A 72,089-nucleotide genomic window follows, 5' to 3' on the forward strand; every position below is an offset into this window, starting at 1 on the left:
AAGGACTGGTTTTGCAGGTGGTGACCACAGACCACTTCTCAGTTCCTATGCTTCCTGGCTGATGTTTTGGTCACTTTTGAATGCTGGCGGTGCTTTCACTCTAGTGGTAGCATGAGACTGAGTCTACAACCCACACAAGTGGCTCAGGTAGTGCAGCTCATCCAGGATGGCACATCAATGCGAGCTGTGGCAAGAAGGTTTGCTGTGTCTGTCAGCGTAGTGTCCAGAGCATGGAGGCGCTACCAGGAGACAGGCCAGTACATCAGGAGATGTGGAGGAGGCCGTAGGAGGGCAACAACCCAGCAGCAGGACTGCTACCTCCGCCTTTGTGCAAGGAGGAGCAGGAGGAGCACTGCCAGAGCCCTGCAAAATGACCTCCAGCAGGCCACAAATGTGCATGTGTCTGCTCAAACGGTCAGAAACAGACTCCATGAGGGTGGTATGAGGGCCCGACGTCCACAGGTGGGGGTTGTGCTTACAGCCCAACACCGTGCAGGACGTTTGGCATTTGCCAGAGAACACCAAGATTGGCAAATTCGCCACTGGCGCCCTGTGTTCTTCACAGATGAAAGCAGGTTCACACTGAGCACGTGACAGAGTCTGGAGACGCCGTGGAGAACGTTCTGCTGCCTGCAACATCCTCCAGCATGACCGGTTTGGCGGTGGGTCAGTCATGGTGTGGGGTGGCATTTCTTTGGGGGGCCGCACAGCCCTCCATGTGCTCGCCAGAGGTAGCCTGACTGCCATTAGGTACCGAGATGAGATCCTCAGACCCCTTGTGAGACCATATGCTGGTGCGGTTGGCCCTGGGTTCCTCCTAATGCAAGACAATGCTAGACCTCATGTGGCTGGAGTGTCAGCAGTTCCTGCAAGAGGAAGGCATTGATGCTATGGACTGGCCCGCCCGTTCCCCAGACCTGAATCCAATTGAGCACATCTGGGACATCATGTCTCGCTCCATCCACCAACGCCACGTTGCACCACAGACTGTCCAGGAGTTGGCGGATGCTTTAGTCCAGGTCTGGGAGGAGATCCCTCAGGAGACCATCCGCCACCTCATCAGGAGCATGCCCAGGCGTTGTAGGGAGGTCATACAGGCATGTGGAGGCCACACACGTATCCCGCTTTAAACGTGGCCAGAAAAAATAACGGAGTATACCATAAGTTTTACGAACACCCATATGACCTGCCACATCATCATGTGAAGTTTGCAATACTTTATTTCGCAAAGTAGTAGGTACAACTATTTGAAAGACTGGTTCTCCTAGACCCTGATCATAGTGTGGAACCCATTTCCTGACCAACAGCCCATGAAGAAGAAAATAACACTGAGCACTATTCCTCACCACTGAATCAGGAACAACTTTATCAAACAGATCAGCCAAGGTAGTATCGGCCTTTTGCTCAGCTATCAATGAATCTCTAGAACTAGTCAACTGTTCTGTCTGGAGTTTGACTGGCAACTCAAGACTTTCTGGCTTACTCTCAACATTATTACGAGGCAGCGCGGGTAACAGCACAAACTGGAAATACCTTAGGAGACACACAGTTGAGATCTGGAGATATCCTTGCTGGGGACACTGAAGGTTGCTTCATAAAGATGTTTAATTTGCCATCTGCCCACACCTTACTAACCGCCAAGTCATTCCCCAAAATCATGTGTACTCCCTCTACTGGCAACTGGGGTCTAACCCCAACATCTACATCACCCTCTACCAGACCACATTTTAGGGTAACTTCATGTAAAGGAGAGGAGAATGGAACTAAACCCATACCATGTACCATTACACATCTGCCAGTATCAGACTCCTTAGAGAATGGCAACACAGATTCCAAAATAAAAGAATCTAAAGCTCCAGTGTCTCTTAAGATCTTGATTGAAACATTTTGGTTGCCATCTACCAGGGACACTACACCATCTGAAATAAAGGCTGAAAAATCACAGTGGGAAGACTGAATCAAACTCAACTAGTGGCTGAAAAAACTCATTCTGGTGGTCAGAGGCTGTAACAGGAGCTGCCATCACAGCAGCTCTAACTTGACCTGACTTTTTTGATTTAAGTAGAGGACAATCTTTCTTCCAATGTCCTTCAACTAAACAGTAGCGACAGGTATTAGCATTAACCGGTGCTTTTCAGTCCTCCAGACCCAAACTTCTGCTGAGGCCTTTGAAAAGAAGCTCCAAAATAAGGTGACCTACTATTCCTAGAAGTAAAGTTATTTTTATGGTACATGTCACTGACTCAAAATGGCTTTTATGTGTTAGCCTGTACTCATCTGCAAGGACTGTTGCATCACTTGGAGACTTAACTTTACGTTTATTCATGTATGTAGCAACCTGGTCAGACACAGAATTTTTGAACTGTTCAAACACAATCAAATTAGACAGACCCTCAAAAGTACTAACTTCAGAAGCTGTACACCAACGATTAAATGCAGAAGTCAAATCACAAACAAACTCAGAATAGGTTTGTGAATCTAACTTTTTCCTGTAACGAAAACGTTGACGATATGCCTCTGGCACAAGCTCGTAGACCTTCAGAACTGCTGATTTAACTGTATCATACACTTTACTGTCAGCTACACTCAGTGCTACAAAACCCTCACGTGCTTTACCTGTAAGTACATATTGCAACAACATAGTCATGTCCAAATCTGACCAAGCTCTAGCTTCTGCAATACGCTCAAATAAAGCAAAGTACGTGTCTGGATCTGACTCATCAAATTTAGGCAACAAACAAAGATTCCGTGAAACATCAAACTGTGGTAGTCCCTCTGGTCTATTAGCATTTCTCAATCGCGCTCTCTCCAACTGCATATGCAACAGCTCCCTCTGCTGCTCAAAAGTTAGACTGAAAGCTTGTACCCTCACTACTAGCAGATTGACCCGAAAAAACACCTATTTCCATAAAACCCTGCTTTAACAGTCTCTTTAATTTAATTATGTCAGTCTGGGTTCAAGGACAAGAGCCACACCCCACTATCCTCCAAAAACAACTAACTGGCCCTAGTCTTCGTGCAGTCACATGTGGTGGGGTTTTATGCACACAAAACCAGTGGAGTGGAAAAGACAACCAGAAACTGGCAGCCCAAATTGACTATAAAACAATAGTCAAATAAGCCAAATTACAAATAAACAAACGTACCAATAATAAAGCAAAGGCAATCTAGACAAAACCTTAACCAACTAACAAAATGTTAAAGTAAACTAAAATAAAGTAAGACTACAGTACAATTAACTTTAACTTACAGACAAGCCCCCACTTGTCACAGGCCGGCTCATAGCCTGTCGCAAAAATGAGGGGACATGAACAACAGGTATAGGCCAATCAAAAGGTTCTTTATTGTAAACCAAAAACTATTAACTTTAAACAAATAAAAAGGAATGAGGTGTGGAAATGTCATAATGTAGGTAAGGTGCATGGATGCATGAATCTGTGTGTGTGAACATGACTGAGTGGAAACTAAGTAAACCTACAAAGGAACAAACAAAACAGGATCATACCTGGAGGAGCAGAGAGAGAGAGAGTGGTTAGTGAAGCAGTTTTAAATACCCTGAGCCCAGGTGGCTCCAATCACACCAACTCCAATCACTAACGACCCTCCTCTGCCTGCAGGAGGAACCGCCCCTGCACTGCAGAGGAGGGGCCGTGACAATGTCTACATTCGTTTTTGACACATTTATTCTATTACGACATCTTAATTGCATACTTTTAAATTATGTGAGCTAAATATTTTTAAAAAATTCCTTAAAGTATCTTTTTTAGAGAGTACTAATGTTACTGTCCCCACTACAACAACAACATATTTAAATAAATGTAATTTTGTCCTTGAAACATTTCATTGAAATACTGTAGAATTCCATTCATTCCTATGGAGGATTGCTCCTACTAGGGAGTGCCAATATGGCCAATACATAGCATCAGCAATCCTGGGTTTAAATATGTCATTGGATTGAACCAATGATTTATATATACACTAGATGACTGACCGGGGGCGCTATGTTGATGCCACCACGCCTCCATCTTGGCACTCCCCCACCAGTGTAAAAAATATTTTGGAAGCTCACAGTATGAGTCATAATACCCATAAAACCTAGCAGTCAAACAGGGAAATGGTTCCAATTGTTTTTCCACCATTCGTTTTTCCCATAGGGGATTTTAGAAACACTTAAAATATGGACTGTTTTTCATATAGGCTTAGCCTGGCGTGACATTTTGATAACTGTGTAAATCTCTCTAGGACAAGGTGACTTTTATGAATATATTTGCCTGTATAAAGTGTCATACCCCATCAGAACCCAAAATATATGCTTGTTTTACTCCAATGTTTGTGAACAATGTAAATGTAAACAGGGCAACAAATGTAAACATGTCGATCCCCATGAATGATGCAGCGCCCCCCTTGGGCCAATTTTGATATTGCATGTGACTAACACATTTCAGTGAATTACTATAGCTCCCGCCTTGGGCCAATCAGTGTCATTTTATAAATGCCGGATCTCTATGGCAAGACACAGCATTCACCCACATTTAGTCAAAATCGGGACAGTGCTGTCTGAGATATCGCGTGTGACTAAAGTACTAATGGACGGAGAAAGATCCACAGCCCCCTCCCCGATTTCATCGTGGGGGACAACAAACACTGTATAGCCTCAAAACATGGTTAGAATGATCATTTTGATATCATGGATGGTCAGTCCTTGCATCTATGAATTTGAGAGTTCTCCAGGCCCATCCATCAGCATTTTACCAAAACTGAGGCGGGGTGTTTCTTTGTTATTGTTTCAATTAATGATTCTAGCTTTAACAGTAGGCCTATTCGAACCTGGTCAAAAGTTTTGAGCTTCAGTGTTATGAGATATTTTTGTCAGATGTTACTATGGTATACTGAAGTATAATTACAAGCATTCCATAAGTGTCAAAGGCTTTTATTTACAATTACATTACATTTATGCAAAGAGTCAATAATTGCAGTGTTGACCCTTCTTAACAAGACCTCTGCAATCCGCCCTGACATGCTGTCAATTAACTTCTGGGCCACATCCTGACTGATGGCAGCCCATTCTTGCATAATCAATGCTTGGAGTTTGTTGGTTTTTGTTTGTCCTCCCGGCTCTTGAGGATCGACCACAAGTTCTCAATGGGATTAAGGTCTGGGGAGTTTCCTGGCCATGGACCCAAAATGTCGATGTTTTGTTCCCCGAGCCACTTAGTTATCACTTTTGCCTTATGGCAAGGTGCTCCATCATTCTGGAAGTAGCATTGTTCATCACCAAACTCTTCTTGAATGGTTGGGAGAAGTTGCTCTCGGAGGATGTGTTTATTTTATTCATGACTGTGTTCTTAGGCAAAATTGTGAGTGAGCCCACTCCCTTGGCTGAGAAGCAACACAACACATGAATAGTCTCAGGATGCTTTACTGTTGGCATGACACAGGACTGATGGTAGCGCTCATCTTGTCTTCTCCGGACAAGGTGTTTTCTGGATGCCCCAAACAATCGGAAAGGGGATTCATCAGAGAAAATGACTTTACCCCAGTAGTCCAATCCCTGTACCTTTTGCAGAATATCAGTTTGTCCCTGATGTTTTTCCTGGAGAGAAGTGGCTTCTTTGCTGCCCTTCTTGACACCAGGCCATCCTCCAAAGGTATTCGCCTCACTGTGCGTGCAGATGCACTCACACCTGGCTGCTGCCATTCCTGAGCAAGTTCTGCACTGATGGTGCCCCGATCCCGCAGGTGAATCAACTTTAGGAGACGGTCCTGGTGCATGCTGGACTTTCTTGGGCGCCCTGACGCCTTCTTCACAACAATTGAACCTCTCTCCTTGAAGTTCTTGATGATCCAATAAATGGTTGATTTAGGTGCAATCTTACTAGCAACAATATCCTTGCCTATGAAGCCCTTTTTGTGCAAAGCAATGATGACGGCACATGTTTCCTTGCAGGTAACCATGGTTAACAGAGGAAGAACAATGATTTCAAGCACCACCCTCCTTTTAAAGCGTCCAGTCTGTTATTCTAACTCAATCAGCATGACAGTGTCTCCAGCCTTGTCCTCGTCAACACTCTCACCTGTGTTAACGAGAGAATCACTGACATGATGGCAGCTGGTCCTTTTGTGGCAGGGCTGAAATGCAGTGAAAATGTTTTTCATGGCAAAGGGGGACTTTGCAATTAATCTGATCACTCTTCATTACATTCTGGAGTATATGCAAATTGCCATCATCAAAACTGAGACAGCAGACTTTGTGAAAATTAGTATTTGTGTCATTCTCAAAACTTTTGACCACAACTGTACAGGGGAATTGATTGAGTCATGGATTGTAATGAAGTGAGCATCTGCTTTCTCTTCCACTGAAAATGTTTTCTATTTTATTTATTTGTATTACAATAATACATCGATACAAAAGGTGAACACAAGTATACATAAAGAATATACAAAGGACAGTTGGGCTAGGGGGTACAATAACACGTTACACAAAGACCTTGAGCGCCAATAAGACAGTGACGTTGGATGAGGGGCAGGGATACATCAGACGTCACACTCGCGCTCGACAGAATGTCATCGCTACTAGAGAGGAAGAGGCGCAGCGAAAGTGTCCACTTTCGTCAAAATCTGTCCAAGCGATAAGCAGACCGATAAGCATACCGCTTGCCTTCCCGATTTTGCGACAACGACTCCAATTGTTAGGGCGGAAACAAGACAATATTTTCATTATTATACAGTGTCTTTGTCGCTAACGGGGAACTACGGCACGTGGGGGCGGATTACCGAACATTTTTTGTGTAACCCTGATGGTACATAAGCAGGTAGTGTGATAACTTGCATATCAATGTTGCGGTGGGTTACCGGGAGTTTAGTGCATGTTATTCTGCATGTCAATTAAGAGTAGATCGGGGCATTTCATTTTATGTCCGGCAGTCATTGAATGAGGTGTCTGATGCCTACAGTCAGATAGCGCACGTCGTGGACTTAAACTACTTGCAATAGAGTTGTGTTTCATAAGGAATTTAGTTGTCGGGATTGTCTTTAATTGGCATGGACATATCTTAGTCGTGTGTCTATTATAAATGTATTGCTATAGGCTTTGTCATAATATGCAGAATAACGGTTCGGAAATAAAGGTTCTCTCTCGTCACATTTAGCCTATGTGTAAATTTGAGTAATATTATCTGTTAGTAATATTAGCATAATAGCCCATAAGGTAATTTAAATTGTTAAGTGAGAGTTAGACTACTAGCCTACACGTTAAAATGGGAGTGGGGTTCGAAAATACAGCATCCACCACCAAGCTATCCATTCGCCATGGGGTTTACAAAGAGGAGACAAATATCGCTCTGAAAGCACCCTTAAACGTAGAGGCTATGTTACCAAAGAAAGTGGGGCACGCGACTGCAGAAAGATCCACCTGGGGTCGCCGCCTTGAGTTTGTCCTTGCATCGGTGGGGTACGCGGTTGGACTTGGGAACGTGTGGCGGTTTCCATACCTCTGCTACAGGAGCGGTGGAGGTAAGCACATGTAGGCTATTATTGACTCTTTGGGTCCATAAAAGTCTGGCAGAACAACAGACGGAGAGGGATAATGTAACGTCAGTAATGTAGATTTAAAGTGTGTGTTCCATACTGCTATTATGCACAAGTCAGATCTTGAACATGTGGAAATCTAAATACAGAATGCAAGTGCAGGAAGATTTTTTTGGTTTATTTAATTTAGAAACCAGTCTAATTACTGAACCATCTTAGGCACATGCCATATGTTTGCAACCCTGTAGGCTAAACATCACGAGCCACATGTGAGTGCCTTTGGTTGAACAATAGCCTCACTCATTAAAAGCAGAGATGAGTGTTTTCACTATGCAATAAGGACTTGCTTTCATAATGAAGATAATGTATTCATTGTTTAACCCATTACAGTCTAAGCCCTGTCTAACCGGTGTGTCACGAATTCAGCTGAGGCTGCCCCTCCTTGCTCGGGCAGGTTTCGGCGTTCGTCGTCACCAGCTTACTAGCCACTACCGCTCCATTTATCATTACTCCATTTGTCTTGGCTTGTCAATCACACACACCTGGTACTCATTCCCTCATTAGTCTGTGTATAAGTGTTCCCTCTGCCCCCTTGTCCTTTGTGAGTGATTGTTCGTTGTGAGAGTGAGTAGCTCGGTTGAGGTTGATTTTCCCTTGTGCTAGTTTCGTTTTGTTGCTATATGCGCTACATTATTGTACACTGAATAAACTTGATTTCTGTGTTTTACCTCCTGCGCCTGACTCCGTCATTCACACCTCATCACACGGTGCTTAGACTTTTTTCATTTATTTTATTTTTTACATGTATTTAACCCCTTATTTTTGGCACTAAACAGTCTCCATATAAACTTCAATTAATGTTTTCAACTGGTACCGGGGGACCTACAGACAAGTCTTGTGGGTGTCCTAGAGCAAAACAACCAACATGTTCGTGAGTCTCACCTTTCCATAGAGGGGTCATATTAGTGTGTAGCACAAACTGTTTGGATGCTACAGAGAGAAGTTGGTAGATCAGTTGTACAAACTTCAGAAGAGTCCCGAGACGCTTGTAGGGGTCGTAGAGCAAAACGGAGAACACATCGTGTTCGTGAGCGTCTCATCTTTCCATAGAGGGGTAATAGTTTGTCGGCCAAACCGTTCAGATGCTACAGACGATTTTGTGAGAAGACTGTTTATCGGGATGTCTCATGGTATGACAAACACCGCTCTAGCTCTGTCACCTTTCACCGCAGATGTGGAAGTGCGACATAGGCGGATGCAGTGGATTGAGACTCATCCAATGCAAAAAAACATATTTCTAGCTTAAATTGACACATTTTTATGGGGATTTTTTTATTATGCTAATTAGATTTCAGCGGGGGCGTGGATATCGACTCTTATTGATGTTGGATGTTTGTTTCTAGAGGGAGATGTATGACATTTTGCCTACTTCTTGCTGATCTAATCTTACTTGCATGCCTTTAGAATAGGATTTAGCTAAACTATGCCAAGGCTTTAATAAAAAGGTAGCATCCAAGCCGATCTCAGCGATACTCTGCCCATTTTGGACTTGGGGACTGTGACGAGACCCCTGTTGGCATGTCTTGTGGGGTGGGTTTGGGTGTCTGAGCTGAATGTTATTTGATTATGCAGACAATCTGGAATTTTCATTACAGTAATACTTCTCATAAAAACTAGAAGAGAAGCAGTTAATCTCTTGTCAACCCTCAAAAAACGAAAGACTGGCATGCATGTTGTTGATGTTAGTTCTGTATGTGCAGTTAAGGGCAAGGCGTGCTGCTCTGTTTTGAGCCAGTTGCCAGCTTTGCTAGGTCTTTCTTTGCTACACTTGACCATATTACCGGATAGTAATCAAGATGGGACAAGACCAGAGCCTCAACAACTAGTACGGTTAATGTTTGTGTCAAACATGGGGAGACATACCCCTCCCCATATTCACAACAACTTTGTCAATATGGCTTCACCATGATAACTGACCATCCAATGTTATACATAGGAGTTTAGCTTCCTCAACTTTCTCATTAGTCACACCCTTTATACATAACTCCAGCTGAGGTTTAGGTCTTAGGAAATGTTTTGAACCAAATACAATGCTTTTTGTTTTAGTTATGTATTTAAGACCAGTTTATTGTTAATCACCCATTCTGATATTGACTGTAACTCTGTTAACATCACACACACTATCAAGCATTTCACACACATAATCTAGATACTGACTGTTAGCACTTGGTGGCCAATAGCAACATCTTCAAATAATAGGCCTTAGATGAGGCGCACCACAAACCTTCAATAACACTTGACATGAGATCTTCTCTATGCATTACAGGGATATGATTCTGAATAAATATACAGCAACACCTCCCCATAGGCATTACTGTCTCTTCTGTAGATGATATATCCTTATTGCTACTGCTGTATCATCAACATAATTATCTAACTGTCTCAGAAATGGCTAATATATGAATGTTATCTGATATTAGCAAGTTATTGATTTCATTAACCTTATTTCTAAGGCTACATATATTAATACAGGCTATTTTTCAACACAATATCAGTTTCCATTGGCTGTAGTGACCATAACATTGTGGCGATAACAAGGAAAGCCAAAGTGCCAAAGGTTGGGCCTAACGTAATTTATAAGAGATCGCACAAAATGTTTTCTCAGAACTCTTTTGTTGATGATGTAAAACATGTATGTTGGTCTGATGTGTATGAGGAAGTGAATCCAGATACTGCGCTGGAAGTATTTCTAAAATGATTATTACCAATTGTTGACAAGCATGTGCCTGTTAAGAAATTAGCTGTGAGAACTGTTTGAGCAGCCCTCTGGGTTGATGGTTCATTGAAAAATGGTATGGTTCAAAGAAATAATGCAAAAGAGGTGGCAAACAAGTCAGGCTGCTCAGCTGATTGGTTGACAGACTGTAAATTGAGGCATTTTGTGACTAAACTTAACAAAAAGAAGAAGAAATTACCTTACCAAACCAAGATAAATGACATAAAACACAGTGGAAAGAATTTGGAGTACCTGAAATGATACCATGGGCAGAAAACTCAATTAATCTCCATCGTTCATTGAAGTTGATGGGTCATTTATAACAAAACCTTACGATATTGACAATCATTTCGATGACTATTTCACTAGTAAAGTGGAAAAACTCAGAAGTTAAATGACAATATTGAACAGTGAACCATCATATTTTTGTATAAAATGTCTAATAATGAAAGAGAAGCATTGCTGTTTTGAATTTGGTCAAGTTCGTGTGGGAGAGGTGGAAAAACGATTGTTATCCATCAATAATAAGCCAACAGGTATAGACAACCATGATGGGAAATTATTGAGAATGGTAGCAGACTGTATTGCCACCCCTATTTGCTATATCTTTAACCAAAGGCTAAAGGAGTGTGTGTATCTGTCACGAGAATGTTGTTATCTCAATGGTTGAACTATCACTCAAGCTTTGAATAATTCCCAGAGGGTGTAAGGCTCTGGTTTAATAATTAATTAAACAAAGTCCCGTTCTGCAATAGGTCAGTCTTTTTATTAATGAGAGCTCTGGCGCTAAAAACACACACAGACTTTTTATATGCCTTCACACAAAGGAACTTTGCTCTGCCCACCTTTAGGCGGCCTGTGACTTTCCACAGTATAGCAGTCTTTAAGTTCAGCAGTTTCTAGGTATCCTTTCCCCTGGAATGTTTGTCTCAAGCAGTTTCTACCCCTCTTCTCTGTTAGTGGTTTTATTGTCTTATAACTCTAACACAGTTTACACAGTTAAACAGTATCGGGGTGGAATACTTTTAGTCATTACTCTAAACATACAAATACTTCTATCAGTATCCACAGGTGTGGAAGGAAGCTAAAGTAATTCCACTGCCTAAAAATAGTTGACGCTATGAACCCACAGGCTTGGCTCTCTCATCCCTTCCAGGCTTTTGGGAAGGAAGGTGGACACTGAGCCTGTCATAGCAGATATAAGCAATGTCCCCATGCGCCCTGGCAGCTTTCATGGCTGGGATAAGTTATTTTCTCTTATGGCGCACAGCTTCAGGGTAGTCCTCGTTGAGGAAGATGTACGTTCTTCTCAAGTTCTTGGCTCTTTCCAGAACAGCTGCCTTTTCCTTGAACCTCAGGAACTTGACCACTGTCGGCCTGGGCCTGTCACCTGGGCCGGTGGTGGGTTTTCCAGTCCTGTGGGTGTGCTCCACCTCAATCTTCCTGTGGTCCATCTTCAGTTTCTCAGAGATCGTTTCCCTCACTTTGTCCTCAGACTCCATCCAGGTCTCATGTGGAGATTCTGCAATTCTGTACACAACAATGTTGTTCTGCCTTGATTGTCTCTTGAGATAATCAGATTTTTCCGTCATTGTTATCTTGGATTCACATACAGAACTGATGTCCTCTCTCAATGACTTACTGCTTTCATCTTGCTGTTCTATTGTTTAAACTCATCGAGCTGACCCTGGGAGAACTGCAAACTGTTCTTCAGGTCCTGGACCTCTGGTCAGATCGTCCATTATTTTATTAGTTGACTCCACCAGTATTTGGACACAACACTTGAAGCTATTTTCTTGTTGTTGTAACAACTGCTTTTAGAACTTTTTGTTTGTGTAAAAGATCCTTCACCTGTGACAGAGACACCACTGTCCTCAATGGTACTCCCTCCGGCTTTGGTCTTTGTCATGGTAGCAACGTGGGCTAAAGCTGGTACTCCACGCAATTCCAGCCAGCACAGCTCGCAGGGCCGATGGAAACAGCAACAAACAGAAGGGATTTAAAGAGGCACAAGCCCAGGACTTTCCCTGGTCCCAGCCGCAAGGGCTAACCGTTTTGCGGGCTGTGTTCAAACTCTCAAGGAAACATGGCTAGCTTGATAGCAAGCAGCTAGGCAAGCTGCTTCGTCAAGCAGCAGCTCTTCAGACTTTAGGGTTTGACAGTATCCCGGGACAGATAGTAGTGGTCCCAGCAACTGAGGCTAAGCAAGTTGTGGGGTCCAAATTAAACAGGTAGGCTAGTAAACAATTTATTTTCAAGAAAACCCTCTCGGAAACAAACCAAGCTCTCTTTCGTTCAGCATGCGTTGCCCTCTTGCCATGGAGTTTCCAATAGCTTTTATAACCCCAAAGTCAGATTATACAGCCACAAAAAAATTATAATTCATGATCTGGATAAGAGCGTCTGCTAAATGACTTAAATGTAAATGTAATGATTAGGGATGGATTAGAAATGGGCAGGGTTTATGTCTTTGTGTTTATAGACCTTGCCACTGTATAACAGTAAGGTGCTACCTTGACAGACACGTCATTCACATCCCAGATTATGTAGCGGACATGAGGGTCTCATGATGACGTAGCCCTCTTGGTCTAATGGTCAAGACGTTTGTTTCTCCCATGTGAGACCAGGGTTCAGATTCCGCCCACGACAATGGCGCCCAACTGTGGGACGGCCACTCGTGGGGGAGGAGGTCAAAGGGGGTTGAATGTAACGGACATGAGTCGGGCTCGTGATGAGGTAGCCCTGTCTGCGACTTCAAAATCAGATCACACCCGTCAAAATTACAATGAGGAGCCTGTATCTCATTCCCTCACCGGAGGGCTTGAAACAAGTATAATGCTATAATGACTATCCTAGTTGTAGCGTAGGGAAATTAGACACTGTCATTATTGTAAGACACCATGTGTTGTCTATTCACCCTTCTTAGTGTTTAGCTAGTTGTCATGATAATGACCATATGACCGTCCCCCTGCAGTTCAGCCCTCTCTCCAGTTACTGAGAGAGGGTTCTGTAAACTATGTAAACAGAGATGCAGTAGTAGTGGTATTAATAGACAATGGTTGGTGCACTGCCATGGATGAAGTTTCAATTAATTTGAAATAACATTGACAGTTAATTGTTTCCTGTATTTGAGTGCTAGTAAGGCAACATAGACTACATTACCAAAAGTATGTGGACACCTGCTCGTCGAACATCTCATTCCATAATCATGGGCATTCATTTGGAGTTGGTCCCCCCCTCTGTGGCTGTAACATCCTCCACTCTTCTGGGAAGGCTTTCCATTAGATGTTGGAACATTACTGTGGGGACTCCCAAAGGTATTCGATGGGGTTGAGATCAGGGCCCTGTGCAGGCCAATCAAGATCTTCCACACCGATCTCGGAAAAACTATTTCTGTATGGACCTTACTTTGTGCACAGGGGCATTGTCATGCTGAAACACGAAAAGCCTTCCACAAAGTTGGAAGCACAGAATCGTCTAGAATGTCATTGTATGCTGTAGCGTTAAGATTTCCCTTCACTGGAACTAAGGAGACTAGCCTGAACCATGAAAAACAGCCCCAGACCATTGTTCCTCCTCCGCCAAACTTTACAGTTGGCACTATGCATTGGGGCAGGTAGCGTTCTCCTGGCATCCTCCGAACCCAGATTTGTCCGTCGGACTGCCAGATGGTGAAGCGTGATTCATCACTCCATAGAATGTGGTTCCACTGCTCCAGAGTCCAATGGCGGTAAGCTTTACTCCACTCCAGCCGGTGCTTGGCATTGCGCATGGTGCGGCTGCTTGGCCATGGAAACCCATTTCGTGAATCTCCCGACAAACAGTTATTGTGCTGACGTTGCTTCCAGAGGCAGTTTGGAACTCGGTAGTGAGTGTTGCAACCAAGGACAGACGATTTTTACGTGCAACGCGCTTCAGCACTCTGCGGTCCCGTTCTGTGAGCTTGTGTGGCCTACCACTTCGCGGCTGAGCCGTTGTTGCTCCTAGACGTTTCCACTTCACAATAACAGCACTTACAGTTGACCGGGGCAGCTCTAGCAGGGCAGAAATTTGACGAACTGACTTGTTGGAAAGGTGACATCCTATGACGGTGCCATGTTGAAAGTCACTGAGCTCTTCAGTAAGGCCATTCTACTGCCAATGTTTGTCTATGGAGATTGCATGGCGGTGTGCTCAATTTTATACACCGGTCAGCAACGTGTGTGGCTGAAATAGCCGAATCCACTAATTTGAAGGGGTGTCCACATACCTTCGGAAAGTATTCAGACCCCTTGACTTTTTCCACATTCTGTTACGTTACAGCCTTATTCTAAAATGGATTCAATCTACACGCAATACCCCATAATGACAAAGCGAAAACAGGTTTTTAGAAACTTTAGCAAATTTATTACAAAAAAAAAACATACCTTATTTACATAAGTATTCAGACCCTTTGCTATGAGACTCAAAATTGAGCTCAGGTGCATCCTGTTTCCATTGATCATCCTTGAGATGTTTCTACAACTTGATTGGAGTCCACCTGTGATAAATTCAATTGATTGGACATGATTTGGAAAGGCACACACCTGTCTATATAAGGTCCCACAGTTGATAGTGCATGTCAGAGCAAAAACCAAGCCATGAGGTCGAAGGAATTGTTTGTAGAGCTCCGAGCCAAGATTGTGTTGAGGCACAGATCTGGGGAAGGGTACCAAAACATTTCTGCAGCATTGAAGGTCCCCAAGAACACAGTGGCCTCCATCATTCTTAAGTAGAAGAAGTTTGGAACCACCAAGACTCTTCCTAGAGCTGGCAGCCCGGCCAAACTGAGCAATCGGGGGAGAAGGGCCTTGGTCAGGGAGGTGACCAAGAACCCGATGGTCACTCTGACAGAGCTCTACACTTCCTCTGTGGAGATGGGAGAACCTCCCAGAAGGACAACAATCTCTGCAGCACTCTACCAATCAGGCCTTTATGGTAGAGTGGCCAGATGGAAGCCACTCCTCAGTAAAAGGAACATGACAGCCCGCTTGGAGTTTGCCAAAAGGCAGCTAAAGACTCTCAGACCATGAGAAACAAGATTCTCTGGTCTGATGAAATGAAGATTGAACTCTTTGGCCTGAATGCCAAGCGTCACGTCTGGAGGAAACCTGCCACCATCCCTACGGTGAAACATGGTGGTGGCAACATCATGCTGTGGGGATGTTTTTCAGCGGCAGGGACTGGGAGACTAGTCAGGATCGAGGCAAAGATGAACAGAGCAAAGTACAGAGAGATCCTTGGTGAAAACCTGCTCCAGAGCGCTCAGGACCTCAGACTGGGGTGAAGGTTCACCTTCCAACAGGACAGCGATCCTAAGCACACAGCCAAGACAACGCAGGAGTGGCTTCGGGACAAGTCTCTGAATGCCCTTGAGTGGCCCAGCCAGAGCCCGGACTTGAACCCGATCTAACATCTCTGGAGAGACCTGAAAATAGCTGTGCAGCAACACTCCCCATCCAACCTGACAGAGCTTGAGAGGATCTGCAGAGAAGAATGGGAGAAACTCCTCAAATTCAGGTGTGCCAAGCTTGTAGCGTCATACCCAAGAAGACTCGATGCTGTAATTGCTGCCAAAGGTGCTTCAACAAAGTACTAGAGTAAAGGGTCTGAATACTTATGTAAATGTGATATTTCCGTTTTTGTGTGTAGATTGATGTGGGGAAAAAACAATTTAATAAATTTTAGAATAAGGCTGTAACGTAACAAAATGTGGAAAAAGTCAAGGGGTGTGAATTCTTTCCGAAGGCACTGTATGATGTATTTACTGTCATCTGAAGTGCTTTCTAGCCTGGTCATTTGTCTTCTCTAAACCAATTATCACTATTGGGTCATTTTTCTAACTAGCACCTGTGGAACAGATTTTGACTAGGTGGTATACAGCTACGACCGGAAGTGACTTTCGTGGCAGCAGGTTAGGAGAATTAGGTGAAGGTTAGGAAAAGGGTTAGGGTTAGCTAAAATGCTCTCCTGACCTGCTACGAAAAGTAACTTCCGGTCTAGCTGTTCTTCGTCTAGTTACAACCGTGGAACAGATCCATGGTGGTCTGTAATGAATCACAAATGAAACAAGAAATGTACTTTACTGTTCTTATATTATCATATTATATATATTATATATATAACTGATCTATTTGTGTCCTTCTATTCCTTCTTTTAGGTGCCTTTCTCATTCCTTACTTTCTCATGCTGTTTCTGTGTGGCATCCCCCTGCTCTTCATGGAGTTTGCCATTGGGCAGTACACCCGTCTGGGACCAGTGCACGCTCTAGCCAAAATCTGCCCGTTGTTCAAAGGTGAGTGATATCCACAGGCCTATTGTTTACCAAGGCCTCACATTATGTGCAAGAACAGCCACAGGCTGGTTTTGTTAAGCATTTAGCTACCATTTCCTGTTGGTTTTTAGTCAACGTGGTACAGTCCAGCAAAGAGGCAATGATGTTTTAATGAGTGCATACAAACAGTAGGCCCCTGGCAGAGGTAAAGGGATTAACACGTGGCGGCTCAGTTTGCCACGCTGTTCAAAAGGGGAAGGGATAAATAACTGTCTGTTATCAGGTTCCGGTGCCACTAAACATTGAGCATGGTTACATGCACACAATAATGTGATTATTGTGGATGGTCAGATTAACCTGATGGCACTCTGATAAATGCAGAAAATTGGCAATCAAAATGAACGTTCTACCACTGCGACTGTGTTATTTTTGGAAAGCATATTTGATTCTGAGTTCAGACATGTAAAGTTTGTATCTGAAAACTACTTCTAAGACGCATACAGTGCCTTCAGAAAGTATTCATATCCCTTGACTTATTACGCATTTTGTTGTTACAGCCTGAATTCATAATGGATTCAATTGTTTTTTCCCCCTCATCAATCTACACACAATACCCCATAATGACAAAGTGAAAACATGTTTTTAGAAATGTTTGTAAATGTATTGAAAATGAAATCCAGAAATATCTAATTTACATAGTTATTCACACCCTGTGTCAATACTTTGTAGAAGCACATTTGGCAGCGATTTCCTGCTGCGAATCTTTCTGTGGAAGAGCTTTCCACTCCTGGATTGTACAACATTTGCCCATTTTATTCTTTTCAAAATTCTTCAATCTCTGTCAAATTGGTTATTGATCATTGCTAGACAACCATTTTCAAGTAGATTTAAGTCAATACTGTAACTAGGCCACTTGGGAACATTCACTGTCTTCTTTGTAAGCAACTCCAGTGTATATTTGGCCTTGTGTTTTAGGTTATTGTCCTGCTGAAAGGTGAATTCATCTCCCAGTGTCTGGTGGAAAGCAGACTGAACCATGTTTTCCTCTAGGATTTTGCCTGTTCTTAGCTCCTTTCCGTTTCTTTTTTATCCTGAAAAACTCCCCAGTCCTTAACGATTACAAGCATACTAATAACACGATGCAGCCACTACTATGCTTGAAAATATAGAGAGTGGTTCTCAGTAATGTGTTGGATTTGCCCCAAACATAACATTTTGTATTCAGGACAAAAAGTGAATTGCTTTGCCACGTCTTTTTTGCAGTAATACTTTAGTGACTTGTTGCAAACTGGATACATGTTTTGGAATATTTGTATTCTGTACAGGCTTCCTTCTTTTCACTCTGTCAATTAGGTTAGTATTGTGGAGTAACTACAATGTTGTTGATCCATCCTCAATTTCTCATATCACAGCCATTAAACTCTATAACTATTTTAAAGTCACCACTGGCCTCATAAGCAGTTTCCTTCCTCTCCGGCAACTGAGTTAGGAAGGACACCTGTATCTTTATAGTGACTGGGTGTATTGATACACCATCCAAAGTGTAATCAATAACTTCTATCTACCAATAGGTGCCCTTCTTTGCTAGGCATTGGAAAACCTCCCTGGTCTTTGTGGTTGAATCTGTGGTTGAAATTCACTGCTCAACTGAGGGACCTTATAATTATCTGTATGTGTGGGGTATAGAGATGAGGTAGTCATTCAAAAATGATGTTGAACTAAATTATTGCGCACAGTGAGTCCATGTGACATTTTTACTCGTGATCTTATTTAGGCTTGCCATAACAAAGGGGTTGAATACTTATTGACTAATTTCAGCTTTTCATTTTTAAGAAATTCTAAAAACTTAATTCCACTTCGACATTAAGGGGTATTGTGTGTAGACCAGTGACAAAAAAATCTCAATTTAATATTCAGGCTGTAACACAACAAAATGTGAAAAAAGTCAAGGGGTATGAGTACTTTCTTAAGGCACTGTAACTGTTGGCCAGTCTTTTTTCCATCCAGTTAAATAATACACTGACATGATGCAGTGCATTCGGAAAGTATTCAGACGCCTTGACTTTTTCCACATTTTGTTACGTTACAGCCATATTCTAAAATTGATTAAATACAGTTTTCCCTCATCAATCTACACAAAATACCCCATAATGACAAAGCAAAAACAGGTTTGCTTTGTCATTATGGGGTATTGTGTGTAGAATGATAAAAAACAATTTAATCAATTTTAGAATAACTCCTGGAGGGGCTCAGTTTACCTGATGGCTGCTAACAACGACTGATAAAACATCTGTTTGCTTTTGAATTAGGATTATTTTGGTTGTGTGCCCTATATTTCTTTGTAAGTATGTTTGTGTGTACGTATGTGTGTGGATTTATATACACAAACAATGTTTTGTTTTATGTTTTTTGTATTTTATCTGCTTTTTCTGTAATTGAACATTTGGAGGTCGACCCCTGATCCCTTACAATTCACATAATTAATGTAACTTAAATCGCAGTACATAAAATTAAGCAATTCTTAAAATGATCTAATGTTTTGTACCACTTCTACTAAATTCTCTGTCGTCAGCAGTATAGCAGCCCTGGGTTGTTATTGAACACTAGATTGAACCCTTTTTGACAGGGAGAACGCAAACACCATTACGCCACTCTGGGTGTGTTTGGACCAGCCAATAGAGCAGACCATCCCCTTAATTAGTGGTGTGAAGGGAAAGTGCAAACTCTGGGATGGATGAAAGGAAGGGAGGCTTATGGTGTACCATGTGCAGTAGTTCCAACTGATCCTGGAGATCAGTAGGGTTATATTGGGCTCCACCACTGTGTTGACAGAGGTGTTTTATAGTTGACCCACCATCCATATTGTCCACAGCATTCCATTATTCTTTCTCTGCTAACAATGCCAACATACACAGTGTACAAAACATTAGGAACACCTTCCTAATATTGAGTTGCACCCCCTTTTGCCCTCAAAACAGCCTCAATTTGTCGGGGCATGGACTCTAAAAGGTGTTGAAAGCGTTCCACAGGGATGCTGGCCCTTGTTGACTCCAATGCTTCCCACAGTTGTATCAAGTTGGCTGGATGTCCTTTGGGTGGTGGACCATTCTTGAGACACACGGGAAACAGTTGAATGTGAAAAACCCAGCAGCGTTGCAGTTCTTGACACACTGAAAACTGGTGCGCCTGGCACCTACTACCATACCCCGTTCAAAGGCACTTAAATATTTTGTCTTGCCCATTCACGCTTTGAATGGCACACATACACAATCCAACTCTCAATTGTCTCAAGGCTTTAAAAAATAATAATTATTTAACCTGTCTCCTCCCCTTCATCTACAGTGATTTGAAGTGGATTTAACAGGTGACATCAATAAAGGATCATAGCTTTCACCTGGTCAGTCTGTTTTGTACACTCAATGTATTTTTGTAAGTTAGGGGCATGAAGCATTTTGGAGATTATTTTGTGAGGCACCAAACATGACCTGACCTCACAGGGATTTGTTTGTCAATATTCAGTTCTTCTCTCATAGTACATTAATGTACATACCGTAATGCAGAGTCCAGTGGAACGCTTTATGAACAGTAGACAATTATTACATTATCTTTTAGAATACACAACTGCTAAACTGTTGGAACCTCTCTACATATTCTAGGAGCTAAGGACTTAACTAAATAACTTTGTTATTCAAAACTGTTTAGAGAAGAGAAACACTCTTAACACTGTTTTTGACTAATGCGATTATAAGATTAACTTGTTGTTAATTGTGAATCGGCTGGCTGCCACGGTTAAGCCCAGCTCTCAGTGATGTTTTCTTATGAGAAATTGCACAATGTTTGATTATTCAGTGTCCAACTGAGAGACACTTGACCCAGCACAGCAGAGGACCCATGTCAAGTTCAGGTAGTAAACCTGGACTACTCTTATCATAAGATCTAATCATGTCACCAGGGATGTAGTTCTAATACTTGAGTCATTCTGTACACTACCAGAAACAAAAATAAATAGTCCCCCCTCCACACACACAAAAAAAGAACTGCAACATAAAGCTAAAGAATAAACACAACTGAAAATATGTATGCCTATTGTGTTTTTCTAAATTTGATATATTTTTATCATGTTGTTGAAAGACTGTGTCGCAAATGAAATCCCAACTCATTATATCCACAGATGCCTGGAACTAGATGTCCATATGACTCATCTTCAGTTCCCATAAAATAGAGTGGAATTATTCTAAATTACGAACTGCTGGCCTATTTAGTTGTGACCCGGTTATGGCCAATGTCAGGGCTGTGCACAGACGTTTCAGGGGGCAGGTGAAAAAAAAATAGATAATTAAAAACATAGGTCTATTTATTTCTATAACAACACACTCACTCATCACAAATTGTAAGCAAGCTAGTTGCCTCCTGAAGACATGATTGATATCATAAAAAGTGGGTGGGCTATCAGCTGATCGTTGATGATTGATGTAAATCTGCTAGTAAGCTAGCTCGACAATTATTTTACGGATTGTGATTTATCTAAACAATAACTTCATAATATAATATTAATAATCTTCTAACTCATAATATATGGCTGGCTGGTTAGTGGCCTGTGTGGATATTTTAGTATATGGTGGTTAGCTAGAGTCGACTACCTCGGTTGCTGCTGCTGATACACATGTGAACTGAAGAAAGGATGGAGTTGGGTCTGTAGATGCAGCCACTCCTCTCTGTCTTTCTGCCTCGCTCTGCTCCAAGTATCAGCCAACCAGACCGAATACTGATGATGTAAATCAAGTGTTAATTAAATGTTATGCTGCAGCTTCTGTGGCAGTACTGTTGATACAGTATTTAAAAGGGGACTATTGTGCTCTCCCAGAACTTTGGTTGGTGTGCAAAACCCATGAATTCAGCAGAAGGCTGCAAAGCCGAAACGTCTGTGTGTACGCTATCCCTGATACAGTGAATTTTTTTTTTTTTTTATGAAGTAAGCTTTATGCAACATATTTTTTAGTGGGGACCCATCACACCTTTTTAATACGGTTGATATTTAAAATATGTAGTTTGCTACACACACTCATGCATCTCAAGACATTCATGTTTGGATACTGCACGCAATCTCTGTGGGCAGACCGGGAAACCGGTGCAACCGATCGTGTGCGAGCTCCAGGGTAGACCAACAGGCGCAACCAACGGACGGGGTGGTGGGTGGCGACTTGCGGGCAGTTGGTTCAGAACAACAATGACAAAAACTGTCAAAAAAAATTATCTTATACCACCACCCAAAAGGGCATTTGGCAAGTGGGAGGGCAAAGGGGCAGGTGCTCAGGCACAGGTAGACCTCTATCTGTGCACATGCCTGGCCAATGTTGCCTTCGATACCCACCTCTGGTTTTGCATGGCTTTGAATCGGTCAGTCCTGTTAGTACAGGAACCTTATTATTATTTTTCTTGTCCTTTGGCTTTCCTGGAAAGTGTTTGTTGGATTTTAGGCACATAGCAGCCTCATCTTTCTTGGAACCTCACATATTCTTGCTGGATTTATTGGTGCTAGTACTACACTGTAGGGTAGAACTGGAAGTGTACCATGTAGTCAGAATCTTTGTCCAGTATCTTTAAAAAAAACTTTGTCAACAGCTAATTGGTAATGGGAGCACTACCATTTGTTGTTTACCCATGCCTACCTTTACAGATCTACATACAGCACACATCTGAAGGAGGCCCACACACAAAAGACACCAGAGGAGAAAGTAGCTACTGCTGCTGGGGCATCACCATTGTAGGAAAGTTCCATGACTTTGTCCCCTTTGCCCTCCCTGTTGCTCTACAGGTGTGGGAATTGCCACAGTCGTGATCTCCTTTGTGCTCTGCACCTACTACAACGTTCTCATGAGCTGGGCGCTCTACTACTTCTTCAACTCATTCCAAGCCAACTTCCCCTGGCAGTCCTGCAACAATACCTGGAATGCCGTAGGTAACTGCTCCATCGGTTTCCCTGGCAATGCCACCCACCTGCATTCGGCCAGTCAGCAATACTTTGAGTAAGCACCAATCTTCTTCAATTAATCACATTTTTATTGATGTTGTGGTAGGGCCTAGAAGTCGCTGGCATGGGTAGGGCTCAGGACTCTTGTGGTTATTGTTATAGTTTGTTTTATCACAAAACAAAGATGTCCCATCCAGATTTTTGTAAAGTCAGGGCTCTTGTATTATTGAAAGATAACAGTTTGATAAGCTATGAAAGTTTCTTTAGCATTGTTTCCCATCCTGACCCTTACTTCCTCTCTCAGTCACAGACTTCTGGAGATAACCAATGGTATTGAGGAGGCAGGAGGACTACGCTGGGAGCTGTTTGGCATCCTTATCCTGGCCTGGGTCATTGTCTACTTGTGCATCTTCAAAGGCGTCAAATCCACTGGCAAGGTCAGAGTGCATTCTCTTCACTCAACAGTAGCTGCTTATAGCTATTCCTCTTTAGAGCTGTAGATTGTTTAGTGTTAGTAATTTGTGGTATAGGTTAACTCAGGGGTGTCAAACGTCCGGCCCGCGGGCCGGATCAGGCCCGCAAACGGGTTTAATCCGGCCCGCGAGATGATTTAAAAATAAATTATTAATAATAATAATAATAATAATTTTGTAAAGTATAAAAATGCGCTGCAATTTTTCAATAAAATAAACTGCTGTTCCAATTGCGTCCACTGGATGGCGCAATAGCAATTGTGTTAAGCAAGCAAACTGTTTATACCGGGGCAGAGCAAGTAGGTCAAGCACGTGCAGCCAATGAGCTACTTTGTTTTGCCCGCGATATTTATTACGGCTTCTACTTTTAACATTATGTGCTTTGGCACCCTCATTGCCCCAATATGTCTCTGTCAAAAAAGAGAAAAGTGGAGGCAGAGTGCAGAGTGTTCCAAGAAAAATGGTCATCCTATTTCTTCACGGAATTGAATGGGAAAGCTGTATGTTTGGTGTGTTCAGAGCATGTTGCAGTGCTGAAAGAATATAACCTTCGTCGCCACTATGTGAGTCTTCATGCCGACAAATATGACAACTTTCAAGGACAGCGGAGATGAGAGAAGGTGAATGAACTGTTGGCGGGTCTGAAGAAACAGCAGTCTGTGTTTACTCACAGCCGGGACATCAGTGACGCTGCAGTGAAAGCTAGCTACCTCATTGCTAATGAAATCGCAGTGGCTTCAAACCCATTTAGTGAGGGTGAATTTGTAAAAGCATGCATGATGAAGGCAGCGGAGATTGTGTGCCCTGAAAAGCGGCAGGCTTTTGCAAATATCAGCCTGACAAGAAACACAGTTGCAGACAGGATTTCCGATCTTTCAGTGGATTTGGACAGCCAGTTGAAGCAAAAAATAAAGTCATTTATTGCGTTTTCGGTTGCAATTGATGAAAGCACGGACATTACAGGTGTTGCACAACTGGCCATTTTCATCCGCGGAGTTGATGACACATTGACCGTCACCGAGGAGTTCGTGGAGTTGGTGCCGATGACAGATACAACGACAGCAGCTGATATTTTTACCGCACTCGTCGGCGTGCTGGACAGGGTCGGAGTGGACTGGTCCCGCGCTGTCAGCCTGGCTACAGATGGTGCACCCTAAATGATCGGGAAAAAAGCAGGCGTTGTGACAAAGTTCAGAGAGAAAGTGCAATCTGCAAATGGAGGACGTGATTTTTTGACTTTTCACTGTATTTTGCACCAGGAGGCTTTGTGTTGCAAGTCATTAAAGATGGATAACGTCATGAAGGTGGTCATCCAAACTGTTAATTTCATCCGATCCAGAAGCCTGAATCACCGTCAGTTTGACAGCCTTCTCAGAGAGAAAGACCACATCTATGGCCTGCCATACCACACTGAGGTAAAATGGTTAAGCCGAGGTGCGGTGCTGAGGCGTTTCTTTGATTTACGAGAAGAAATTGAACAGTTCATGGAAGAAAAGGGCAAACCAGTGTTAGAATTTCATTCCGCAGAATGGATGCAGGACCTTGCATTTATGGTGGATGTTACAGAGCACCTGAATAACTTGAACAAACAGCTGCAAGGGCGCAACAAAGTTGTCACGCAGTATTATGACAGCATACGTTCTTTCAAGTTGAAGCTGTCATTGTGGGAGACGCAACTTGCCGGTGGTGATGCAGCTCACTTCCCCTGTCTGAAAAATGTGTGCGCGACCCAACATTTGGCAGACATGAAGCGGTTCAAAGATAAAATAACGGGACTGTTACGGGAGTTTGAGCAACACTTTCAGATTTATGTTTATATGTTTTTATGTTGATGTGCTATTGTTTTTAATTGATTTTATTTTATTTGTATATTTAACCTATTCTTGACTCTGTGGTTCTTGCACTTGGTTGGGGAACAGGATTTCATTATTTTTATCTACATTTCTGCCTGAGAAATGACACCCTGATATAGTTCTGTGATCTGTGATATACTTCTGTGAATCACTGAGGCATTGTGTGTTTGTGTTCTTTGTCCTCAGAACTTTCAAATAACTTGAGGTGTTTTATGATTAATAGTGATGTTGTGCTTTTGGACACTGTCCTCAGGCTCCAGCTTTATGTTTATATGTTTTTATGTTGATGTGCTATTGTTTTTAATTGATTTTATTTTATTTGTATATTTAACCTATTCTTGACTCTGTGGTTCTTGCACTTGTTTGGGGAACAGAATTTCATAATTTTTATCTACATTTCTGCCTGAGAAATGACACCCTGATATAGTTCTGTGATCTGTGAAACAGTTCTGTTAATCACTGAGGCATTGTGTGTTTGTGTGTTCTTTTTCTTTAGAATTTTCAAATAAACTTGACATGTTTTATGATTAATAGTGATGTTGTGCTTGTACTATTTTGGACACACTGTCCTCAGGCTCCAGCTTTATGTTGTATGTTGATCGTATTAAAACAAAGAAAACAATCTGAAGTTGTTGTTTTTAAGTTATATATACCATGATTTTTCCGGTCCGGCCCACTTGGGAATAGATTTTCCTCCATGTGGCCCCTGAGCTAAAATGAGTTTGACACCCTTGGGTTAACTGAAATGTATAGATATTACTGTTTCATTTTAAATGGTTGCATTCACCAGTTATACTCTTTGTCCTTAAATGTATACATTTATAACTTTTGTATGCTCTCAGGCTGTCTCGTTAGTGGGGAATCATTATTCAAATGTAAAGGTTTTCCATTGCCATGGGGTCTACATTGTTGGTGGGTGTTGGAGGAGAACTGATGGGTGTCAAATATCATGTTTCTCCTCCTGGTATTTAGAGGAGACAGAATTTATTCCACCTCTATGTCGCATCATACAACTTGTATGTTTTGATCTACAATACATTTAAACTCATGTTATACTTACTGAGTATTTTTTTCTTCTCACTCTCTGTGCTTTAGGTTGTTTATTTCACTGCCACGTTCCCATACTTCATTCTGTTCGTCTTGCTCATCAATAATGTCCAGCTTCCTGGAGCCAAGAATGGGCTGCTCTACTTCCTGAAGCCTAAGTGGAGCAAGCTGCTTGAAGTTCAGGTCTGACATACTGTATTAGAGGATGAATGACGATTAATGGGCAGTTTCCCAGACACAGATTATGCCTAGTCTTGGACTAAAAATTATCTCCATTGAAAAAGCTTTCTAGTCCAGGATTAGACTTAATCTGTGCCTAGGAAACTGCCCAGAAGTGTATTTGTGTTCTTGTTTTACAGTATGAGTTAAAACATTGTCCATCTCTCACCTTTTATCTGCTTACCTCTGCCTTACTGCAGGTTTGGATTAACGCTGCAGCCCAGGTATTCAACTCCATTGGAATAGGATTTGGCACCATGATCTCCATGGCCAGTTACAACAAGTTCAACAATAACATCCTCAGGTTAGAGATGCAGTCTCCTGTACCACTTTGTCTTTGCCATCACATGATTTATATGCAGATCCACAGTGTAATTCTATAGTTAAAAAATAATAACTGCCTCTCATGGTGACTAAAAGCAGTTAACTGTGTCTTCTCAATAAGACCCATCATGCTTTGTACATCAAAAGATCTGTCAAGCCAACACCACTTTGGTACTCAACGAACTGTATGGGGCCATAAAACAAACAAGAAACCGCTCATCCAGAGTCAGCGTTTCTGGTGGGCGGAGACTTTAACGCAGGGAGACTGAAAACTGTTCTACCTCACTTCTACCAACATGTATCCTGCGCCACTAGGGGCACTAAAACTGTAGACCACTTTTATTCTACCGACAGAAATGCATACAAGGCCCTCCCTCGTCCTCCCTTCGGCAAATCTGACCACAAGTCTGTTCTCCTGCTTTCTGTTTACAAACAAAAGCTCAAACAGGAAGTACCAGTGACGCACTCAATACAGAAGTGGTCCAATGAAGCAGACACAAGGCTATAATACTTTTTTGCTAGTACAGACTGGGATATGTTCCTTGATTCATCCGATAGCGTTGAGGAGTTTGCAACATCAGTCACGGGCTGCATCAATAAGTGCATAGACAACGTCGTCCCCACAGTGACTATATGAATATATCCAAACCCCAAAACATGGATTACAGGCAATATCCAAGATGAGTGAAAGGCAAGAGCTACTGCTTGCAGGGAACAGGACATGGACACATACAAGAAGCCCGCTACGACCTCCAACAAGAAATCAAACATGCAAAAGGACAATAAAGGAGGAAGGTGAAATCCTAATACACCGGCTCCAACGCTCGTCGTATGTGGCAGGGCTTGCATACGATAATGGAAAACCCAGCGATAAGATGCCCAGTGATGCAGAACCCCCAAACAAGTTAAATGCCTTTTATACTTGCTTCGAGGAATACAACACTGAGTCTTGCGTGAATGCCCCTGTTGTTCCAGACAGGGGCGGCCTGTTCAATAGGGCGATATGGGCGACGCACTGCCAAACGGGAAAAGGAAGGGATTTTTTTTCTAATCAATTATATCACGGCAACAGTAGTTATCAGTGTTGTAATCTATACGTCTGATCTGCCACAGTGCCACACTGCCACTAAATGTCGAATCAGGCTAAAGTCGTGCTTCAAATGGCTCCCCCCCCTTTTGGGGCGATTTCAGTCAGGTTGAAAATCGCCCAGAAGTCTGTCATAGACTCCCATGTAAAATCTATTTTTTTCAAATTTCAGAGCCTTCAATACAATCTCAATGGGTGTCTGTGGGCTTGCACTTACGCGCTTTCGTCATACGTTACGTAACCATGAACGTAACTGAGAAAAGAGCGGATTGTTTGAAAGAAGTTCCTTTTTGTCGGCGAACAAATGAAGATAAATTGGCAACGAAACAATTAGGACCTCCCAGACCAAATTTAATAATTCAACAGGTTTCTACTAAAGGCGGAAAGTCCTACACCCGAGGATTTTCCAAAAATTGGTACGAACGAAAAAAGACATTGCCACTCACTCAACTGGATGAGGGATACAGGCTAGCTGTCCGCCGCCACAACGATGAGGTTAGTGTTGATAATCACAAGTTTACTGGAGAACTGAGACCAAGTAGAGACTTTGGACAGGGTGGATATGGTATAATAAAGGCAGTTTATTCAGAGGTAAAGATATCTGGAATCGCGTTCACGGACCCGTTCGTCAAACTCTTAGGGAGCTATAAATTAAGCCCCATTACTTACCATATCAGATAAGAGAAATTGCTGCAGCTACATATATTTTACATCCTGGCCCTACATAGTTCACTATTTGCATCACTTACCAAAATATTACATGTGGTCATATATGCTTGGAAAGTGGAGATGCCATAGAACGTCAAAAAAGTAAACATTGCTGGAGACACATTGCCGTTTTGGAGAAGACATCGCGTTTGCTAGCGAAGAGATTTGTTGTGGCAAATGAACTTGGGCTGGGAATTGCCAGGAACCTCACGATAAGATATATGCATCAGCATTGCGAGTCTCATGATTCTATACGTATTGCGATTCGATACTGTGATTTTATTGCGCACCATATGTCTGTTGCAGAGGGATCAGAAAGCCATGAGAACGAGTTTTGATCAGTCATGGAAATAAAAGTGCTGAAAACAAATTGGCTCCCAATGTGAAAAGATTGAGAACAAGCTATGAAGGAACAATAATGGTGTTTTGGTGCAGGTACAGCCAACTAGCGCTAAAATATTGCGATATTGTCAATACAGTATATCGTAAAGTATCACTATGTAACTCGATTTCTTTCACCCCAATCCCTCAAATTAACGGTAAATAACTGAATTGTTTGCCCCACATTTAGCTAAGATGATTAGCTAGCCAGCTAAAATGTTTTATTTAGTTAGCAGTCGCATCTACAATAGTTTACTGTCAATAACATGTCTCCAAAAATGACGTGGTGTCTCCAATTGTGTTGACATTTTACAATTGCGATGCGCATCCATGAGTATCCACTTTCTGTAGCTCAGCTGGTAAAGCATGGTGCTTGTAACGCCAAGGTAGTGGGTTCGATCCCCGGGACCACCCATACACAAAAATGTATGCACGCATGACTGTAAGTCGCTTTGGATAAAAGCGTCTGCTAAATGGCATATTATTATTATTATTATTATTATTATCTGAAGAGAGCCCCGAAACATTGTGTGCAGACATTTTATGCAATAAATGAAGTAGGTTGAATCTAGTAGTTCTGATCTTCTGATTGGTCCTGATGAGTTGGGCGTGGTCCCCTCCAGGCTACTGTCACTGTTGCATTGGCTCTGAGTCGGGTTCTCTGTCTTCAAATGTTCAGCCTAAGAGAGGGGATTTTTGTGTGTGTGTGTGTGTGTGTGTGTGTTTAACAGTGATGATGTGTGTGTGTGTGTGTGTGTGTGTGTTTAACAGTGATGATGTGTGTGTGTGTGTGTTTGTGTGTGTGTGTGTCCTCAGAGCAAGAACTCGTGAGTTGGAAGAACTGAGAGGCCTATGGCGTGGGTGTTGTCCTTGGCCACCTGCTGACAAGGCTGACAAGATAGGACCCTTTTGTCCATTGTTATTGGATAGGAACAGAACTTATAACCAGCTCCTGACCTAAATAGATCTTAGCACAACATTTTACTCAACATATCATATTCCATATTCACTATAACAAATATATTTACTACGACATTAGCAAGAACCGCCACATCCTCAGCCGGCTAATCCAGTGTGTGAAGTTTTGAGTGTTTGAGTTAGCTTTGCGAGGCAAAGATGAAACTGAGGGCTCCACCAACCCTGGTAAGCCAACACTTTTGAGATCAGTCAATAAATGCTTCTGGTATTGACTTATATGCTGCCCCTGTCTTCATGTTGTTGCTGGACATATCTTTTTTAAAATGTGTGTAGGTCACCTAAATCATCAGAAAAATTGCCCCTCCTGAGAATTTTTTCAGGAGCCGCCACTGGTTCCAGATGATTGTGTGATCTCGCTCTCCATGGTCAATGTGAGTAAAACTTTGAATCCCTCTCAAGGCCACCGGGCCAGACGGAATACCAGGGCGTGTTCTGAAAGCATGTGCAGACCAGCTGGCAAGTGGTCCACCATTGGGGTGCCAAGACAGAGAAGAGCTTGGACTGGGCTGTGACAGCATGGAATTCAAATGAGGAGATGGATAGGTGAGTGAGGGAGAAAAAAATTGAAAATCTCCACTTAGGAGAAATTAGCAGCCCTGTTGCACCACCTCGAAGACCAGATGCTGTCGGACTATGAGAGAAAACATAGTCAGATGAAGAGAGAGCAGCTGGAGTAGCAGTGTTCTCTGGGGTTATCCATGTCTCCGTCAGGGCCAAAAAGTCTAGAGACTGAGATTAACTTGGCGTCCTTGACCGCAGATCGCCAGTTCCAAATCCTGCCGGAGACCAGGAATTCCACATGGGTTGTGCGCCCAGGGTACACTAAATTAGAAGGGTTGCAGCCAAGGGGTCTGTAAAGCCTACAGGGAGAGGAGCGAACTGAGATAGAAATACACGTTGCCAAAGTTACAAAACACAAAATTAGATTATCTGAAAATAACTAGGTAAGATATTCAAGTGAGAGAGTGGTGTGGAGCCTTCCTCTCTTCCTTCATCGAATAACTAGGCAGAACGTCTTTGTTTCACCGACGGTCTTAGTTTTGACAACGACACCACCACTGACACTGATACCAAAACCACAACAGTCACAAATTGCCCTGCCCCTTAATCCTGGTTGATGTGTCAACAATCACCTGCAAGTTATGAGCAGTCAGCAGTTCACACACCAAGTAGGCTACTAGAAATACAGGCAGCACTTAAAGTAGATGGCCCTAGCTAGCAAAAAGACAGTACTAGATAACAACAGATTAAGACAAAAATTATACTTCTTCTGTATATATCAAGAATCCTCTAGCTATAGAATGGTTCTGGTCCCTGAACCGGTTCCAACCCCTGGTCTTAACAGACAAGGTAACCTGGGTAAATGACTATCGCCCTGTAGAACTCACATCTGTAATTATGAAGTGCATTGAAAGGCTGGTCATGACACACATCAACACCATTGTCCCAGACACCCTGGACCCACTCCAATTTGCATACTGCCCCAACAGATCCACAGATGACGCAATCTCAATTGCACTTTACACTGCCCTCTCCCATTTGGACAAGAGGGGAAATAACTGTGTGAGACTGCTGTTCATAGACTGCAGCTCAGCGTTCAACACCATAGTCCCCTCCAACCCTGGGACTGAACAACTCCCTCTGCAACTAGATCCTGGACTTCCTGATGGGCCGGCCCCAGGAGGTGAGGGTAGGCAAAAACACATCCGCCACCTCAAGGGTGTGTGCTTTGTCCCGACGATGGTAGGCCTGATCAACAATGGCGATGAGACAGCCTATAGGGAGGAGGTCAGAGACTTAGCAGTGTGGTGCCAGGACAACAACCTCTCCCTCAACGTCAGTAAGACCAAGGAGGTGATCGTGGATTACAGGAGAAAGAGGGGAGAACACATCCCCATCCACATCGACGGGGCTGTAGTGGAGCAAGTCGAGAGCTTCATGTTCCTTGGCGCACACATCACTAAGGACTTAACATGGTTCACAAATACCCGCACAGTCGTGAAGAGGGCACGACAGCGCCTCTTCCCCCACAGGAGGCTGAAAAGAAATGGCAGAGGCCCTCGGATCCACAAAAAGTTATACAGCAGCACCCCCGAGAGCATCTTGACTGGCTGCATCACCGCTTGGTATGGCAAATGCACCGTCCTCTATCGCAAAGCGCTACAGAGGGTGGTGCGGACAACCCAGTACATCACTGTGGGCCGAGCTCCCTGCCATCCAGGACCTCTATATCAGGTGGTGTCAGAGGACGGCCCGAAAGATTGCCAAAGACCCCAGCCACCCAAGTCATAGACTGTTCACTCTGCTACCGTCCGGCAAACTGTACCGGAGCATCGGATCAAGAGACTTCGAGACAGCTTCCATGCCCAAGCCATAAGACTGTTAAATAGCCATAAGACTGGTAAATACTTAGTCTAGGTAACCATTTAATTATCTGCACTGACCCTATCTTGCACTGACTCTACAGTGTATATACAGTGAATTCGGAAATAATTCAGACCCCTTGACTTTTTTCACATTTTATTACGTTACAGCCTTATTCTAAAATGGATGAAATTATGTTTTTTGTCTCATCAATCTACACACAATACCCCATAATGACAAAGCAAAAATAGGTTTTTAGAATTTTTTGAAAATGTATTTTGTTTTAAACGGAAATATCACATTTACATACAGTACCAGTCAAAAGTTTGGACACACCTATGCAATCCGGTTTCCGAGCTGGTCATGGGTGCACCTCAGCCACGCTCAAGGTCCTAAACTATATTATAACCGTGATCGATAAAAGACAGTACTGCGCAGCCGTGTTCATCGACCTGGCCAAGGCTTTCGACTCTGTCAACCACCGCATTCTTATTGGCAGACTAAATAGCCTTGGTTTCTCAAATGACTGCCTCGCCTGGTTCACCAACTACTTCTCAGATAGAGTTCAATGTGTCAAATCGGAGGGCCTGTTGTCTGGACCTCTGGCAGTCTCTATGGGGGTGCCACAGGGTTAAATTCTCGGGCCGACTCTATTCTCGGTGTATATCAATGATGTTGCTCTTGGTGACGCTTGGATCCACCTCTATGCGGACGACACCATTTTGTATACATCTGGCCCTTCATTGAACACTGTGTTAACAAACCTCCAAACAAGCTTCAACGCCATACAACACTCCTTCCGTAGCCTCCAACTGCTCTTAAACACTAGTAAAACTAAATGCATGCTTTTCAACCGAACGCTGCTTGCACCCGCCCACCCGACTAGAATCACTACTCTCGGCGGGTCTGACCTAGAGTATATGGACAACTACAAATACCTAAGTGTCTGGTTAGACTGTAAACTCTCCTTCCAGACTCACATTAAGCATCGCCAATCAAAAGTTAGATCTAGAATCGGCTTCCTATTTCGAAACAAAGCCTCCTTCACTCATGCTGCCAAACATGCCCTCGTAAAACTGACTATCCTACCGATCCTTGACTTCGGCGATGTCATTTACAAAATAGCCTCCAACACTCTACTCAGCAAATTGAATGTAGTCTATCACAGTGCCATCCGTTTAGTCACCAAAGCCCCATATACTACCCACCATTGTGACCTGTACGCTCTTGTTGGCTGGCCCTCACTACATATTCGTCGCCAAACCCACTAGCTCCAGGTCATCTATAAATCACTGCTAGGCAAATCCCCGTCTTATCTTAGCTCACTGGTCACCTTAGCAACACCCACCCGTAGTCTGCGCTCCAGCAGGTATATCTCACTGGTCATCCCCAAAGCCAACACCTCCTTTGGCCGCCATTCCTTCCAGTTCTCTGCTGCCAATGACTGGAACGAACTGCAAAAATCTCTGAAGCTGGAGACTCTTATCTCCCTCACTAACTTTAGGCGTCAGTTGTCAGAGCAGCTTACCGATCACTGCACCTGTACACAGCCCATCTGTAATTAGCCCATCCAACTTCCTCATCCCCATATTGTTATTTATTTTGCTAACTTGCACCCCAGTATCTCTATTTGCACATCATCTTTTGCACATCTATCATTCCAGTGTTAATCTGAAATTGTAACTATTTTGCACTATGGCCTATTTATTGCCTTACCTCCATAATTTACTACATTCGCACACACTGTATATATATTTTCTGTTGTATTTTTTACTTTATGTTTTGTTTACCCCATATGTAACTCTGTGTTGTTGTTTTTATCGCACTGCTTTGCTTTATCTTGGCCAGGTCGCAGTTGTAAATGAGAACTTGTTCTCAACTGGCTTACCTGGTTAAATAAAGGTGAAATAAAATAAAAAAACACCTACTCATTCCACGGTTTTTCTTAATTTTTACTATTTTATATGAAAAAACACATGGAATCATGTAGTAACCAAAAAAGTGTTAAACAAATCAAAATATATATTTTATATTTGAGATTCTTCAAAGTAGCCACCCTTTCCCTTGATGACAGCTTTGCACACTCTTGGCATTCTCTCAACTAGCTTCATGAGGTAGTCACCTGGAATGCATTTCAATTAACAGGTGTGCCTTGTGGAATTTATTTTCTTCTTAATGCGTTTGAGCCAATCAGTTGTGTTGTGACAAGGTAGGGGGGGGCGGTATACAGAAGATGGCCCTATTTGGTAAAATACCAAGTCCATATTATGGCAAGAACAGCTCAAACGAGCAAAGAGAAACGACAGTCCACCGTTACTTTAAGACATGAAGGTCAGTCAATCCGTAAAATATCAAGAACTTTGAAAGTTTCTTTTAAAGTGCAGTCACAAAAACCATCAAGTATTATGATGAAACTGGCTCTCATGAGGACCGCCACAGGAAAGGAAGACCCAGAGTTACCTCTGCTGCAGAGGATAAGTTCCACAGAGTTACCAGCCTCATTTCACCAAATAGGGCCATCTTCTGTATACCGCCCCCCCCCCCCCAAAAAAAAAAAAACATCAACTGTTCAGAGGAGACTGCATGAATCAGGACTTCATGGTCGAATTGCTTCAAAGAAACCACTACTAAAGGACACCAATAAGAAGAAGAGACTTGCTTGGGCCAAGAAACACAAGCAATGGACATTAGACCGGTGGATGCAGAGTAGCTGAATGGATGATCTCTGCATGTGTAGTTCCCACTGTGAAGCATGGAGGAGGAGGTGTGATGGTGTGGGGGTGCTTTGCTGTTGACACTGTCTGTGATTTATTTAGAATTCAAGGCACACTTAACCAGCATGTCTACCACAGCATTCTGCAGCGATACGCCATCCCATCTGTTTTGCGCTGAGTGGGACTATCATTTGTTTTTCAACAGGACAATGACCCAACACACACCTCCAGGCTGTGTAAGGGGTATTTTACCAAGAGTGATGGAGTGCTGCATCATGACCTGGCCTCCACAATCACCCGACCTCAACCCAATTGAAAGGGTTTGGGATAAATTGCAGAGTGAAGGAAAAGCAGCCAACAAGCGCTCAGCATATGTGGGAACTCCTTCAAGACTGTTGGAAAAGCATTCCAAGTGAAGCTGGTTGAGAGAATGCCAAGAGTGTGCAAAGCTGTCATCAAGGGAAAGGGTGGCTACTTTGAAGAATCTAAAATCTAAAATCTATTTTGATTTGTTTAACACTTTTTTGGTTACCACATGTTTCCATATGTGTTATTTCATAGTTTTGATGTCTTCACTATTATTCTACAATATAGAAAATAGTAAAAATAAAGAAAAACCCTTGAATGAGTAGGTGAATCCAAACATATGACTGGTACTGTAAGTATTCAGACCTTTTAACTCAGTACTTTGTTAAATGTTCAGTCTCTGGATGGGCCACTCAAGGACATTCAGAGACTTGTCCCAAAGACACTCCTGCGTTGTCTTGGATGTGTGCTTAGGGCCGTCTGAGGTCCTGAGTGTTCTGGAGCAGATTTTCATCAAGGATCTCTCTGTACTTTGCTCTGTTCATCTTTCCCTCGATCCTGACTAGTCTCCAAGTCCCTGCCGCTGAAAAACATCCCCACAGCATGATGCTGCCACCACTATGCTTCACTGTAGGGATGGTGCCAGGTTTGCTTCAGACATGACCCTCGGCATTCAGGCCAAATAGTTAAATCTTGGTTTCACCAGACCAGAGAATCGTGTTTCTCAGGGTCTAAGAGTCCTTTAGGTGCTTTTTGCAAACTCCAAGCGAGCTGTCATGTGCCTTTAACTGAGGAGTGGCTTCCGTCTGGCCACTCTACCATAAAGGCCTATTTGGTAGAGTGCTGCAGAGATGGTTATCCTTCTGGAAGGTTCTCCCATCTCCACAGAGGAACTCTGGAGCTCTGTCAGAGTGACCATTGGGTTCTTGGTCACCTCCCTGACCAAGGCCCTTCTCCCCCGATTGCTCAGTTTGGCCGGGCGGCCAGCTCTAGGAAGAGTCTTGGTGGTTCCAAACATCTTCCATTTAAGATTGATGGAGTCCACTGTGTTATTGGACCTTCAATGCTGCAGAAATGTTTTGGTACCCTTCCCCGGATCTGTGCCTCGACACAATCCTGTCTCGGAGCTCTACGGACAATTCCTTCGACCTCCATGGCTTGGTTTTTGCTCTGACATGTACTGTCAACTGTGGGACCTTATATAGACAGATGTGTGCCTTTTCAAAATCTTGTCCGATCAATTGAATTTACCACAGGTAGACTCCAATCAGGTTGTAGAAACATCTCAAGGATGATCAATGGAAGCAGGATGCACCTGAGCTCAATTTCGAGTCTCATAGCAAAGGGTCTGAATACTTATGTAAATAAGGTATTTCTGTTTTTTACTTTTAATACATTTTCAAAAATGTAAAAACCTGTTTTCGCTTTGTCATTATGGGGTATTGTGTGTAGATTGATGAGTAAACAATTATATAATATATTTTAGAATAAGGCTGTAATGTAACAAAATGTGGAAAAAGTCAAGGGGTCTGAATACTTTCCTAATGCACTGTACACACTATATAAACACTCACTCACACACACTTCACTGCCACTCTCACTCAAAACCCACCCACATTCACATTCACATACACTACATACACACACCTTTACACTCACCATATGCTGCTGCTTCTCTGTTCTTTATTTGACTCTTATTATTTTCTATCCTGATGCCTAGTCACTTTACCCTGTCTTCATGTACATATCTACCTCAAATACCTCGTACCCCTGCACATTGATCTGGTACAGGTACTCTCTGTATATACTGTAGCTCCATTAATGTGTATTTTATTCCTCTTTTGTTTCTATTTCTCTTTTTATTATAATTTTTTAACTCTGCATCGTTGGGAAGGGCTCGTAAGAAAGCATTTCACAGTAAAGTCTACAGCCATTGAATTAGGCGCGTGTGACAAATAAAATATGATTTGATTTGACTGTCCTTCAATCCAAATGGCTAGTTTTGTTCTCCTTAGTGATCCACTTGACCATGAGAAATCCCATCATCAGTCTGTGTTTGTTTTCTGTTCCTCCCCTAGGGACACGTTGATTGTCTCCTTAGCTAACTCCGCCACCAGTATCCTGGCTGGCGTTGTGATATTTTCAGCCATTGGCTACATGGCTCATATCCACAACCTCTCAGTAGACAACATCGCCACAGATGGTAAGTACTTCCTGTTCAAGTGGGACTTCTTTGATGTTGGTCATCCATCTGTTTAAATGCCTGTTTAATTTCCAGAGTGGCTATTTCATGTTTGGATGGGTTATTGTCTCCTAAAACTTCCTCTCATGGTCCAGGAGATCATGATTCTTCACATCCTTTTAACCACTAAGTTTGTTAATACCTTGAAGAGTGTTAATTTGTCATAGTCAGTAGGTATTGGTAACGTGCCATAGTAATACCACCACCAAATAACTTCACCATTGACAGATGGATGTTTAGTGCAGTATGTGTAGTGGGTATATAGGGAAGTATGTCAAACATGACCCATATATTCTTGGGAATAACTCTTGGGAATAATACCCATAAAAGTCCAAATGAGTTCAGAAGCATCACCTTCCTCATTTAATTAGTTCCTGGAAAACGTACAAGGGCACAGAGTAGAATACAAAGGAATTCATTCACAAGGATGCACTTCTCTCTGGGGTGCTAGTGTGGAAAACTACAGCGTTTGGAGGGAGTGTTTTTGTAGAGGCAGACAGTGTCCTCCCTACCTGGCAGGCAGGCCGGCGGCAGGGAGGCAGGTGGAGCTCAGAGGGCTGGGCCAGGCTGCATCACACTGGTTTGAGTCCCAGTAATCTCTCCTTTCTCCTGAAGTGTGCACTTGTTCACTTCCCTTCATGGATTTGAATGGAAATGACTTGTACATAGAAAACTCCATTTAGCCCATGTCTACACCAATCTAATGCTTTTAAATGTTTGTGGAGTAGTGAATGAGTGCACACTTCAGGAAGAAGGAGAGATTATTTTGTGTGTCACCAGGGCTTCCAAAGTGTCACCAGGGCTTCCAAAGTAGTTTCTGTCATGACCCGTGTAAAGACATTTGTATCAACAGAACAGTATTTATAGCCTCAGTCCTATCCTAAGCTGTGACCCAATAGGAATTTCCCATACTACAATTTGGGAAACGGGATTTGGTGAGGCTCTAAAATACACACAGATAATTTTGGAAATATGAAAAAAAATCTATATACATTTATAAAGGATGCATTAGTCACTGCTGACTTGTGGAGTGGGTTGTTCGTCCCCCAGTAAATTGAGAACAAGAAGCGGTCAAGAAATTAACCTTTTTAAAATGAACCCTTTCTATTTCGCTCTCTCGCTCTCGCTCTCTCTGCTATCATTTAACAGGTGAACAGTGTGACTTACATTTACATTGACGTCATTTAGCAGACGCTCTTATCCAGAGCGACTTACAGTTAGTGCATACATTACAAATATTTTTTTTCTCATACCCCCCGTGGGACTTATTTGACTTATGTGAAAAGAGGCATCAATAGTGACTGTTATCCCCCCCCCCCCCTCCCTCTTCTCTCAGACAGAATACCATAACTACTGTACTGGTTATAGGGATAGACAATGGATTAAGAGATGAAAGTGCTCGCTCTTTCTCACCACAAGTGTTTATTACTGGCTCAATATTATGAATTATCAAGTAGTTATTTCATGAATGAGAGTGTCATTGTCGATGAATAACCAGGACAGAAAATACCCAGCAAACCGGGAACATTAGCTAAGATTCCCATTAATGTTCTGGGAAACTTTCACAGAACCTACTTTGGTTTGTTGGGTAGTAACTAAGTAAATAACCACTAAGTCTTTCTAATCATAGACAGTAGGACAAGATGGTGCCCTGAATAGTGGATGTCTACCTACCACTTGGACGTCTACCTCTAGGATTTTGTTCAAAAATAATACTGTATTATATCTGAAATGAAAGGTGAATTAAACTTGGATGAGCTTGAGGTGAACTGTAGGTGTAACAGCAAACGTTTCCATTGTTCACACAGTGTATTAGGACCTTTTTGTAGAAAGTAAATTTGGGGTTAGCCATTGTGCCTGCTGGACTCTGCTGATAAGCACCTGCTCAGGCTTGGATCAGTCCCAAATATGGTCTTGGATACCGCTGACTCACTGCTGACTAACTGTTTTGACACCCACTGACCTCTGGTGACTTCAGAAGTGTTCACAGTGTTCAGTTGTCTGCGAGTGAATCATTTATTGTGGAAGATGACTTATGATGAATGATTAGATCGTTTTTTCCCCCATTCCAAGCATGACACTTCCTCAGGTAATTGTGAATGGAATGAAACCGACCCAGATATCTTTATAACATCACCATTGCTATCATCTTACTGTATGCCACAATTTTTCCTTAATGTAACATGTTTTTTGTTAGGTCATAATACTGATGAGGTCAACCGCATGAATTATTGAAGTCTTTTGAGGGTGGGTAAGGTGTCCCGCGTACCTTGTTTTGTTATTGAACGCTTTGACTTCCTAGTGTCGGATGAGATAACCACTGGTTAATCTGTGCCTGGGAAACCGGTTCATTAATACAATGTTTCCAATTTGGCATCTTTGGCCTTGTCAACTTCTAAACCAGTGACTTCACCAGTGCTAATGTTGTGGGTGTTTTCTTACCCTTCTTGTTTGACACCCTATGGTGCATGTGTGTTTGTGTGCCACAGGTCCTGGGTTGGTGTTTGTGGTGTATCCAGAGGTCTTCTCCACTATGCCTCTGCCCCAGTTGTGGGCTCCTCTGTTCTTCTTAATGCTTCTCTGCCTGGGACTGGACAGTCAGGTTAGACATGCACGCACACACACACACACACACACACACGCTTGTGGTTATGGTATGAAGCCGATAATGAAAAGAAGAAGCCACTCTCTCATACTTAATTATAGTTTTCAGTGCACATGTTTTTCCCATATCAGTGCATACAGTGTAACGATAATATACCCACTAAATAACATGTTTGTGTCATAGTCGTCGTGTTTTTCTTTAGTCGTCATGTAATCTATTTTCAGAGACCACTTTTGGTAAAAAACAGACATTGTAGGTCATACAACAATTACAATACCTTTTAATATTTATTTAGATTGATTACATTTGACATTTACATTTGAGTCATTTAGCAGACGCTCTTATCCAGAGCATTTAGGGTCAAATGCCTTGCTCAAGGGCACAACAACAGATTGTTCACCTAGTTGGCTCTTGGATTTGAACCAGCGTCCTTTCGGTTACTGAACCAACACTCTTAACTGCTAGGCTGACAGATGAGGGAAGAGAGGAAGCAGGGCCGCCGGCAAACTTGTGGCGAGCAGGCATTTGCCCAACCACTTTTGATTTGGTTTAATACACTTTTTTTGGATGTAAAAGTGTTGAGAACAGGGACAAAGTAGGCCTACTGTTTTTTTTTTTTTGACTGACTTGCCTCATAATTTGTCAACTTGAGCACAATTAGTAGTCTGTCCTTCTCATCAGAGTGCTGCAGGTTGTGTGTGTGTGTGTGTGTCTTGACCAATAAGATTCACAGAAATCACAGGTTGGACATGGCGCACGTCTATAGAAAGCAGAGCTCGCTACTCCACATTCCTCCGGTATTATTTTAGGAAACAGGAAAAGAACTCACTCCCGACATACACAAGCTAAAACTTTTTACAGAAGTGTTGTAGCAGCCTACACGTAAACATTAGCAATCGGTTTGACCAACTGTAGCCTACCTATGCGCCCTGTCCCATCTGGCCAGGGGAAACAAAGTGGTAATGTTATGTATTTATAGTGTAAAAATTTGTTTTATATTCAAACTTTGGTTGGCTAGGCCATTTTGTAATACAAAATTATTGACTGGAATTATTCAAATCAACAAATAGTGATGACATAGGTAGACTGTGTTAATTAACTTTATGCAAATCCTCCGATATATCGCGGCGTGAGTGACCAATCGAAGTTCACCATACCTTCCAGCTCCTACTGGATTGGTTGACAATTGCTGTTGATACCTAGCACTACCTAGCCTTCTTGCTAGGTGAATACCGCTTGTAAAGTAAATCCCCCCCTTGTGAGAGCAATAAAATCAGGTGGCTCGCACTCTCCACGCCCTAACCAAAAGTTACGCTTCCAGTGTAGCAGGTAAAGGAAACAGACCGCTTTTGCGACGCCCCAGTGTAGATATGTTAGGCTACTGGAATTTTTTGCAGTTTGGTTGTTTTCAGTTTTTTTTAAATCCCTTGCCTAATGGAACAAACACAGAGCAGGCTCAACTTTTCCGACTGCCATAAATGCCATAAATTGTCAGTCTTTCACTTAAACAATGGGGGTGAATGAGAAAGATCCGTTTTAGGATAGGCCTAGTGGAATTCCTTACAGTTTTGTTGTTTTCATAAAAATAAATCACCTGGGGCAACTTTAGAGCAGGCTCAACTGCCCGACTGCTCAGTTCATTTTCCCCAGGCATAGGGAAAACCTGAAGGTCCCTGCTACATCTAGGTTCCAGAGTTTTACATGCAGGTTAGGGCTGTTGCGGTGACCGTATTACCGCCACACCGGTGGTCACGAGTCATAAAGGCAGTCAGATTCCACGTGACCGTTTAGTCACGGTAATTAGGCTTCTCCAAGCTCTGATGCTGCTGATGGTCATTAGTAGCCTACCAAACTTGCTAACTGCCTGGTACTCAGCACTATATTGTCCCTCTAATCATTCTGACATCAATGCAAATGCCTTCGAAAATCTAATCAAACACTTCATGTGAGCTCATTTTGCGCAACATTTCAATAGGCTATGCAATTGCACGAGAAAACCGAGTGATGTCCTCTACTAAAAAGAGGAGGATCCCATCAGCTTTCTATAGGCTAGGCCTACTATTTATTTCTCAACTTTCCTAATATTAAGCACATTGCTTATATTTACAACAGGAGGATAGCCTACCTGGCTGGCATGAAAATAAACCACGGGGAAAAGCATTCTCCATTCGCTATTTAAGTGCATAGATGACATGTATTTTTTCCCGCTGCCCCTGTTTCGATACAGGTGCATGATAATGGTCCATTCTAAATAAAAACAAATTTAATACATATATTATTTAGTATATGTAAAGACAAGATTAAATCAAGAATAGTCTGATGGGTGACAATATTAGCCTATCACTTGTGAATGATAATATATCATTCACAAGTGATAATATATCATTCACAAGTGATAATATATCACTTGTGAATGATGCCCAGCATAAGAAACAATGTCTTTTTTTTGTGTGACCTTTTTCGAATCATAGTCACACACCTCCGTCATTGTAAATAAGAATTTGTTCTTAACTGACTTGCCTAGTTAAATAAAGGTTAAATAAAAAATATACAAATACATGTAGCCTAGCCGATAGGCCTATATGTTTTAATAAGGATTGTATCACAACTAAAGTGGCCAAATAACTTCTTAAAATTAAGCACATTCATCCGCTTTACAAGGGGTGTAGAGCCTAACTGGCATACATAAGCAGCGTGTGAGTTTCATGTTTGGGGAAGATAATTTTCACCATAAAAATGAACCTTGATAATAAAAGCATTACATGCATAATTGCATTTGCAGTCACTTTTGATAATGGTGTTTTCCACTATTGGAACATTCGCGCTTATAGCCTACTACCATGTGCGCATTGCTGCGCTTATAATGTAAAGAAATAGCCTAATAGTTTATCAACATTTTAAGCTAAACGTTCTGATCTGTTGTGTCAGCCACATTCCAAACATGTTTTTGGGGATGCTAGAGGTTGTATTAATTTGTATTAATTTGGGATCTATCGCATCCCACAACATGTTGGAATATTTATTTCTCGCACAGATTAGAAGAGGTCGACTTTTGTACTATGGGGGATAGTAGATTGACATAGGCTAGTGCGTTTGCTGTTCGTTAGGCCTCCTCATCTTGTTGGCTGATGAAAAGTAAATGTGGACAGTTCTTCCAATATCTTCAATATGCACCTCGGAATTGGATAAGGACGCGCGCAGTTGCGTCCCGATGTGTCGGTCTTCACTTATAGCTTGTGAGAAAGACCCGATCATGTGATGGAGCGCGCAGCACTCAGAGAGAAGGGCACAACGGCCACTGGCAGCAAAAGGCATGGATGTTTTTAGGGTGCATTATGGCCACAGAAAGGGGATGCCGCCGTGAAATTCTAGGCATTATCAAGTGCTTGTCAAATTGGGAATGAGAGACTGAGTGTGTACAGCCTGCGCAAAAAATAAAGCAGAGCTCATGCATTTCAAGTGACTTTTTTCTAATCATCATTAGAGTCGCAACCTTACAATGTATTAAAAATCAAAACATATATCCCAACGTTTGTAGAACAACTAAAGTTACATTAATTACTCTAAATTAAGCATATAGGAGTATATATTTATTTGTTAACAGCTCAACACAGAATAACCGCATGTGCGGCATTCCCTCAAATCGTTAGGAGAAAATGTCCTTTCTATTTTATTCAGATATGTTTAATTGTATTCTTAATACTATAAAATAATGCCACGTAATTCTAAGCAAATCTTGTCTGCTAAATGAACTAGTGTAGCCCAAAGCCATTTGACATAGCCAGATCAGGATCTAACATAAGGACAACTCAGAGTATGCTATTCTGTTCTTCTGAAATAGACTACATTTTCTTCATATTATGCTTCTTTAGACCTGTCTAAAATAAATAATGGATTTATTGTGATGGTGTAGGCTATATTACATGGATTTATTAGACTTTTTTTAATGTAGATGTTCCAAAGGTCTGCATCAGTGGCTTGTAGGCTATGTGTGGAAGCCAGGACATGCTAAATGTGTTTGTTAATTAACGGTCTATTACTGTGAGACCGACAGTTATTTGCTGCAGGTAACCATCAGTAGAGAAAAAAACTGCCCTATCACTCTGAGAGCAAGTGTAGACTTGCCAGACCAGGGAATTGAAACCTGACCTCGGGTGTATTTCACAGTTGTCAGTGTTACCACTAAACCAAACTCTGACACAGGCTATGTTTGTGCATTTTATTGTTTTATTTGTTTATCATAGAATACACAGGAAGCAATTATTCCTCAAAGCTAAAGGGTTAGTGAGTTCAAAGTGTTGAAATCACATAACAATACCAGAGATATCAATGGATATTTGCTGTTTTTACATTACACTACCCAAAAACAGGCGCCTGTCTCAAACCTAGATCTGTGTAAATTTACGCTGTACTGTACTGTGCCCTACAGTTTGCCATGGTGGAGGTGGCGGTGACGTCCATAATGGACGGCTGTGGCCCCAAGGTGCTGCGTGTCCTGAAGAGACAGGAGATCATCGTTCTGGCTGTCTGTGTTATCGGCTTTCTTCTAGGCATTCCTCACATCACTAAGGTAAGGTGATCCTGTCAGATATTATTACTATCCTTTGGGTAACGCCCCGCCCCTTCTATCTCTCTATCTCTGACTTAGACAGCATACTCATGTTTTGACCTGTTTTATTTTGGTTTCTGTCAGTAGACGACTAAGACGCATACAGCCAGTAAGCAGTGCATGGTTGACCAGCTGATTCTCTGTCTTGTGGAGTGGGTTGCTTTTTCCCCAGTAAATTGAGAACAAGATGCCGTCAGGAAATTAACCTTTTAAAATTAAACCTCACTCTCACTCTCTCTCACACACACATACACACACACAGGGGGGCATGTATGTGTTCCAGCTGATGGACCACTACACTGCTGTGGTGTCTCTCATGTTCCTGGCCTTCTTTGAGGTCCTCGCTGTCTGCTGGGTTTTTGGTAACACTCTAATCTACCCTTTATGATGAACTTTAACAGCCTGAAAATTACTTGGTTCTTACAGGAATTGATTACATATAACATCCTAATTATGTTGTGTGTTTACACAAGGAATAAAACCCACTTTGCTCTATAGATAGTATGTATGTATGTCTCGGAGTAAATGTAAGTATTTAATACAATGTGTTATTACAGGACTGCGGCGGATGACCATCATGGTCAAGAGGATGTTGGGAAAGGCTCCCAACATCTATTTCTGCTCCTGCTGGATGTTCTTCTCCCCTGTGCTGGTCCTGGTGAGTGCTATGGCTGACTCATGTTTTTATGATGGTGATGATGAGGACAATAAGCATAATGATGACGGTGGTGAGGATTTGTTGTGGTTTGTAGTTGTTTTACTTTTTGTAGTCATAATAGTAGTGATAGTTGTACCTAAGACTTCATGATCCTTTCATTGTATTAGAGTTTTCATCCAAGCCTAACCTCCTCTCCCCTGCAGTGCATTCTGATCTCCAGCATCGTCCAGTACACACCAGCTCGCTATGGGAAGTCATACACATACCCTGTCTGGGCAGAGGTGGTGGGCTGGGGAATCTCCCTGGTCTCCATCATTTGGATCCCCCTGGGAGCCCTGCAAGAGATCTGCAGAAATAAGGGCACACTGATGCAGGTGAGCATCCGTTCAGTAAACCAAACCAAACACGCATACTGATACATACATACCGTGAGGAAAAAAAAGTATTTGATCCCCTGCTGATTTTGTACGTTTGCCCACTGACAAATAAATTATCAGTCTATCATTTTAATGGTAGGTTTATTTGAACAGTGAGAGACAGAATAACAACACAAAAATCCAGAAAAACGCATGTCAAAAATGTTATAAATTGATTTGCATTTTAATGAGGGAAATAAGTATTTGACCCCCTCTCAACCAGAAAGATTTTTGGCTCCCAGGTGTCTTTTATACAGGTAATGAGCTGAGATTAGAAGCACACTCTTAAAGGGAGTGCTCCTAATCTCAGCTTGTTACCTGTATAAAAGACACCTGTCCACAGAAGCAATCAATCAATCAGATTCCAAACTCTCCACCATGGCCAAGACCAAAGAGCTCTCCAAGGATGTCAGGGACAAGATTGTAGACCTACACAAGGCTGGAATGGGCTACAAGACCATCGCCAAGCAGCTTGGTGAGAAGGTGACAACACAAAAGAACTGTCAATCTCCCTCGGCCTGGGGCTCCATGCAAGATCTCACCTCGTGGAGTTGCAATGATCATGAGAACGGTGAGGAATCAGCCCAGAACTACACGGGAGGATCTTGTCAATGATCTCAAGGCAGCTGGGACCATAGTCACCAAGAAAACAATTGGTAACACACTACGCCGTGAAGGACTGAAATCCTGCAGCGCCCGCAAGGTCCCCCTGCTCAAGAAAGCACATATACATGCCCGTCTGAAGTTTGCCAATGAACATCTGAATGATTCAGAGGAGAACTGGGTGAAAGTGTTGTGGTCAGATGAGACCAAAATCGAGCTCTTTGGCATCAACTCAACTCGCCGTGTTTGGAGGAGGAGGAATGCTGCCTATGACCCCAAGAACACCATCTCCACCATCAAACATGAAGGTGGAAACATTATGCTTTGGGGGTGTTTTTCTGCTAAGGGGACAGGACAACTTCACCGCATCAAAGGGACAATGGACGGGGCCATGTACCGTCAAATCTTGGGTGAGAACCTCCTTCCCTCAGCCAGGGCATTAAAAATGGGTCGTGAATGGGTATTCCAGCATGACAATGACCCAAAACACACGGCCAAGGCAACAAAGGAGTGGCTCAAGAAGAAGCACATTAAGTTCCTGGAGTGGCCTAGCCAGTCTCCAGACCTTAATCCCATAGAAAATAATATGCCATTTAGCAGACGCTTTTATCCAAAGCGACTTACAGTCATGCGTGCATCATTTTTTATTATTTTTTGTGTATGGGTGGTCCCGGGGAATCTGTGGAGGGATCTGAAGGTTCGAGTTGCCAAATGTCAGCCTCGAAACCTTAATGACTTGGAGAAGATCTGCAAAGAGGAGTGGGACAAAATCCCTCCTGAGATGTGTACAAACCTGGTGGCCAACTACAAGAAACGTCTGACCTCTGTGATTGCCAACAAGGGTTTTGCCACCAAGTACTAAGTCATGTTTTGCAGAGGGGTCAAATACTTATTTCCCTCATTAAAATGCAAATCAATGTATAACATTTTTGACATTAGTTTTTCTGGATTTCTTTGTTGTTATTCTGTCTCTCACTGTTCAAATAAACCTACCATTAAAATTATAGACTGATCATTTCTTTTGTCAGTGGGAAAACGTACAAAATCAGCAGGGGATCAAATACTTTTTTCCCTCACTGTACGTATAGCTCACAGATACTGTTTTAGCATCATGCATACATACTGAACACGTATACTGGTACTCACACATATACACACACACACAGTCACGCACACACAGAAATCAATAAATCAAATGTATTTTATAAAGCACTTTTTACATGAGCAGTTGTCAGTGCTTTACAGATACCCAGCCTAAAACCCCAAAGAGCAAGCAATGCAGATGCAGAAGCACAGTGGCTAGGAGAAACTCCCTAGAAAGGCAGAAACCTAGAGAGAAACCAGGCTCCGAGGGGTGGCCAGTCCTCTTCTGCCTGTGCCGGGTAGAGATTATAAGAGTACATGGCCATTAAGACCAGATCGTTCTTCAAACGTTCATAGGTGACGAGCAGGGTCAAATAATAACCACAGTGGTTATAGAGGATGCAGCAGTTCAACACCTCAGGAGTAAATGTCAGTCGGCTTTTCATAGCGAGCATTCAGAGGTTGAGACAGCAAGTGTGGGAGAGAGAGAGCAAGAGAAAGAGTCGAAACAGCAGGTCCGGGAGAATGTAGCACGTCCGGTGAAATAGGTCAGGGTTCCATAGCCGCAGGCAGAACAGCAGAACTGGATCGGCAGCACGACCGGGGGGGTGGGACTGCGGACAGGGACAGCCATGAGTCGTCAGACCAGGTAGTCCTGAGGCACGGTCCTAAGGCTCCGGTCCTCTGGGAGAGGAGCCCTAAAGAGGAAGAGAGAGAGACAGACAGATATATTTGATACTGTACGTTCTATCACACATGGCAGTCATATACATAACTAAAATGCATGGGAAATACATTCTGGGCATTGGCAGAAACCGTAGAAGTTAAACTATGTCTGTGACTCTGAACTTCTTCTTTTATCGATTCTCTGTGCCCTCAGAGGATAAAAACAGCCATGACTCCTACAATAGAGTTGGACCCTGTCAACCATTTACCAGAGAAGCAGAGAGTGGACATACCGGAGTCTGTTGACTTTATCAGTCCTCCGTGAACAGGGACAAAACCACTGTGTCTAGGTGCGTGAGTGCGTGAGTCACTGTGACTGTGTGTGAGTGCTCTATTAGGATGGGGAGGTGGGGGCTGTTGGGTAGTTTATGTAAATAACTTTTTCATGTATTTACCGTAATATTTATTCTATGAATCACTGATACATGACACCTAACCTATAGTGAAATAGACAGGGATTGAGCAAGTTAAAATATTCCTTGATAGGAAAACAGTCAAGGTAAAACAGTAGGTTATGGACCTCAAAGATGTACTTCAAGTGCCATGACATGTCCTTGCCTTGAAGCACTTTATTGCAGGGGTGAAAGTAGATTTTTCTTACCGGTACTGGACACCCAAGTGCTCACACACATTTTTTTTTATACTACTAAAAGGGTAGCCTACTTTACTGACACTGACAAACATATGAATAAAAACGATGTTGTCTGATTCATATAATCGGCCAACGAAAAAGAGGAAGACAAATACAATATGACGTCCATCTAACCTGAAGGAGGAAATTATTGTCCAAAAACAAAAAGTGCCATTGAACCAATGATAAAGAAAGTGAATATGCACACTCATCGGGGATATGGCTGATGTTCTCCGCTGGTACCAATAAGATAGGCTACTGTTCGCTCAATTAAGTTAAGAATTTTGATAACTAAAAGACAGATTGGAGTCTTTTCATTGTCAGGTCTTTACAGCAATAGCTATTTGCTTTCCAAACAGTTTTTCCGTGATTGTATTTTTAAATATTGCGATATGCCTGGCTGGGTCTCTGCTTTTCACTGACAGTCGCAACTCCACAATCATCTAGCCTATTTGGTATTTCCAGCGCCCGCTGCCCAAATTGTATGCCCTTCCGACTGTAAGCTATGTGATTTAAAACAATAAACAGCTTATTTTTTTATTTTTTTTGGAGCATATACCACCCAGTTTCAAGTCAATTCGCTAATTTTTCATGCGGCTGACATGCAGTAATGTTAAATAATGGTGTAATAGCCTATAGTTTTTGGGGCATGTTGTATTAATTGTGATAGGCTCACGTTTTACTGGTACGGCGTACCCCCACTATTTATTTTGCCAGGACGTTATACTGGACCGTACCGCCTTACTTCCACCCCTGATTATGATATGGTAAACATAATCATAATCATAATCATCATGTCACAAGACTATGAGCTCCGGAGGACAACTCGTCCCTCTGGTAATCTCTTCAACCAACTCCTCTCCCCCTGGACCTAACATATTGTGTCTCCCAACTTAAATTGACAAACAGTTTTCACCAAATGTAAACACAAATGTAGCCAAGACACACACAAGCAATAGCCTCCTATAGCGGCATATTTCATATCACAAAATGACACTGCTCACTCAACTCAGCTCAGCCTTAGACCGATGTAGCATCCACAGTTACAACCAATAGGTGGCACTAAAAGACCAATATATGGACACATTTCATCTGAATGGTTTGCAACGCAAACTCCATAGCCTTTCACAATGATTTATAATTCTTCCAATGCAATGCGCGAGTCTTGCACAAACACCCATAATAATATTACTATGTGAAATATTATTACACACACATAATGCATTTCCATATCAACAATTGAAATGACTGAAAAATGCAGTGTCTCATAAAAAAAGAATTCTAGCTTGATAAATCAAATGCATTAAAGGGAGGTTGTCTATTCTCTTGTTTTTATTTTACCAGGTAAGTTGACTGAGAACACATTCTCATTTACGCAACGACCTGGGGAATAGTTACAGGGGAGAGGAGGGGGGATGAATGATCCAATTGGAAGCTGGGGATGATTTAGGTGTGATTGGTAAGATGTTTCCACCTTTTAATGGGGTGATTGTTGTCTAATCGAGTGGATGGTATGGGGCCAGATTGGGAATTTAGCCAGCCATGTTCATTCAACAGTAGCCTAAACCGCAAATTGCAAAGGAAAATGAATTTAGGCCTACCTTTACTTGTAAATTAACCACTCAGTGATTGTTTGAGGTGCAGTATAGTGTCCATTGTCAGGTTGTTTTTGCTAGTTAGCTTCGTTCAGTTCAAGGAATGCGAGTGCCAAATTATGTAGACGCCCAAATGTGCAGAGCTTTCCCCAGGCTTACCCACACAACATGTTTAGGCAATATGCATGCTCAAAATATGAAATCCGCTCAATGCAACAAATGATGGCTAGGCAAAGCAGTGAGAAAACAAACCTTTTCCCTTTCACCAGACAGAGTTCATGGACTAAGGTCCACATTGAATCAACATCGCCACCTTGTGGCCATTTCAAAGTTTTTACTCACACCGTGAGGTCAGTTGGGGCTCATGTGAATATTGATCTCTGCGATTGACTGGACAACCAGGCTAGTCTAATATAGGAAGATGCATATGATCTTTGTTCAAACAATATACATTCCTCTCCTAGAGAGATGTATACAATTAGATGTATATAGGTTAAATGTGAGGAGGCAACACTGCAGTGTCATTGCCATGACATCTGTTAGTGGGGAGAGTCCAGTGTTCTGACACCATTCATCAGCTTTTTTACACTTGAATGGACATTGAAGTGTAATTGACGTTTTGGGGTTCTGGGTGGAGTTTTATATTTGACTTGCTCTGCCATAGTTTGGGCCTCAGTTGTGTGTCTTCATGTTTGTTACAACAATTACAATTTGAGCTCAGCTTTACCAGGAGTGCCTTTTGTCATTAAAAGATCCAATGATATTGGAATTGTCATTGGACTATCGGACTGAAAGGCTCAAAGAAATAAATATGATTAGATGGTCAAATGTATGAAATAAATACAATGGGGTTTCTTTTGAGGGTTCACAAATATGTGACTAAGTGAAGATACGTTTGCCACCTGCCTCAAGTGCCATGTATCAAAAATATAGATTTTGGATGATCAATATTTAATGAAAATACCAAAATATATAAATATATCATAGAGATGATCACCAACCCATCTTAAGGATCATTTTAAAAATTCACAAAATTCTAATTTAAAGTGTTTACAAGATCAAATCCACGTTTAGTGAGCTGTTTAGAGTGCATTTTGTGTCTGTTTGCCAAACAGCATTTAGTTTTGACTAATTAGTTTAAATGACAATCGTCTATATTTCTACCAAACCACAATAAGAGGTTAAAAAGATAATCATGCCTAATACACTTTTGTTATTCTATGCAATTGTATGGTTTGTCTTGTTTTATATGTGCTGTAATATTACCTTGTCAAAAATCTAATCACATTTTATTTGCCACATGCGCCGAATACAACAGGGGTAGACCTTACAGTGAAATGCTTACATACAAGCCCTTAACCAACAATGCAGTTAAAAAAAAGAAATAAAAAAAGTATTAAGTAAAAAACAGATAAGACAAAAAAGAACAAATTGCAAATAATTAAAGAGCAGCAGTAAAATTAAATAACAGTAGGGAGGCTATATACAGGGGGTACCGGTACAGAGTCAATGTGCGGGGGCAACGGTTAGTCGAGGTAATTGAGGTAATATGCACATGTGTGTAGAGTTAAAGTGACTATGCATAAATAATAAACAGAGTAGCAGCAGCGTAAAAGAGGGGGTTGGGGTGGGGGGGGGCAATGCAAATAGTCCAGGTAGCCATGATTAGCTGTTCAGGAGTCTTATGGCTTGGGGGTAGAAGCTGTTAAGAAGCCTTTTGGACCTAGACTTGGTGCTCCGGTACTGCTTGCCTTGTCTTTGACAATTTTTAGGGCCTTCCTCTGACACTGCCTGGTATAGAGGTCCTGGATGGCAGGAAGCTTGGCCCCAGTGATGTTCTGGGCCATACGCACTACCCTCTGTAGTGTCACATTGCCTCTCTGTTGCCCTAGCAATGGGAGGATGGCTCTCATGTAACATGTTAACACACAAAGCACACCATTTTAGCCTCTAGAATTTTACCCAACAGTAGTGATAATATAATATGCCATTTAGCAGACACTTTTATCCAAAGCGATTTACAGTCATGCGTGCATACATTTTTGTGTATGGGTGGTCCCGGGGATCGAACCTACTACCTTGGCGTTACAAGCGCCGTGCGCTACCAGCTGAGCTACAGAGGACCACTAGTAGTATACTAAACTTTCTCTCCAGATGATTTTCCATATAGATCAGGATTTCCCCTGATTCCACGTTCCTTACACTCAATGGAGTCGCATCAGAGATTAGTTTACATAATGTTGAAAACATGTTGAATCTTTCCGTTATATTGGCCTCTCAAACCAGTGATAATTGCAGTTGGACAAAATGCAGGGTTACTGCTGCTGGTTGTTTTTTATTAATTGTTCTCATATGTACATTCAAACCAAATATTCTATACATTTATTTTCAAATGTCTTTTTTTGTAACAAACAAAATGCTATATTGAATAACAAACACACGGTTACTATTTCTCCATTAACTCTGTGTGTGGTGGTGCTCTTGACTCTAATGGTAGAAATGTTTTTGCTCATATTATGCTTTTAAGATAGCAACTGTTTCTCCTTTTTAAATTGATTTAGCATAAAATAATGATTTATCTCTTTGTTTATTTACATGTATCTTGTTTAAAGTGTACTTTCTGTTTTACTTTTATTTTTTTATCTGAAACGTTGAAAAAGAAAAAGAGATTCATAATGTCTGTTTATTGCACAGAGGTATTTGTGTTAAATAAAGAACATTATTGGCAAATATGTTAGATTTTTACGAGCCCTGTCAATTCATCAATGTGTCCGTTCTAAAGAACATGTGTTAACGGTAGATGGCAGTATAGTACAGACAGTAAATAACATGCAGCTCATGGCCATGTTGCCATACAGGCCAGTACAAATGTCAATGATTATTCTTAACACGCATTTCTATGTACATCAGCTTATGTTAATACAATTTTGAAAATGTATCATTTTTAGTTTTGGTATTTCTAAAAACTCACTCAAGCTGTTTTAGTCACTTGTATACAGGATGTGATAACCAGAAGCTAGTATTAATACACTCATTACACATTTTTTGCAGACGGTAATCCTATAGGATAGCCTACCTCAAACTAGTGGACATCTTTCAGCACTTTAGACAAATATTATATACTATAGTTATAATTTGGCATGCAAAACAGACCGAGCTGAATAATAATAATATGCCATTTAGCAGACGCTTTTATCCAAAGCAACTTAGTCATGTGTGCATACATTTTTACGTATGGGTGGTCCCGGGGATCGAACCCACTACCCTGGCGTTATAAGCGCCATGCTCTACCAATTGAGCTACAGAGGACCAATGTATGAATGAATGAATGAATGTATCTGGTTACCTGCTTGCAGTTATGCACTCACCAAATGTTATATTTATTTGATCTAATTAGTCATTGTGAAGAATTATTGGCATAATTAAGCACAAATCCATTTTCATTCTTCATTTTGAGAATGTGGGATTCCTGAAGTGTGCAATAAAACAGGGACAGATCTGTGCATGCATGGGAGAGCAGAGCAGAGGAGAGAGGGAGTCAGAGCCTATTTGACTGTAGTGCCTTTGGAGGTGGGTAAGTTAATTAGCCTCACAGTGGAGCAGTGCAGTGCCCTGAGCATTGAGCAGGGTCTGTACCATAGGCCTGCACTGTGATCGATATCCCCTTCCTGCCCCCTTCGTGACAAATGTATCGCAGTCACTAAATTACTGCTGGCGGGGTTGCTAGATCAATAGCCATAGACTTCTGCAGCCAATGGGGCAGTAAATTCATGGGCAGGAAAGAGTGGGCAGTAGTGTATGTAGGTCTGTCTGGTGTGATGGAAGAGGTTTGTTAAACGATGGGCCTCTGGTAAAAGTGGAGAGGCATCTGGGAGGAAAAAATGAACTCTAGCACACTGGTATTCTTGAATACTTCAGAAACAATTTAGACCTAATGGATTTATTTTCACCAACGTTTCCATTCTGATCAATAAAGCTTAATCAGAGTGGAGAGACAGGAAGGGAAAGGCAGCCAGAGAGAGAGAATCCAAAACTGAAGCAGTTCCAGGCCTTGGCTGACCTCTGCAGTGCCTGTGGAAACAAACACTCGCTTTAAGGCAGGAGGTAGGAGTTTGGGGAAAAGTCATTTGACAGAAAAGCAGAGCACATCTGCTTTCTCAGCCTCTCGGCCCATCTGATCAGCATGGCCTCAGGCTCCCAGCAACACTGCAGGTATTTTAGAAGCACTGTGTTTGTGTGTCTAACAGGGTTCAGTGCCTGTGAAAGACGATCAGCAATAGTGGGAAATTAAAACGTATCTTTCCCTGGCCCTGACAGACTTACACAGGAAACAGCATTGCTACAGTATATCCTGTCACTCATTCTGTATGTTTGTCATTATGGTGAATGATTATGTTAAACTAAAATAAAAAATAATGATAAAATAAATACTATAAAAACATCATACATTTAGAATGATTCAATTAATGTTCAATAAATCATTATTTAGAAACATTTACAAATGTCAGTTTAGATGTGAATTTGGGGGTGGTTGTTGTGGCTGAGGATCATCATGGCCTTCAGATCCACAGTGTGATAAGCCATAAGGTTTGCTGAGCGATAGTATGGCTGCATTGATATGCTGTTAGTTACAATATTCAGGCTTGGATCTGTGTTGACAATAATGTGTCATAGTGTGGGTCCTGTTTTAAAGAGCCTATTGGAGCTAAACTATAAAGACAAGAACATAAAAAGTATTCCTTTTATTCTCTCCTATTCATTTGTGATGCTCCTCTACTCTCCGATGGCAAAGGCAATTCATCTCAATGTATTTTCTTGTCCTTTTGCTGGGCTAAAGTAAATGTCAGAGTCTTTCTGTTGGCAGAGTGAGTGAGGCTGCTGATGTGGCGCTGACCGATGAATCCATGCTGTGATGTCACATTTCAGCCCTCCACCCTGTGGAAACAAATATATCTGACAGTTTGGACATGGAGGGGGGAGGTAAATTGATGTATCATCATCTGACTTGTTCTTTCCATGTACAACACCAGTTGAGGTTGCGAAAGGTCGCTTGTTCGAATTCCCGAACCGACAAGGTGAAAAATCTGTTGATGTGCCCTTGAGCAAAACACTTAACCCTAATATGCTCCAGGGGTGCCATACTATAATGGCTGACCCTGTAAAACAACACATTTTACTGCACCTATTCGGTGTATGTGACAATAAAAACTTTTTTTTTCTATGGGAAACATTGTTTGGGTTTAAGAATTATTCTGTTTGTGCATCATACAGTAGATATTGTACGAATTACCATGTAGATGACAAAGTACATGGCTTACCTCAGCTGGTTAATATTTTCTTATTCCTGATCATGTTGTCATCTGCTATAACCACTGTTCATTTTCATGTGCAATTAACTGTAAACTCCTTGGTGAGCACTGTTAGAATGCAATTTGTGGATGCAGCTACCTTTTGTAGAAATTAGATATTGCAATGCAATTTGCTAAGAAAACATCCAGCCCAAAGGCTTGGTGCTAATCAGAGACCTGGGTTGACAAAGTGGAGGAGAGGTGAGGTGCTGGTTTGAGACTTGGTGCTCAACTATTTGTAGTGCCAGGTAGTGGCTGAATTCAGTAGACCAGGAGCATATACTCAGCCTATTTGAAAAGAATCCCCAGGGATCCCTTATGTTCTCATGTAGGCCTACACACCTTTAAATCTTCCATTTTTAAATAAGCATTTTTTGATTATTTATATTTGGCTTTTTGACCTATTAATATGCTAACTATCACAACTATTCATATGCAGATTCTACAGTGCGCTCCTGCGGCACGTTCGTTCGTTCCGCTTTAGTTTAATAAGGGTTGTTGGGCTTGTTTTGGTAACAAACGAGCTGAGCCCAAAATAGAGCTCACCTCCCAACAGAAAATGAGGGCAAAGATCAAAGCTTCACTAGGGCTTCCTTCCTTCTACAATAAATACACTGTCTTCAGATTATTTTGTAGTGACAATTCCCATGACTCCCTGCTGAGGATGCTGTTGTGTGTATGCCCAAGTAAATAGGGAGAACAGTGGTGTGTATGGGAGACAGAAAAAAAGAAAGGTAGGTCACATTTGAATGTATGGCTAAGCCCAACATACATATATCAACATTTTACAATGGCCGTTTACAGGCTGAGGTTCCACTTATTTGAAAATTAATGCTGCATTTGACATTTTAAGCTGGTTTACCTCAAGTACCCACATTTTCCTATTTGCTATATGGTGATGGGAGGTGTCCTCTCCAGTCCTCTCCATGCATCCTTGAGACAGCATATTGGCTGTTTGCTGCTAACAGTCCCGAGAGTGAATGAGTGCTCTTAGGGCCACCAGATGAATGTGTTTTTCTTGTTTCCCCTGATTGAGCGGGAGGCAGTGGTTCTATGTGGAGCCTGGAGCCAGGCAGGCAGACGGCAGCAGCTGAATATGCATGAACTCTGAAGGAGCCCGATTTGATGGGTCTCCAAATAATGAGAACTTTGGTGAAGTGTGGGCGTGAATCTACCAGCCACCCTCAAAGAAGTCTTCAAAGAAGGATTATATAAAAAGACATGGTGGGTTTTAAAACAGAGAAAATTATGCAGAGGTGTAGGATGATGGGATTATAGAAGATGGCATAGCTGTGATGTGTTTGGTAGGTCTGGTTAGACATAGCTGTGATGTGTTTGGCAGGTGTGGGTAGACATAGCTGTGATGTGTTTGGCAGGTGTGGGTAGACATAGCTGTGACGTGTTTGGTAGGTGTTGGTAGAGTAGACATACAGTGGGGAAAAAAAGTATTTAGTCAACCACCAATTGTGCAAGTTCTCCCACTTAAAAAGATGAGAGAGGCCTGTAATTTTCATCATAGGTACACGTCAACTATGACAGACAAATTTAGAAAAAAAATCCAGAAAATCACATTGTAGGATTTTTAATGAATTTATTTGCAAATTATGGTGGAAAATAAGTATTTGGTCACCTACAAACAAGCAAGATTTCTGGCTCTCACAGACCTGTAACTTCTTCTTTAAGAGGCTCCTCTGTCCTCCACTCGTTACCTGTATTAATGGCACCTGTTTGAACTTGTTATCAGTATAAAAGACACCTGTCCACAACCTCAAACAGTCACACTCCAAACTCCACTATGGCCAAGACCAAAGAGCTGTCAAAGGACACCAGAAACAAAATTGTAGACCTGCACCAGGCTGGGAAGACTGAATCTGCAATAGGTAAGCAGCTTGGTTTGAAGAAATCAACTGTGGGAGCAATTATTAGGAAATGGAAGACATACAAGACCACTGATAATCTCCCTCGATCTGGGGCTCCACGCAAGATCTCACCCCGTGGGGTCAAAATGATCACACGGTGAGCAAAAATCCCAGAACCACACGGGGGGACCTAGTGAATGACCTGCAGAGAGCTGGGACCAAAGTAACAAAGCCTACCATCAGTAACACACTACGCTGCCAGGGACTCAAATCCTGCAGTGCCAGACGTGTCCCCCTGCTTAAGCCAGTACATGTCCAGGCCCGTCTGAAGTTTGCTAGAGTGCATTTGGATGATCCAGAAGAGGATTGGGAGAATGTCATATGGTCAGATGAAACCAAAATAGAACTTTTTGGTAAAAACTCAACTCGTCGTGTTTGGAGGACAAAGAATGCTGAGTTGCATCCAAAGAACACCATACCTACTGTGAATCATGGGGGTGGAAACATTATGCTTTGGGGCTGTTTTTCTGCAAAGGGACCAGGACGACTGATCCGTGTAAAGGAAAGAATGAATGGGGCCATGTATCGTGAGATTTTGAGTGAAAACCTCCTTCCATCAGCAAGGGCATTGAAGATGAAACGTGGCTGGGTCTTTCAGCATGACAATGATCCCAAACACACCGCCCGGGCAACGAAGGAGTGGCTTCGTAAGAAGCATTTCAAGGTCCTGGAGTCTCCAGATCTCAACCCCATAGAAAATCTTTGGAGGGAGTTGAAAGTCTGTGTTGCCCAGCGACAGCCCCAAAACATCACTGCTCTAGGAGATCTGCATGGAGGAATGGGCCAAAATACCAGCAACAGTGTGTGAAAACCTTGTGAAGACTTACAGAAAAAGTTTGACCTGTGTCATTGCCAACAAAGGGTATATAACAAAGTATTGAGAAACTTTTGTTATTGACCAAATACTTATTTTCCACCATAATTTGCAAATAAATTCATTAAAAATCCTACAATGTGATTTTCTGGAATTTTTTTCCTCATTTTGTCTGTCATAGTTGACGTGTACCTATGATGAAAATTACAGGCCTCTCTCGTCTTTTTAAGTGGGAGAACTTGCACAATTGGTGGCTGACTAAATACTTTTTTCCCCCACTGTAGCTGTGATGTGTTTGGTAGGTGTGGGTAGACATTAGGGGTGCAACTTTGGTTTTAGAAGTGGGGGGGACATAACTTGGCGGGGGGTCTGGGGATCCTCACATTTTTGGGGGCATCTAAAGCACATTTCCTGCATTTCTACACAATCTAATTTGACCAATGGCCCTTCTAGCCGTCTCTATTTAGAACAACAAAAATTAAGCAAAGATGCCCAGTAAGAGATTATTAAATATGGTTAAGTGATTGATAAGGCTGAACTAGATCAATGATAATTAAATAATCAATATTGTGTTGCACCTTTAACCAATAGCCTAACAAATGAACAACTTTTACAAATAATGTACAAAGACTTAACTTTTGATTGCCTTTATTAAGACATCCTCTACATCACATTTCAGCCAGAACGCCCAGCCAGTCTAGTCAATAACTCAACTCTCTCCCCAAAACAACTTCCCAACACAACTTCAATTTCTTTTTTCTTGGCTCAAGGGAAAGGTTTGGACAACAAAAGTTGAATTTAAACACACATATACCTACACATTAACACACAGAAACAGTACACCCTCCATATAATTAATATCAAAGGCCTAATAGTGCTGTAGAGCTCTTTTTACTTGCACACAATATAGCTGGGTCACCCCGTCCTGCCCCTAGGGGTCCACGGCCCTGTAGCTCCCCAACCCAACACACCCCACTCAGCATTACGATCTTAGTGAAACATTAATTACTGGTTTCAGGTGTGTTAGGTCAAGGCCAGTGTGACAACAGTACAGCAGACCCCCAGGGCCAGGACTGAGCAGCCCATCAGCTAGGGATTGCCTAAATAGGTATCTCCCCTGACGTGGGCATGTTTTCGATACAGACTCCTTTTGTTGTACAGTATTCCATATAAGGCATCCAGACCTTATAAAAGTTGCACAGCATACCCTTAATCTTGTAATAAAACAAATTTAGTGATACTGTACATAAGTTGACATTTCTTCCATACATTGTGGGAGGATAACCAACATTCCAATTAATGGCAATGCATTTCTTAGCCGCTATAAATGCTAGGTTACGCAGTTTCTTCTGATAACAGTCTTCAGTATCCTTTCCAAGCAAACAAAAACAGGGTGAAGGGAGAATCTGTAGACATGCTGAGATAAAATAACATACTGTTTGCCAGAATTCAGCCAGCCTTCACAAGACCATAACATATGCAAATAGGTCCCCTTTTGTGCTTTACACCTCCAGCAGAATAATACAATTTCTGAGTGCATGATATTCAGTTTCACTTGCATATGGTACATTCTATGGATGGTCTTAAACTGCAGTAATTTATGTCTGCGATTATATGAACATGACTGGGCATTCTAACATATCTGTATCCATTCATCATCATCAATAGCATCTCCCAGGTCTTCCTCACATTTTTGTTTAACATGTTTTGTGTCAACTGTTAAAGTCAATATCAACCCTTGATACAGTTTGGAAATCAACTTTAGAGGTTTGTCAGACTGCCTTACAATAGTTTCAATCTTTGAAGCTTCTTGCTTGTCCAGTGTTTGCTGCACAGAAAGAATAAAGTGTTGTATCGGCAAAAGTTCACCTCTGCTCTGTCACAGACTGGTCTTCCCTGGCTGCCTGACCCTGATGAGACCCCTGTGGCCATCTGATCCTGCTCAGATCAGGCATGACAAAGAATTACCTTGGTGTACACTTATACATTATATTATCTGTGAATAGAATAAATGGTTCAATAATTGAAATTACCATTATTCCCAGATCCCAGACTGTAGCCTACCCATCAACTCAAGATGGAACTTTGTATCAATTCACTAATAATACATCGCAAAATTCACCTGAGCTCCGTAGACTGGTCTTCCCTGGCTGTCTGACCCTGCAGGGACACCTGTCACCATCTGATCCTGCTAAGACATGATGAGCATAGTGTGTGTACTGACTGTTCACCATGACAGTGAAGCCTGTAGAGCTGTTTATACCGCGTCAGTGTGAAAAGTAGGGAATTAGCTAGGGAAACTGACAGATCAATAACGTTACATTACTATACTGACTAATAAGAAATAACATTGCGCTGAAAAAACGTCAGAATATCAGTCTTCAATTCATTGTTTGATTCAGGTCTAGTGTAATTGAGCAAAAATAGTAGCTAAAGTTAGTGAGCTAGCTAGCTATCTAAAGTTAACCAACTTTTGGCTAGCTCTAGCTAATGGTACATCATCAAATTACTTCTGTTAAAACGGGACAAAACAAAGGCTACAAGACATTTCCATACACACAACAGCTGTTAGGTACTGCTACCTGACAGATAGCTAGAGGCTACCTAGAGCTGAACTGGCTGTGGTAGCTACTAGCTAGCTAACTAGCTGCTAGTAGTTCATTCACTTCAGTCGAGAGGGGATGAAACATTAGCTAACATAACATGTCAATTACTACTAGCTCAGCACTGGGAATACATACTTTTTTTCTGCCAGCTAGATCAGTCAAATAAAGAGTAGCCAGTTTATGCTCTGCTTGCTTTTAAAACTCGGAGAAAAAGCGCAACACAGACAGCAGCTGCCTCTGTTCATCTCTCCCATGCTGGTCCTATACGCCAGCCTTTCAGATGCTTTGCCTTCACACAGCCTGTCAGCACGCTCTGTGGTGTCCCTGCGGTCATAAATCCTCCGGCTGAAACAGGAAAACAGCCTACCCGACCGCTCTGAGGCATCTGCATGGTCCTAAAGCACTGGTCGACCACTACTACACTTCCTAATTTGCTTCATCCAGGTTTCCTTGTGATTGTGTAGTCTAGTCAGGTGAGCGCCGGTGGCCTTTTAACTTCTTCTTCACAGGGTGACAGATATAGAGGGTGGGAGGAGGAGATGGAATGTGACATACAGATGTAGGATATTAATTTGACCAGTATTGTGGCAGAAAAATAATCCTGCAGCAACAGGATTTGAATGTTTACAGTGCCTTCGGAATGTATTCAGACCCCTTGACTTTTTCCACATTTTGTTACGTTACAGCCTCATTCTATTGCAAATGTTTAAAAAAAATAAAAAAATAAAAGCTGATATCACATTTACATAAGTGTTCAGACCCTTTACTTGGTACTTTGTTGAAGTACCTTTGGCAGCGATTACAGCCTCAAGTCTTCTTGGGTATGACGTTACAAGCTTGGCACACCTGTATTTGGGGAGTTTCTCCCATTCTTCTCTGCAGATCCTCTCAAGCTCTGTCAGGTTGGATGGGGAGCGTCGCTGCACAGCTATCTTAAGGTCTCTCCAGAGATGTTCGATCGGGTTCAAGTACGGGCTCTGGCTGGGCCACTCAAGGACATTCAGAGACTTGTCCCGAAGCCACTCTTGTGTTGTCTTGGCTGTGTGCTTAGGGTCGTTGTCCTGTTGGAAGGTGTACGTTCGCCCCAGTCTCTGTACTTTGCTCCGTTCATCTTTCCCTTGATCCTGACTAGTCTCCCAGTCCCTGTCGCTGAAAAACATCCCCACAGCATGATGCTGCCACCACCATGCTTCACCGTAGGGATGGTGCCAGGTTTCCTCCAGACGTGACGCTTGGCATTCAGGCCAAAGAGTTCAATCTTGGTTTCATCAGACCAGAGAATCTTGTTTCTCATGGTCTGAGAGTCTTTAGGTGCCTTTTGGCAAACTCCAAGCGGGATCTCATGTGCCTTTTACTGAGGAGTGGCTTCCGTCTGGCCACTCTACCACAAAGGCCTGATTGGTGGAGTGTTGCAGAGATGGTTGTCCTTCTGGAAGGTTCTCCCATCTCCACAGAGGAACTCTGGAGCTCTGTCAGAGTGACCATCGGGTTCTTGGTCACCTCCCTGACCAAGGCCCTTCTCCCCCGATTGCTCAGTTTGGCCGGTTGGCCAGCTCTAGGAAGAGTCTTGGTGGTTCCAAACGTCTTCCATTTAAGAATAATGGAGGCCACTGTGTTCTTGGGGACCTTCAATGCTGTAGAATTTTTTTGGAACCCTTACCCAGATCTGTGCCTCGACACAATCCTGTCTCGGGGCACTACGGACAATTCCTTTGACCTCATGGCTTGTTTTTTGCTCTGACATGCACTGTCAACTGTGGGACCTTATATAGACAGGTGTGTGCCTTTCCAAATCATGTCCAATCAATTGAATTTACCACAGGTGGACTCCAATCAAGTTGTAGAAACATCTCAAGGATGATCAATGGAAACAGGATGCAACTGAGCTCAATTTCTAGTCTCATAGCAAAAGGTCTGAATACTTATGTAAATAATGTTTTTTATATATTTTTTATACATTTGCAAAAATGTCTAAAACCCTGTTTTCATTTTCTCATTATAGGGTATGGTGTGTAGATTGATGCCTAAAATAATTAATTTAATCAATTTTAGAATAAGGCTGTAACTTAACAAAATGTGGAAAAAGTCAAGGGGTCTGAATACTTTCCGAAGGCACTGTAGTCTATTATGTTGCTTGATCGGTGGTTAGGCTATTAGCTGGCCAAAATTAGGCTACTTGAAAAGTGCAATACTCTTAATATAACCATGTGTTAATGCAGGTTTTCAGTGAAGCTCATCTGCATTTCCTGCGGTGCAGGAAAATTCGCAGCAACAAAAGAGTGATCAAATTAAAATCCTACAACTGTAGAGGAGTATGTCACTGTGACTTCCTGGATCATGAGCCAGCGGAGTCACCCCCTGTCACAATCAAATGCCGACAGCGTTACCTCCCTAGAGAATTTTCTTCGGTTATCGTCACAGCCGTGTATATTCCCCCTCAAGCCGATACCACAACAGCTCTCAAGGAGCTACACTGGATCTTGTGCAAACTGGAAACTGCATATCCTAAGGCCACATGTATTATAGCTGGGGACTTTAATAAAGCAAATCTGAGGAAAATGCTACCAAAGTTTTTTCAACACATCGCCTGCAGTACTCGCGCTTCAAAAACTCTCAACCATTGTTACTCTCCCTTCCAGGATGGCTACAAGGCCCTCCCCTGACCTCCATTCGGCTAATCAGATCACAACTCCATTTTGCTCCTCCCTTCCTATAGGCAGAAACTCAAACTGGAAGTACCCGTGCTAATGTCTATTCAATGCTGGTCGTACCAATCGGAATCCATGCTTCAAGACTGTTTTGATCACGTGGACTGGGACATGTTCCGGGTTGCCTCTGAGAATAACATTGGCGTATACACTGACACAGTGACTGAGTTCATCAGGAAGTCTATAGGGGATGTTGATCCCACTGTGACGATTAAAACCTATCCAAACCAAAAACCGTGCATAGATGGCAAAACTGAAAATGCGAACCTTCGCATTTAAACATGGGAATATGATAGAATACTAAATCCAGTTATGCCCTCCGTAAGGCAGTCAAACAGGCAAAACACCAGTATAGAGACAAAGTGGAGTCACAATTCAACGGCTCAGACATGAGACGTACAGTTGAAGTCGGAAGTTTACATACACCTTAGCCAAATACATTTAAACTCAGTTTTTCACAATTCCTGACCTTTTAATCCTAGTAAAAATTCCCTGTCTTAGGTCAGTTAGGATCAACACTTTATTTTAAGAATGTGAAATGTCAGAATAATAGTAGAGAGAATTATTTATTTCAGCTTTTATTTCTATCATCACATTCCCAGTGGGTCAGAAGTTTACATACACTCAATTAGTATTTGGTAGCATTGCCTTTAAATTGTTTAACTTGGGTCAAATGTTTCGGGTAGCCTTCCACAAGCTTCCCACAATAAGTTGGGTGAATTTTGGCCCATTCCTCCTGACAGAGCTGGTGTAACTGAGTCAGGTTTGTAGGCCTCCTTGCTCACACACGCTTTTTCAGTTCGGCCCACAATTTTTCTATAGGATTGAGGTCAGGGCTTTGTGATGGCCACTCCAATACCTTGACTTTGTTGTCCTTAAGCCATTTTGCCACAACTTTGGAAGTATGCTTGGGGTCATTTTCCATTTGGAAGACCCATTTGCGACCAAGCTTTAACTTCCTGACTGATGTCTTGAGATGTTGCTTCAATATATCCACATAATTTTCCTTCCTCATGATGCCATCTATTTTGTGAAGTGCACCAGTCCCTCCTGCAGCAAAGCACCCCCACAGCATGATGCTGCCACCCACATGCTTCACGGTTGGGATGGTGTTCTTCGGCTTGCAAGCAACCCCCTTTTTCCTCCACACATAACGATGGTCATTATGGCCAAACAGTTCTATTTTTGTTTCATCAGACCAGATGACATTTCTCCAAAACGTACGATCTTTGTGCAGTTGCAAACCGTAGTCTGTCTTTTTTAGGGTGGTTTTGGAGCAGTGGCTTCTTCCTTGCTGAGCGGCCTTTCAGGTTATGTCGATATAGGACTCGTTTTACTGTGGATATAGATACTTTTGTACCTGGGATTGATTTGCACTTTTTGCACCAAAGTACGTTCATCTCTAGGAGACAGAACGCGTCTCCTTCCTGAGCGGTATGACGGCTGCGTGGTCCCATGGTGTTTATAGTTAATAATAATAATAATATGCCATTTAGCAGACGCTTTTATCCAAAGCGACTTACAGTCATGCATGCATACATTTTTACGTATGGGTGGTCCCGGGGATCGAACCCACTACCCTGGCGTTACAAGCGCCATGCTCTACCAATTGAGTTACAGAGGACCACATACTTGCGTACTATTGTTTGTACAGATGAACGTGGTACCTTCAGGCGTTTGGAAATTGCTCCCAAGGATGAACCAGACTTGTGGAGGTCTACAATTTTTTTTCTGAGGTCTTGACTGATTTCTTTTGATTTTCCCATGATGTCAAGCAAAGAGGCACTGAGTTTGAAGGTAGGCCTTGAAATACATCCATAGGTACACCTCCAATTGACTCAAATTATGTCAATTAGCCTATCAGAAGCTTCTAAAGCCATGACATCATTTTCTGGAATTTTCCAAGTTGATTAAAGGCAGAGTCAACTTAGTGTACGTAAACTTCTGACCCACTGGAATTGTGATACAGTGAATTATAAGTGAAATAATCTGTCTGTAAACAATTGTTGGAAAAATTACTTGTGTCATGCACAAAGTAGATGTCCTAACCGACTTGCCAAAACTATAGTTTGTTAACAAGAAATGTGTGGAGTGGTTGAAAAACAAGTTTTAATGACTCCAACCTAAGTGTATGTAAACTTCCGACTTCAACTGTATGTGGCAGGGACTCCAGACAATCACGTATTATAAAGGGAAAACCAGTCTGCTGTCCCCACTTGCTTCAATATGTCAACCATTGTTCCTGTACCCAAGAAAGCGAAGGCAACTTAACTAAATTCATATCGCCCCGTAGCACTCACTTCTGTCATCATGAATTGCTTTGAGAGGCTAGTTAAGGATCATATCACCTCCACCTTACCTGACACCCTAGACCCATTGCAATTTGCATACAGCCCCAATAGATCCACAGATCGCCAGCGCACTGCACACTGCCCTATCCCATCTTACATACCTATGTAAGAATGCTGTTAATTGACTATAGCTCAGCCTTCAACACCATAGTACCCTCCAAGCTCATCATTAAGCGCGGGACCTTGGGTCTGAACCCCGCCCTGTGCAACTGGGTCCTGGTCTTCCTGACGGGCCGCCCCCAGGTTGTGAAGGTAGGCAACACCTCCACTACGCTGATCCTCAACACAGGGGCCCCACAAGGGTGCGTGTTCAGCCCCCTCCTGTACTCCCTGTTTACCCATGACTGCGTGGCCATGTACGCCTCCAACTCAATCATCAAGTTTACAGACGACACAAAGGTGCTAGGCCTGATTACCAACAACGACGAGACAGCCTACAGGGAGGAGGTGAGGGCCCTGGCGGAGTGGTGCCAGGAAAATAACCTCTCCCTCAACGTCAACAAAACAAAGGAGCCGATCGTGGACTTCAGGAGACAGCAGAGGGAGCACGCCCCCATCCACATCGACGGGGTCGCAGTGGAGAAGGTGAAAAGCTTAAAGTTCCTCGGCGTACACATCACTGATGTGTGGTGACACACAGCGCCTCTTCAATCTAATGAGGCTGAAGTAATTCGGCTTCGCCCCTAAGACCCTCACAAACTTTTACAGATGCACAACTGAGAGCATCCTGTCAGGCTGTATCACCACCTGGTACAGCAACTGCACCGTCCGCATCCCAACGCATCACCGGGAGCACATTTCCTGCCCTTCAGGACATCTACAGCACCCGGTGTCAAAGGAAGGCCAAGAATATCATCCAGGACCTCAGCCACCCGAGCCACGGCCTGTTCACCCCGCTATCATCCAGAAAGCGAGGTCAGTACAGGTGCATCAATGCTGGGACCGAGAGACTGAAAAACAGCTTCTATCTCAAAGCCATCAGACTTTTAAATAGCCATCATTAGCCGGCCTCCACCCAGTACCCTGCCCAGAACTTAGTCACTGTCACTAGCCGGCTACCACCCGGTTACTCATCCCTGCACCTTAGAGACTGCTGCCCTATGTACATAGACATGGAATACTGGTCACTTTAATAATGTTTACATACTGTTTTACCCATTTCATATGTATATACTGTATTCTAGTCAATTCCATCCTATACTATTCTATCCACGTATTCTTCAGATATGCTATATATTCTATCCACATACTGTCCATAATGTTTATACATCCCATCACATATATATATATATACTGTCTATATTCTTACTCCGGACTCTGACATTGCTCGTCCTAATATTTCTATATTTCTTAATTATATTATTTTACTTTTAGATTTGTATGTATTGTTAGATGTTACTGCACTGTTGGAGCGAGGAACACAAGCATTTCGCTACACCCGCAATAACATCTGCTAAACATGTGTATGAAACCAATAACATTTGATTTGATTTGTCTCATAGGGCTCTGGTCATAAGTGTGTGCTATGTAGGGAATAGGGTGCCATTTGGTGAGCATCCTATACAGGACCAGAGTGGCCAATCAGAGAACTGCATTTTCTGAGGCAATTTACTCAGACATGTTTTTCAGAAGGCTTTGAAATGAAATGTCTGTACTGATACATCAAATGAAATATTGAGATGACCAGGGAAAGAGAATCAGAATGCTGGGAATTTGACTGATACTGCGTCTGATATGGAAGAGTGAAAAAGTTTCCACACAGCTTGTACTATTGCAGAGCTATAAAGAGGGGAAGTGTAACTTCGAAGGTGTCCAAACTCGGGTCAGTCAGAAAGAGGTCAGTGTGAAACTGCAGTGCCTCTGAGCCAGAAGGAGAGATGTGTGGTTGTTTACATTACACAGCAGCATTAGGAGGGGCCTCTTGCATTTCCACAGACATTTTACAGTAGCATTAAGTAATTGACCACACCAGTGTCCTAGACAATGCTAAACAAACTGACACCATGCAATTTCCTGTAGGGAAACAAACCCCAATTAGCAGGATGGGTTTCAGTTACACTACAGAAGCCAAAACAAAGATACAAGTGGCATTTGTTTCAGTAGGGAAAGGAGGATACCTAGTCAGTTGCACAACTGAATGCATTCAACAGAAATGTGTCTTCCGCATTTAACCCAACCTCTGAATCAGAGAGGTGTGGGGGGCTGCCTTAATCGACATCATTGGCGCCCGGGGAGTAGTTGTTGAAGGTTAACTGCCTTGCTCATCAACCTGGTCGCAGAGTATTTTGTATGTAAATCCGAGACACTCCATTTAGTATGATATGTTATGTTTCATATGTATGTATTAATTTGTAGATGTCCATCACCCATTTCGTATATGATATGTTACGAATTACAATTTGTATTATATGTTCCGAATTTGCAAAATGTACAATATGTTACAAATTTGCAAAACATATGATATGTTACGAATTCTAGCTAGGTGGCTAGGTGGCTAACGGTAGCTAGCTGGCTAACGTTAGCTAGGCTAGGGTTAGGGTTAGGGGTAGGGGTTAGGGTTAAGTTTAGGAGTTCGGTTAAAGGGTTAAGGTTAGCTAAAAGGCTATGTAGTTGCAAAGTAGCTATCCACTCCGACCAACCACCCTACTTTTGTTTTTGCCTTAAGTAACCATCTGTCTTATTTAACCATACCAAACCATACTAATTTGAGTGTCCCGGATTTACGTTTACTATGTTATGTCTAGTCTGTGCTCAACAGCAGATTTTTCCACCTTGCCAGCTCAGGGATTCAAAACAGCAACCTTTCGGTTACTGGCCCAACACTCTTAACTGCTAGACTTGCTGCCGCCCCAGTAGGTCATGATGCTACTGTAGGACACAAGAAGAGCCATAAAGAATTCCCACGGTGTTATCCGGTCAGATAACATTTCCCGAAGCTGACGCTGGGCTTTTAGATAGAGACTGAATATTGCATCAGTTAAGATTGATTGTCTAAAATTACTTGAGTCAGAGTTACATTTTTGAAAATAAACTATTTATATCTCTATTACTTCACTTTATGGTTCACAGCTACACTAATAATAAAGCTGACATCTTTTTTCCCTCAATTTTGAGATACACTGTGTATACAAAACATTAGGAACACCTGATCTTTCCATGATATAGACTGACCAGGTGAATCCAGGTGAAAGTTATGATCCCTTATAGATGTCACCTGTTAAATCCACTTCAATCAGTGTAGATGAAGGGGAAGAAGGCTTTTAAGCCTTAAGACAGTTGAGACATGGATTGTGTATGTGCCATTCAGAGAGTGAATGGGCAAGACAAAAGATTTAAGTGCCTTTGAACGGGCTATGGTAGTAGGTGCCAGGTGTACCGGTTTGAGTGTGTCAAGAACTGCAATGTTACTGGGTTTTTCATGCTCGTGTGTATTGTCATGGCAAAATTACATATTTTGTTATGCACATGCGCTGTATGAGCCGTAAAAACCTATACATTTCCAACTGTCTGTTTGAAGGTCTTGTAAGAAGGAGCTGGTATTTTTCCACTCTGCCTCTGTTCAACTTAGTCACACGGTCAAGACAAAGACCCTCTGAGAGTGACCACAGTGTCTCAGCCCATCCTGTTTCTTCTCAGATCTTTCAAGGGCACAGCTGTATGGAGATATGAGGTGACAGAGGCTGGCTTGAACAGGTGAATAATGGAACTAACGTTATCACTTGTTTGTGCTCTATAACCCGATACACATAGCCACAAGAAGAAAACAAGGTAGCTTATGATGCCCTGAGCTGCCCGGGGAGGGGTGGAACCAGCCATGACTAAGCATTTTTAGGTCCACTTTATAAGAAGTCAGCATTTCCTGTTTGTTGGGCTCTCAACGAATCTCCTACGGGGGGGTTCGTTGACCACCTCCATTATTGCAATAATTAATCAATATCAAATAAAGATTGATTGTTTTAAGAAATGTCTCTCTCACTTGATTAGAATTTCCACAACAGTATCAAGAATGGCCCACCACACAAAGGACATCCAGCCAACTTGACACAACTGTGAGAAGCATTGGAGTCAACATGGGCCAGCATCCCTGTCGAACACTTTCGACACCTTGTAGAGTCCATGCCTCAACGAATTGATGCTGTTCTGAGGGCAAAAGGGGATGCAACTCAATATTAGGAAGGTGTTCCTAATGTTTTGTACACTCAGTATATATTCTCATTCTGCACCAATTTCCAATTTTTCTGAGAAAGTAAATGCAGATAGTTTGGGAATATGAACAGAATATCTAGAGAAATTATGTCTCACTCAGAGGCTGATGTTTATGGCTGATACAATCTTCCCAGAATTCTCTCTGCTCCAGTGTTGTTTTCTTACTCTGGTACGCTCACCATGTGAGATGAATCTCTGAGACTTGGGCTGAGTTCCAAATGGCACCCTATTCCCTTTATACTGTAGTGCACTACTTTTGACCAGGGCCCATAGCCAACGTGCACTATGTAGGGAATAGGGTGTCATTTAGAATGCAGGCCTGAAGCAGCTCTCCCACCCTGAGCATCATGTGTAGCAAGACCCATCTGGACTACATTAGACAGCCAGTCCTTCTCAGGTTCATGCACCAGACACATGGTCTCAGAGCACTCATGGATCAATGATGATGAAACTAGACAACATCATGTACTGTACACTGCCTGTGCCCTTTTTTCTTTCTCTGTTAGAGTTAACCCATTGAGGGTAGATTTAGCAGCGAGGGCCACAGGACAGTCACCACAGTGCCCAGGAAATGGGGCTACTGACCGTAACATCACAGTCAATGGCAGACAATGCTGACGAGTGACTAAAGAACAGGAGATTAAAAGGCTCATATGAAACTCACTAAAATAATTATAATTTCTCAGTGATCATCACACAACCTTGTCAAAAAGATGTACAGTAATGTTATCTCAGGGTGCATTCCCGAGAGACGCTCCCTGAAGGAGGGTGCATTCCCGAGAGACGCTCCCTGAAGGAGGGTGCATTCCCGAGAGACGCTCCCTGAAGGAGGGTGCATTCCCGAGAGACGCTCCCTGAAGGAGGGTGCATTCCCGAGAGACGCTCCCTGAAGGAGGGTGCATTCCCGAGAGACGCTCCCTGAAGGAGGGTGCATTCCCGAGAGACGCTCCCTGAAGGAGGGTGCATTCCCGAGAGACGCTCCCTGAAGGAGGGTGCATTCCCGAGAGACGCTCCCTGAAGGAGAATTCTACGCTTGGATTCACATACAGCTTTACTACACGTCATACTGTATCAACACTTTTCACAAAGTAAAATAAATGCCTGATCTTTGGTCTGTTGATTGCCCCAGTGTTATAGCCACGGATTATAGCGGAGCGCTTAGGATAATCTCATTATTAATTCATAACCCTGCTAATTAAATCTGCATGTCCTGTTAATAATGCAGGGTCTATTTTTCATAGTTTTCAGAGAGAGCCTGGTGAATTATTAATGTTAACATCATTCACCAGATCTAATAAATGTAGATTGCTATTTCAGTTCAGTTCAGTTCTCCTGCTTCAGTCGTGACATACTCACTATCAACTGCCTAGTTCAATTGCTAGGTTAAAGCCTGGTCATAGCCTGGTTATAGGGGCATATTTATGTGTACTGTATTTTGCTTCTATATCAGTTTATCATTAACAGGTTGCTTGATTGACTGTCATCCATTAGCATTATAGCCACGTTGTTATGCTGCTGTCATGTGCCATTAAGGACAGCTAAATAAGTTATATATTGCTGTATGGACTGTAGGCTATGTTTATGATAGAACTTTCAACTTGTAGGGACTGGCCATTTCTCCCAGAACCACAAAACAACAGATGCCCTCTAACAGTTGATGTCGATTAAGATAAAAGTTTTATGCAACTGAACACAAGCTTTTGTTTGTGCTTCAGGAGATAAGAGCAGTTTAGCAGAGAGCTGCGCTTAGGGCATTCTACCATGCAGCCTCCACAGCCTTCCTTAATGGCATGCTATAAAAGGAATTGTGTCTGGGATAATCTGTCACTTTTACTCAATGCATATCACTCAGTTAGTCCGCTTGTTCATGCAAGCAGTACAGATTATTATCAACCTACATGTATGGAGAAAGAGTGAAACACAAATGGAAAGTGAAACCCCCTAAATGT

The 72,089-nt window shown here is 42.3% G+C and overlaps 1 protein-coding gene across 1 annotated transcript; it reads left to right on the top strand.

Annotated features, from left to right (window-relative positions):
- Positions 1-6,970: 6,970 nt before the first annotated feature.
- LOC311144783 (sodium- and chloride-dependent GABA transporter ine-like) lies at positions 6,971-48,640 on the top strand. Its single transcript, XM_084180903.1, has 13 exons — positions 6,971-7,512; positions 16,482-16,616; positions 22,411-22,621; positions 22,871-23,003; positions 25,988-26,122; positions 26,359-26,462; positions 37,099-37,223; positions 39,752-39,864; positions 44,297-44,437; positions 44,739-44,838; positions 45,034-45,134; positions 45,338-45,508; positions 48,117-48,640. The coding sequence occupies exons 1-13, from the start codon at positions 7,257-7,259 to the stop codon at positions 48,225-48,227; spliced, it is 1,836 nt and encodes a 611-aa protein (XP_084037029.1). The 5' UTR covers positions 6,971-7,256; the 3' UTR covers positions 48,228-48,640.
- Positions 48,641-72,089: the final 23,449 nt, after the last annotated feature.

Source organism: Coregonus lavaretus (genome assembly GCF_964263955.1).
Source record: "Coregonus lavaretus genome assembly, chromosome: 17".
Taxonomy (NCBI): domain Eukaryota; kingdom Metazoa; phylum Chordata; class Actinopteri; order Salmoniformes; family Salmonidae; genus Coregonus; species Coregonus lavaretus.

Coding starts and splice junctions, on each gene's coding strand:
- LOC311144783 (XM_084180903.1), top strand. CDS start 7,257: ATGGGAGTGGGGTTCGAAAATACAGCATCCACCACCAAGCTATCCATT. Junction 22,622..22,870: donor GCCAGTCAGCAATACTTTGA/GTAAGCACCAAT, acceptor TTCCTCTCTCAG/TCACAGACTTCTGGAGATAA. Junction 26,463..37,098: donor TTCAACAATAACATCCTCAG/GTTAGAGATGCA, acceptor TTCCTCCCCTAG/GGACACGTTGATTGTCTCCT.